Source organism: Mercenaria mercenaria, chromosome 11 (assembly GCF_021730395.1).
Source record: "Mercenaria mercenaria strain notata chromosome 11, MADL_Memer_1, whole genome shotgun sequence".
In the NCBI taxonomy this organism is placed as follows: Eukaryota; Metazoa; Mollusca; class Bivalvia; order Venerida; family Veneridae; genus Mercenaria; species Mercenaria mercenaria.
Genome location: NC_069371.1, coordinates 12,551,231 through 12,621,496, shown reverse-complemented (window position 1 = coordinate 12,621,496; position 70,266 = coordinate 12,551,231). Strand labels below are relative to the sequence as shown.

The window sequence follows — 70,266 nt, the reverse complement described above, 5'->3', positions numbered from 1 at the left end:
TCCATGTGGGTATAAAAAATGTTTGTGTGACTGACCGTAGAATTTATTGTGCACGTGCCTCAGCATGCTTTAAACATTTTTGTAACCGAAATGAAAACTCAAAACGTTTCATCCATCATATTACCTGTACAGCTGAAACGCTAATATGAATCGAATGACGGTAGAGAAAATGTTTTTAAGTCGTGATTGCACAAACCCATTAACATAACATAAAGAGAAAGCTAACCTAGTAGTGCAGATATTTGTCCTTCATGGGCGATGTCTTTGATTGAATTTTATAACCTTAAACTGCGTGAGTTTCTTTTCTCATAAATGCTTAACTCATTCTGCCCGCGCGACGCATTAATGCGTCGGCCGATTTTTATCTGTATACCGCGTGCCGCTTCTAGGCGGTGTTGTTATCTACATCTGGAAACCGCGCGCCGCATACATGCGTCTTTACAGTAGTAGCTCTGAATTCCGCGTGACGCTTTCAGTCGTCACATTTCATTGGTCTTTAATAAAATATTTCAGTTCTTTCTAACAAATTGGACCAATCCATTTTTTTTGTTGCGTAACATTTTTAAAACATAAATAAAACTGGATGTTGTGAAAAAATAAAAGGTTTCTTTGAAGAAAGCTGTAAAAGCGAGTTAAGAAGATGCTAGCATATAAACACTGTGCAACTAAAAGCCCTTGTTTCTGTAATTTTTCAATATCTGAAACAGTATACAAAGGGAGACTACTTTGTAGCATTTAGAACTCTAAGTGCAATGCAGGGAGAAAACTTCAAAGGTATGACGTGAATATTTAGGCATACGTACATCAATAGCAAAAATTATTGAATAACCCTCGTACTGTTGAAATAAAAATGATAACGGAGCAACCAAAGGTAATGTACATTGTATGGAGTAAAATGCCCGTTTGTAATTCCCCGCAAAAATTTGAAAATTGCATTAGTAAACTGCATTATTTACTATATTAAAGACAACGGATCCATTGAAATGTTTCAAAACCTGTGGCATATTGTGGATTCTGACTTTAAAGCATGTGACTTACGGAATAGATTGGCAGAATCACTTTACATAAGGAATCGTACTTTATTCTATCATCAATATGTTCTACTACAGAAGCTACGTAGCAGCTAAAACCATAATTTTAAGTGCACGTATATTTCGGAATTTGTTTTTTTTTCTATTTTCAGGATATGTCTCTTATACTAATAGCTAGTCCCAATCCGTGACTCTAGTTACCTCCCCTGACGGTCCGTCCACAGACTGAAATGAAATGAAAGTGATAATTACGCCACGAGTTGGACTAACTAATAGCTATATGTGTTTTTGATGGTATATAGGATAGGCATATAGCTAGTCTGTGATTTAAATCTAGACGTTATCCGAAATTATGAGCCTAAGCTAGCAACAAACTCGCCGTCAAAAACCTGTATTATGAATTTATAAGACTGTAGTTTGTCTCATCATGAGTAATTATTTTGTGTTGTTTCGTTGGTGCTGTTTCTTCCCAGCAATAACGTCTCCTCTCCTTCTTCTGTAAATGACGTCACATTTCGTTTCACTACATGGTGCCTCAACGCGCATCTTGTCGTAAATGTAAGAGACGCGGAAACATACAAATGTTCGGAGTGTTGCACATTTTTGGTTGGAAAGATGGTGGACTACTACTGGAACAATATGTATCTTCTAGATAATTACAACCAGAAAAGGAAAAAACGGACAAAAACCGTTTAAATTCGTTGAAGCCAGATATTACAGTCCAGTACAATGAATCACGTCAGAGATAGCATGGGCCAGATTACACGAAACATTCAATGAAGGACAAAAACAAATAACATCTAAAAAATGAACAAGGTAGTTATGTGACTGGCCCTCTCGTGAAAAGAATGGCCTTTGCCTAACATGAAAATTGAGGTCAGTTGGTCTGAAAGCATTTCAGAAAGAAAATCGAGAAACATTTAAGTTTTTTTATATTTTAGAATTAAAATGCCATCTTTTGGAAAGTGTCATAAGTTGTTCCTCACCAACAATGTAGGATGAAGAAAGGTTTCACTCGATGGGTGCCTCACAATTTACCCTAAAAAAGGCCAATAGGGGCAAAAGTGCTAAAGTAACGAATAAAACATTTAAATGATTGCACTTATGTCACAGCTCTAATCAGGAGATGAGACCTTGATATAATGTTATGAGTCACGTTGACAACAGACAGTGGCTCCGAAAAGGTGACCGTAAACCAGTAATTGCAAAAAGAATCAAATATGTACAAAAATGTAGCTCATCTTTAAACTCCAGGGGTACTGTTGTAGAAATTCCTACACCGTTAGAAAAACTCAGTTAATTGAAAGATAATAATAATAATTATTTTATTATAAGTTTATTTAAACTAACAGTCATGACCGTACCCTGCCCCTGGAGCCATTTTACCCCTATTGCCGAATACCAGTGCTTAAAGCAATAAAAGTATACGTGACCTGTTTGTAAATATCTGCATTTTACAAATTTAAACGTTCTTCGTCGGTTAATTAGTTTTTATTGGAGACACACTAGCAGTGATTGTTTTTACATACATGCATTTAAATGCGTCTTTGCCAGAATTATTTTACAAAATTTACAAAGCGCCTTCGTTAAAAAAGTCAGTTTTGCAATCGAATTGTACAAAAATGTATTTACCTTAATACGATGGTACCTGATGTCAGCGAGTTAATAATCAACAGTGCAATTAAAATATTGAAGTGTCACACATATGGTATTTGTCTATTAGTGTTCGGTTCAAATATTCCAATAAGGAATTCCAATTTTGCAATTATAGTTTTTCTCTGATAACACCATAGCGATATTGATTTCGTTCGGTTAAACACATCTGAGGACACATTATATCTGTTTTCTTTTTATTTAACTTCTTCAGCTGAACAGGCTGTGCACAACTGGGTTATCTGTGAATAGCTCATTCGAAAGTATCCCGATAGCTGTACTTATAATATTAGTATGTTTTTCTAATTTGATTATTTACGCCGCAATTTAGGTGAGATTAATTGGGAGAGCAATTTTACTGCAACAGGTCACCAAATAGCTTCAAATCATCGCCACATCAATTGAATGAAATAAAAATAACTTCTTTCAGTTCTTAATGCTTCCAATACGTTCGTAAAAATGTAAGATGAAACAAGTGAAAAATTTTGGTATGAAAATATGCGAACCAGGCAGTACATCTGTAGAATAAGTAAATGTGTTTAAACAAGACATATTCGGCAGAGATAACAGTTAGATCAGTTAGTTAACAATGTGTCGAACTGTGTTGTTTTTCGTAATTTTGATCTGTTTTGCGTCGGAAACAGCTCTGTGTCTATTACTGGATGAAGCTATAAAACTGCTTTTAAACGAAACGGCATATTTGAAACGACAAGTGAAACGTAACGAAGAGTTTGTCTGAGTCACAATATGCAGAACTGAAAGTGCTAAAGAACAAAGTGCAGAGATTAAGCTTGGGGCAGACCAAATTAACGGCGGAAAATAAACAATTATGTTCCCAAAAATGTGATATTCCGAACGAAAAGTTCAAGCGGAGTGAGCAAGATTGTTGACGTCTTTTTTCGTAAAATCATGCTGCTTTCAACGGAAATGTAAACAATGAAATAGTTAAGTCTCTTCTCAATTTGCTTAGTATGTGCATTTCGATGATAAATGAACTACAGATGGCATTAAAAATCAGCGCTTTTAGCGCTATCGCACGTGCGCTAATTCATGTCCGCGCATTAATTTGTCCAAGCATTTTCATGTACATTTTCATTTGATGATGTTTTCTTCGAACTTTTGCAAATAAATACTCTTGAGAGTTTGCACTAGTTACACTGCTTGCTAATATTTTAAGGTTCGTATGATATTCCTGTTTATTGTTCATATTATTTTTTTAATGATCATGCAAAATAAAATATTTAAGCTTGTAGTTTGTGTTTTTTTCTCATTTGATCAAGTTGTTATCGATTTCCGTATCACCTTCGGGAATATCCGTTGTTGCAGTCGCTCGTTTACAGAAAGGTGTGAACGTTTGTATTAAGACACAATGCATGTAGGACAAAGGGGATCCAATGATTAAAATGTGTGACAATCTCGTTTTATTTCAGCAATTATAACTAGTATACAGAATATGAAACAGGCAGATTGTTATAATTAAATACAAGACAGACAGACAGACAGACAACTTTATTTACCCAAGGTATTATACAATACTACACGAGGATATGCAAATAAATTTGAATAAAGCCAAAACTAGTTCCGGTAGTAATCTGCAAAAAAGAGAGTGCAATCAATTTTTAACAAATACATGTATATATGTATTGAGGGGGGACTCATTTACGCCTTTAATTCAAATACATGATAAACTCACGATTATTAACAAATACTAGAGAACAAATATGGAAAAAAGATGTATAATTCATTGACAAAAGCATAGTAATACACACACAAGAGAGATTACGAAAAATATAAGTTCAGTAGGAACTACATAATATGTCGTAATGATTTAAATTGAAGCGTGGGAGTACGTGACTAGGCTTTAATGACCTGTCATTCTATATTTAGACAAAAATAAGTGTTTGCTTATATGCATCAATAACAGCGGATTACAGATATTATTATTATATTTATTTTGCAATTACATAGATCACAAACATTAGCACATATTATACAGTATAACGAAATAAAATATTATTAACAATTAAAATAGATTAGATAGACATTTAAATAAAATAACATCATTTCTACTGCACGGATTAAATTTGATAATTGCAAGTTCAGCATTTTTAAAATCAAGAGTAATAAATAAGAGAATAACTACTAAGAGCTGTAAATAGGTTAAGAGCATATTTTCGTATTGTGTTTGATAAACTTAGGTGATACAAATATGATCTATGGTTGCATGGATAACCCATTAAGCTCGAAAGCTTATTTCCAATGGGGTCCATTTACCAAAAAAGAATAAGATGGAATCTGAGAAGTAAAGAAATCTAATTTAGTAAATCATAAAGCATATACCTACGACAGTTAAAGTCATAAGAAAAATAAAAACTTAGTATGTATATAAAATATATATATATATATATATATATATGCTCTCTAGGTATGAGATGTTTTAGTACTACAGACTAGAAACACTATCACAAAATGTTTATATTATATCATAATTAAGTTAATAAGCTAGTGTCAAACAGCCATAAAATTAGAAATATAAAAAGCAATCTTCAGTTTGAGCTTTCCATTTAGTTGCAAGGTGGCTTTTGACAGAAGATTTAAACAAGGACGAGTTTCTGATACCCTTTACACTATCTGGCAAATTATTTCAGTCTTTTGTGCCATTGACAAAGAAAGTACCATTATATAAACTATTGTGGTGTGTGAAGGAAAAATTAAACTTATTTGATCTAGTGCCATAATTATGAACATCAGATAGACGAACAAAATTATGTTTCATATATATAGGACACTTGTTGTAAAAAAATTATGCATGTGATTTAGTCTTAATTGTTTAAGGTTTAGGAGTATATCACCAAAACACAGAAATATTTTATAAACGAACAACATCGTTACCAATATTTTACCTGACCATTACATGTTCTGCCGTACTGTCCCGTACTGAAAATATTCTGAAAAAGATGTCCCCCTTTGAAAATGAATGCCATTTGTAAAGAAATAAAAATAAACAATCGTTGAAAACTGTGTTCCACCTAGTTATGTGAAATTTCAACACTCGCACGCTATTACAAATGCATCAAAACAAACATGTGTAACAGTTCCTTGAAAATGGTGAGTTTTTAAAAGCGCTTGACTGTCTGGAAGTGGGGCCTGTTTAAACAGTTCTTTTTTCGGAATTCAATGCTTATATCAGTATACTGACACTTGTTTTGTAGAGTAATATAAGTAATATACACGCTATCATTACAAAAACAACAAAACAAGTGTCAGTATACTAAAATAAACATTGAATTCCGAAAAAAAAGACTTCCTAAATGGGACCCACTTCCGGGCAGTCAAACGCCTTCAAAAACTCACCATTTTCAAAGAACTGTTACACATGTTAGTTTTAATTCATTTGCAATCGCATGCGAGTGTTGAAATTTTACATAATTAAGTGGAACACAGTTTTCAGTAATTGTTTATTTTTATTTCTTTACAAATGGCATTCATTTTCAAAGGGGGACAACTTTTTCAGAATATTTTCAGTACGGGACAGTACGGCAGAACATGTAATGGTTAAGTAAAATATTGGTAACGATGTTATTCGTTTATAAAATATTTCTGTGTTTTGGTGATATACTCCTAAACCTTAACTCTGTTTTCGATGTTTCCATGATAGGTTACACGTGTTCGGATTTACTGTAGGAGGTTTGTAGGTCATATATATTTACTATCTTACTAACTACAGTTAAGTTCTGTATTTTAAATACTAACTTGAAAAAAGAAGGTTATTTGCGTATCTGCAATTGGGAGGCATTATCAAAATTTAGAAATAATAATTCGTAGAAAAGAGCAGAGATGCACTAGCGAATTTGCGTCTGTTGACTGTATAATTTGTCGAAATGAATGATCGCTATCCTGAATATTCGAATCGCGCAGGTATCTATTTCTTTCTTGCCCAAAGAATTCGCAACTGAGTAGATAATGCCGTTCATTTCCGACGGAGTTATTATTACACAGTGGGCATATACGTTCCTGAAAAGGGGTTCCATCATAACGGCCTGTTTCAACTGGAAATCTGTGGTTGCTGGGGCGAAATTTAAAAAGCGTTAGATAATCTTTCCTACAAAGTACATTGAAGTAATTTTCATATTCATGGCAATGTTTAAAGCTATTGTAAAACAGACCTTTTGTAGAAAGCTGCATTTGGCTATGCCAGTGTTGTTTGAACTGGTCAACTGGAGTTTGGTTTATTCTTTTTGGTGTACTTTTATCTAGTGCTACATCTTGGTTAAGGTATTAGGCCCATAATAGAGTACCTCCTTTTTGAAGAGTATTCAATTCCTACCATAAACCTACTTTGACAGCAATTTTCAGGGGGGCGTAGGTTCAAGCCCTACTGGGATCAAATTTTTTTCCCCTTGTTTTCCTTTTTTTCTAGTAAGTTTTTACTTCTTTCAAGACTTGTTATTGATTTATTGTACAAAAATGGAAAAAAAATCATTTGATATGCGATTTCTTGCTGTTAAAAGTGAATTTACCTCTAAAACAGAAGGGGTAGAGTTAGACATCTTTAAAAATACTGAGTTACATGCGGTAAAAGTTCTCTATTTTGCCTTCATTCTTTAGATTACATATTGTGGAAGAAATGTAGGTAGGTTTTACTTCTGCCCCAAGGTTATTTTTGAATGAAGTGAGCAAAATTCAAAACAGACCCGCAGGATTCGACCATATTTTTTCAATATTGGAGTTGGAATTCTGTCTGATTAAATCCGTTTCCTCGAGGCACCCTAGAAAAAATGATATCGACAGTTTTTATTTTAAGTTTTATGATTGTTTACCAATAGTTTGATGTTTCTTTCATAAAAAATAATGGAATAATAAATTCTCTGAAAACGTTTTGGATAAAGGCCACCACTTTGAAATTTGTCTCTACTTGAGCTTTAGGAAATACCATAAATTACACAAAATTTATAAAAAACGGCACGGTAAAAGTTTTTAAAAATTTGCATATAAGTGCGAAGCACGGTCAACTGTAAGAATATACCAAGCAAATGCCATTTTTTAAACATCACTATTAGGGGCCTAATACCTTAAGCCATAAGTCTGACCTACCAACCGAATCCAGAATTTCTTTGATTTTAGAGATCCATTTAAAACTGACGTCATTTTGGTTAAGCATAATTATATTTATACATCAGAAATGAAATCTTGTTTTCTTTTCCTAGCAGTAATCTTGTCCAGAAGGATATCGTCTTAGATTTTATAGATATTGATACCGGGAAGGTCCCAGTTCTCCATATAACATGCACAGTGGAGTACTTTTTCTAGCATTCCATATTTTTCTAAGAAAATCATTATTTATTTTTTCTAGCAAATTAATATTTTCAAAGCCATCAATTTCGGATCCGTAGGTAATAACAGGTAGAACCGTATGTTGGTAAAGTTTGATGGTTAAGTCTACTGGCAGGTCAGCATTTTGGAATTTTGTAAATAAAAGATACATGGCTTTGCTGGCTTGTTGAGTTACGTGTTGGTGGCTCTTAGGAAAGCTCCGTTACTGGAAAAAGTTACCCCCAGATAGTGGTAATTGTCAGTTACTTCAATTTCTTCGTCCCCTAGTTTAATGTTAAAGTTAGAATTATTTCGAGAGCCAAAAACAATTGTCTTAGTTTTTTTTGTTTACCTCCAATTTTCATCGGTTACAATAATTACAAAAAGCATTTAAGCTATTTTGAAAGTCATATTGGTTATTAGATAATATTACAGTGTCGTCGGCATAAAGCAAAAGTAAAAGTTTAAGCCGGGTTTCCCCACTGATTTGGTCATTTAGAATTATGCCTTGGACATTATGTGTTTCTAAATAATTTCGCAAATCATTCAAATAAAGAGAAAACAGGATGGGGCTTAGGTTTTCACCCTGACGAACCCCGATTTCAGATAGAAAAAATTGAGACTATGTGTTATTGTGCACCACACAGGACTTAATATTTTGATACATGTTGAAAATGACTTGAAAAAACAAATCCATTTACAGAGGTTTGAAATAGTTTGTGCCATAGACCAAACCGCCAGATCTTGTCGAAGCATTGTGAGGTAACCTATAAACGCACAGAAAAGTTTTTGCTTTTTTTTCGTAATAATTTCTGTATTTCAGCTGTAACGTTTTGATAGCTCTGTTTGCGGTAAGTTTAATGTGTTTAATATGGAATTTAAATGACCTGGGTTAATATTTTTAACAAATTCGTCCTTGAGGTTATCTCACCAAATCGGCTTTTTTGATACTTGAGAACCGGAGCCGTTAAAACTTGGTAAGCTTTGTTCGCATTTAAGGGACCAGTAGAGCGCACTGTGACCGTCGGAAAAAAGCGCATCCGTTTCGTTTATTTCAAATTCGGATAAAAATTCGTAACATTCTGCGCTTGCGACTAGGTAATCTATCACTGACTTATCTCTAAATGTAAAAGCACCTATGTTGCTGTCTTTTCCTAGCCTCCCGTTTGCAATAAAAAGATTATCATTCCGACATAAATCTATGACTAATTAACCGTGCGTATTTGTTTCCTTATCCTTGGAGGTGCGGGTGAGGAGTATAGACAAATGTTCTAAAATAACGTATTTATCAATGTGCATGATAGAGTCCTGGTCAATTTCAAAGATATTATTCAGATACGTGTCAGATGGTATATAATCATTCATTTGAGCTATTCTGTTGTTAACGTCACCGGCCAACATGACATATTTATTCTGGCTAAATTTAGAAATAATTTCATTTTCAAAAATATTCAAATCGTTGTCATTGATGAAGCGTTAATTTTCATGAGGGAGATATATCACACCTAAAATTAAATTTTCACTCATTAGTAAAAGCTGTTTGTCGACATTATCCCAAAGGATATACTCATTATCATTTGGTATAACATGTACAAATTTTGCAAGCGGCTCTTTTACATATAACCCTATGCTACCTGATTTGCGTTTGTAATTTTGACCTCTTGGTTTTGATAAAAAAGTATAATTTTCAATGTATACGATATCATAACTGTCAATATGCGTCTCTACAACACCAAAAATGTCATGCAAGAATACAAATTCAACAAAATCTTGGTATTCCAGTCTTTTTAGCAACCCGTTTACATTCAGACATCCAAATGATAAATGCTTTATTTCAGAATTTCACCTAATATCCTATTTCAGATTGCTATTTTCTGAATTTTTCAAACTTTTGTCGCGGTGAGTCTCATGGTCGTGTTATTTTCGTGACGCTCTAGGAGCTTACGTGTCTATCTGGCGCATGCCTTCGCTCAACATCAGATCTACGTCTTTGGTCCGGTCTGTCTGGATTTGATGAACGACGGGCCTGCGGTGACTTGGATTCCCTTCGTATTGGTAAAGGTTGATGACTGGGAGAGTAAGAATCCCTGCGACGGCTGCGTGTATTCTCCAGCGACCTAGTTAATTCATCAGGGTGAATACTTATGTTTACCTCGTCTTGGTGCTGGATAGGAGTATATTTATAGATTGAGGATTAACACAATCAGCTGATTTTGTGTTTACGTTACGAGTGGTTGACATAATTTTATCCCAGTCTGGGAATCTGTCCAAAATTGTTGTTTCACCGTTTGTTATAATTTTGGCAGGGTATGCCAGCACTACTCTGCTGTTAGGGTGACGGGATCTAATGCTTTTACAAGTCGACCAGACCGCTTTTCGAGCGCTAGCAATTTCAGAAGGAAAGTCTTTGTTTATACTATAGGTAATACCTTTCAGGTTTATAGCTCTAGAGAAAATGTATTGTACATCCGCGTAATTTGCAAATAAAACTATGATTGCTCTTTTCTTGCCTCGTTCAAGCTTATACGCACGGTCAATCACGGTTAGGCCATTCAATATCTAGGTGATGTCGCAAGAGATCGTCAATAACCAATGTACACTTTTCGCCTTTAAATTCAGTTAGGCCCCCAAAAATCAAATTACATCGCCTGTTACGAGTATCCTGGTCGATGGATTTATATTCTAGATATTTCAGTTTAAGTTCGTAAGACGAGAGAGCATCTTCTATAGAATTTAGTTTAGCACTTAGTACTAAACTCTGATCTATTTTTGATTCAAGTGGTTCAAGCTTGTCTCTATTTACGTATAACTCCGAATACATAACTGAAAGTTTCTCATCTACAGGTAATGTTTTATATTGGCTAAGGCTTGTATATAAACTTTGACCACCAGTGCTTTTACGACCTCGTTTAGTGCGTGGTAAAGACCAGGCAAACCTTTCATCATGTCCACCTTGACCGCTTTGACCGCTAAATACGTGATCGCCATTATCGTCAACATGCTGGAGAATTTCAAACTGGTTTGGGGCTGAAATACTATTACCGTGAGGGAGATTACCCCCTGAGTTCTGTTCAGTATCCATAAGCACACGTTTATGACACTATCATGCACTATTCAAAAAGTATTGTCCAATCTTTCGACACTTTTCCACTATGTTTTCTTGTCAGAACGTAATCAAACGACCATACTCTAAACAAACGACCATACTCAAGAAGACAATACAGTTACGTAGGCAATATTATACTGGGAGCGCGACAAAACATCAACAGACAAAACATCGACACGACAAAACGCCGACACGACAAAACGCCGACGCGACAAAAGCTCGGCAAAAACATCGACAAAACATCGGCACATAATTTGTTTACACTTTTTCTTCATTTTCAGGGGTTAAATGACCTTGAAATCTTTACACATATCTGAAAGATTTGGTCTAAATCTTCAGACAGTCAAGATTAAGACTCGAACATTTACGGTTAATGTTCAGTTAATGGGTTGTGGTATTAAAATGTGCAGTTGTGAAAATTGTTGTCAGGTACTGACCAAACTTACACAGCTGACACCAAATTTAATACCAGTTCGATTAAGTGCAACACTGATATCTTTTATGTGACAGCAACTCAGTTTTAATGGCAAAGAGCTTAGTTTGGACATACTAGGACATACTAGACAAATTTCGTGTCAAATAATACCATTCTTTGTCACAGATAACAGCTCATTTCTGCATTTCTGTATTTTCATATTCGTAAGATAATATCTGTAATTTAGTCAATAATGAAAAAAGTTAGCAATATGGTTTAAATTCATTCAAACTAATTGAAGTATGACACAAATTATATACGTCCCCTTACTCTGCAAAGACATTATTTCGGTAAGGTTTAAGATATTGGCAAAACAACCAAACGTCTATTTAGTGGATTATATATGTCAGTATCGACTCAAGTTATGCGATTTCCTTTGATAATAGCAAACTTTATATAAAGAGATTGGTTTTCATTGTACCGTTAAAACTGATATATTTGTCATTCATAAGTTGTTGAACTGTATACATTTAGTAATTATGAACAAAAGCATAAAACAATAAAACAGAGATAATTTGACAACCCTGTATACAACTATTAGATTATTTAGAAGGAAACATTAGCCTAAAAGTTATTGTTATAAATCAACGCCATAACCTTTTTTTACCAGTTGCCAAAAAATAACCACCGGATATTTACTGTAGTTAAACTATAGAATTTCACTAAAGCCGCGCTACATTGTCTCAAACGTCGTTAATTTTGATCATCATATCATGATGGATAAATAACCTTCAAGTAACTTATACGAAATTTGGACCTTGTCATGGCGTAATGACACCTGTTTTTATCTCCTAGGAAGGTATTCATTTCATAATAATCGACGTTTTTCAAGTGCAGTTATATATACATTTGTATATAGGCAAACTTTGCGCTAAAGATATGTGTACAATTGAAAGCGCTTGCAGTGAAGAATTAAAATAATTGATAAAAAACAACAACACAGAAGTATACTGCTGTTAATTCCTTGTAAATTGAACTTTTATATATTTTATACCTGCACAAGGATTTTACTGACTTTTTAAATAATATATATATATATATGTAGTTTTGTTGTTTTTCCTTCCCTTATTATTCTTTGATAGCTTGTTTAGCGCAAAGTTTGCAATGTTTTTATTTCGGTCCACGAACACGAATCTCACAGGTAAAAACTTTCAGCAGATGTAATTCAGTTAGTATACTTATTAAAATATTATGTATTTAGAAAAGATCGTCCATGTATTTTGATGTTTATGATAAAAAATATATATAATACACATTTAAAAAACTAATATTCGCTCATGTTCGGTTATTTATGGTGGTACAGACCTGAAACAGATCGCGTGTTGCAATAATAACGTGCTTATTGCCACTATGACTTACTTCCAGAGTAAGTTACTGTTTTCTTTTTCAGTTTGTTTATTAGATATTGGTAAATCTAAGGGCCTCTATGATGGTGTAGCGTTTTGTTCCTCGGGCATCTTCGGTATTCGGTGGTTCCCCGATGGTTACAGCTCGACGTGAACATTTTTGTATGACACATCGTCAATACGTTTTTACTACTTTATCTTTACGACTTCTGTCCTTATTAAAATATATCCATCAAACACAAGTTGTAACTTTCCTTTTTGTGAAGTAAAGAACTCCATCACTATGGACGAAGATGAAAGTGTTTTCACTCATTTTGTACGTGTATTCAATTATATTCATTCTATTGTGACGATAAAGGAAGTCAATACTTGGAGCATTTCATCGTTCGATTATACGTGCTCTTAGACTAATTCTATAATTATTAATTATGATCATAAAATTATCTAATTTATTGTAAAGATGTTCAATGCTTATGTATGATAATCGTATGATCAAAATTATTTTCGACCATAAATGCGACAAAACGCCGACACGACACAATACGTCATGTCGATCTTTTGTCGCATCGATCAATTGTCGCGTCGGCGTTTTGTGGTGTCGATGTTTTGTCGCGTCGATGTTTTGTCTGTCGATGTTTTGTCATAGACCCATTATACTTTATATACTGCACGTAAATCTAAAGCTATATCACAGTTGAAAGTATCATTGAAAAAATACAAGTAACATCACGGCACACTATCTTAAAGTCATACTTGGTACGTGTTCAGGTTATATAGGGTTGACAGTCAGATTCGTATTACAATAATTACAGCAGAAACACATTACATAAAAATTGCCGACGGTTAAGTTTATTTCCGAAAATCTGCGTGAATCTCCGGAAAACTCCGAGAGCCTCATCTCGGACAGCGCTAAAATAAAAAAAAAAATAGCGGTCTCGCGAGAGCGCTAATTCACGTCCACGCATTAATTAGATATTTCACCAAAAATTGCGTTGCGCTAAATTTTTGACACGCTAAAAAAATGTACGTCTACAGTACGTTTGCACGTCTAAAACGTTTAGATTTTTGACAATGTCTCAATTTAGTTTTGATGTCAGAACCGCAAAGCGAAACAAACGTTGCATTCTCTACAAGCTTCACCAATCATATGACCAATCTCGGCAATCAACAAACTATCGTGTTTGACCATGTTTTCACCAATGTCGCCAACGTCTACTCCCCAATCACTGGCGTCTTTACTGCACCACAAAACGGCACGTATTTCTTTACGGCAACTATTATGTGTAATTACGGACAATACCTGGAAACCCAGTATTGCAACGATAGTGCGTTTGAGGCAGGGACTAATTCTGCTGTACTGTCATTAAAAACAGAGGACAAGGTGTGGGCTCGATATATGGGTAACGAAGGGAGTAATGTGTACAGATATACCTGGAGTACTTTCTTCAGTTTTCAAATTTTTATATGAGTTATAATGTAAGACATTGAATAAACATTTGATGAAAGTATTTGTCTTTTACATCTTGATTTCAGAATCTATTTGAATTTCAAAACCAAATAAAAATTATTCGCTGACTCTCAAAACGTTTATAAAAATGAAGCGTATTTTATAGATCATTCAATCAATAATCACTGACATTAATGACTTGTCTGCCTTTGTGCTGATGACGTGTCTGACTGATCTAGGTGCGTAGCACGGTCGTAAAAAGTAGTTACAATTTTTCTAACACTGTTGATACTAGTAAGTCGTGTTAGAATCGAAATAACAAGTTCCCAAGTGTGATTTTTCGTAGAATTACCCTAGTTTTTCTTTTTTATGCGAAAACAATATATGTGTTTACTTTATGAATGTATCATTTTAAAGAAATACCTAGTTTTAATTAATTGAATTCTTGAAGAAATACCTTAAATAGACTTAAACTTCCGTGTTATATTTTTTTCATCGTTTTACAGTTTCAGCTGTGTAAAAATTGTTATCTTATTTTCAATTATTGACTTCTCCTGACCTACTATCTCTTATCAATAGTTACTAAAACCATATTCACTTGATATCATTTATCAGTTAATACTTTGAAAGAAAGTAATTTGGCAATCTTCTATGCACATAGACAGCTTAGACTTACCTTCATTGTCCTTTTAAAGTATCGGCTATGCATATAAACTAATGTATCGCTATACTTTCTAGAGTAGGTATTTTTCATAGTATAACAATAATTAGAATTTTTATGTACTACACCGTGTTGTATTCATGTTTGAACATATTTCTTTCGGTCTCCCGTTACTGACCATCATCAGAAATTTAAATCGCTCGCCCTCTCCCTGAGCCGTTTATCTACAAAATACAAAATGTAGTGTGGTGTAACAGGGTCTAAGTTCACTATTCTAGCTACAACAACAACAACTCTGTTCTCTATAATAACTACTGTTTAATATAGTACTATGTTCTGAATATATACATCAATGTCTTTCTTCACAATTCCCTAACATAATCTCGATTATTTCATTAATGTCTAACTCTAACAATAATAATTCATTATTAATTGCCTCGGCTCTAAACTAACTTAAATCGTATGGAGTATCGGCATACGTTACTAACATTCGGACGGGCAAATTTGATACTGAAGTTCTATCTAGAAATTAGCGGTATTTAAGGAAAACTTCATAGGGATGACTAAATTGTTTTTCTCAAAAAGGGCACGCATTTTGACCATAATAATAAAAACATGTCATTATTTCATTTAGTCACCTGTCATAACAATTAGTTAGAAACAAAACAACAGTCATGACGCAGCCAATAACGTGGCCAGAGGGTAATTAACCTGGGCGAGATATCTTAACCTGTCATTTTCCAGATATGAACAAACGCTGAAGTTATTTAAAGTAGCATTCCGAAATTCTTTGTGTGTGACTTATAACTGACCGAAAACCAAGATGAAATATGCTTATCTAAATAAATATAATGAATTCATAAAGTCATTATACAGATGGTTATACTGCACCCATTAAATATCTTCCGATAAATGACAATAATTTTAGTGGGGTTAGAACACTAGTCATACTGCTAACAAAGCAAGCCGATATTGACCTCAATGAAAATAATTTTCAAAATATGTCGTGGAAAATTCATATCCTGCACTGTACAGAACGTATTTTTACATTTTGCAAAAGAGCATTAGAATCTTTGATTGTATTTATATAAAACACAAATTAAATGGCGAAGTACGTTCAGTGTATGATACACTTTCAAAGCATATGGATTCAATGAAAGTGTTTTTATATGTGTCTTTTCGATGGGAAATAATCGTAATTCTTTATTTCAGTTGTCGACTTGGGGTTTCAGTACTAGAAAATGAAATACCTCAGGCAAAATTGTAAATTTATTTACTTGATAGGTCTTAGATTGAATAACGAATACTTGTTTTGCAGGTTATATGACTCACAGCTATGTCTGACGATCCGAAGGAAAGTGGATACTATCTCCGTCTTGTGTCTATGTATATGGACATAGGTACAGAGACTGTTCTAGGTGTGTTTGTACACCTTTCACCAGGAAAAGATGCTGAAACATTTCTCAAGGCAAACCAACATGCTATTATAAAAATGAAGACCGAACATATCCTCAATGAACAAGAGTGTGCATCACTTCTGCAGAAAGGTACAAACGTTTTGAAGAGTCCACTTGATCTTAATCGTTTCGATGTGTCCTTATTGATAACTCTTGCAAGAAACCTTTTCACTAGTCACCAGCTTCCACCTCCCGCGAAAGGATGGAAGTATCCACCAAGAAACAAAGACAAGTCTGTAGCTGCTGACCTAATGCGTCTGAAGACAATCAGAAATGTTATTGTTGGTCATCATCCGAGAGCGCGATTGCCAAAGTGGCGATTTGACGATGAGTGGCAGGAAGTGTCAGAAATAATCCTTAGATTACAACAACAAATAGCCCCTGGAAACAAAGTGCACATTGAAAAGAGAATTGACGAGTACCGTGTGCAGAGACTAGACCCCAGTGTTGAGAACAAGTATGATGAGAAATTAAAGGAATGGCACGAGGAAGTAACTAATGTGCAGGATCAGGTAATTTCAACTAAACGAAATTAATTTGTCTGTAATAGAATATGTGAATAAAATATATAGTAAATGTTGAGCAAAACTAACTATTTAAATTGCTAATTGTAAAATAAATCATGAACTTATAAAAAAAGATAATGAAATATGTAAAAATTCTAATGTACATATTTGCGCACAGCTGCATAACGATGAAGGATAAGACAGTAACATGTAGAATATTCTTATTTTTCACGTATAGGTTGAAGAATTAATAAAGAAACTTGAAGGTACTGTAATTTTTTCTCATTCATTTATTACAAATTAATAATCGCTAAAAGGTTGAACAAAATAAACAACAACTACAAATAATCCTTTAATCAGACGCATTCTGAGTTGCAGTTTCCTGTTTCTATTTTACCTGGTATATGAAGTAAAACTTGACATCATTTCTTGAATATTACCGCTTTAAATAGAACAACACTGATAGATAATGTTTTACGAAAGCCTTAGCTGTAAATACACTACCGTACTCTGAGCTCAATAGGAAGAACGCAGACCTAAGGATCGCTGGGCCGTGAATTCGATCATCGGGCGAGGCGTATATTTTTTTTTTGTTTAAATTAACGATTTGATAAAATATGTTTCATCCTCTACCTCTGATTCCGGAAGAGAAGTCAGCATTTACTTGCAGAGAACAGGTTAATAATGGAAATGAATTTAGGTACACAGTTTAGGTTACATAACTGACATAATGTTTAAAAAGGGTGCTATACCAAAGACAAGCAGACAAACAAACAAATTATGTGTATAGACGAGGCGGTAGATAACTAAAATTTATACTTAGATGTATTATTTTTATCGTTTGTTTGTTTTAGCCGTTTTTATTATCTACTTTCGAAATTATCCATTTAGGTTTCGACGCCTATTTCAAAAATAAGAATGATCGATTTGAAAGATATACAAAGTTATTGACCAAAGGAGGCCACTTTGTATTATCAGCCCTTCTCGATAAGAAAATGAAAAAGCAAGGGATAGATCTAAGGAGCTTACTTGATGACAAGGAAGACACTCTTAAGAGGAATGTAACAGACTCAAAACAATTAGATTTTCTTTATCCATCAACTAACGCAACAGATCCGTTGGATACGTCTTCGTGGGATGTTTCTCTCCTTGCAACAGTCATTTTACAGCTTTTTGACAGTACGAAAGAAAGAGACATAAACCAAGACGTAAAAAATATAGGTGATGCTCAAAGAAATCATGCAGATGCTGCGCTGGTGGCGTTAGATAGTAATACGTTTGAAGATTATTGGACAGACCTTAAAGCTAGTATTAAAATTGTTTCTCGCGAACTCGATGAAGACAAGGCTGCTCAATGTCATCAGATATTGGAAGAATGCAAGAAGAGAATATCGGAGAAAGAATTTCAGACCTACATGGATGAATTAAAAGCCAAAGGCTCTCAAATGAAATCATTTACTGATATTTTTAAAGGTATATGGCATTGTATGCACTTTAAATCTACAGCTATTTACAATTTTATACTGATATTTCATGTAATGAAATTTACCTTTTAAAGACATCTGTTTCAAGTCTATTCTATTTTGTTTTAGCGTACATAAAATTGTGTCTAGTTATAACAAGATATATTCACGAATATATTGCAATGCATATCAAAAACTTACTTTTTACACTCATTATTATGTTGTTTAAGAAATGCAATAATAGAAGCATCTTTTCCTGTACCTTCAGTTTATTAAGTCACCTCAAATTATTCCTGTTTCGAGGATAACGTTATTGACGAAGCAGAATGCTTCTTGTTTCAGATACACTCAAGAAAACACAAGAGTTTCTGCAGGACATGATAACACATGGAATCAATTTCAAAAATGGTCACGGTATGTTTTAAAATACATGTATTTTAGTAAATAAAAACCACATACTAGAAGTATTATTTACATCAAAATGTAATACAAAACATTAATAAAACAATATAAAAGAACAGAATAACATGGATACTACTCCTCACAGTGTCGGATGGTTTTTTTTGCGGATATAATCTTTAACTTTGGTGTCGACAGCTATACCTGGTGCTTTATGTAAACCATCACTGTGCCTAAAATGTCTACGCGGGTTGTTTAAAAATATATAAATTGTCTCTAGCTTAGTCCCCGTGATTTGTATTACTGTAAAACTGGATCCATAACAATCGGTAACCTTACCTCTAGTATAGTTTGACGTAGCCCAGGTCAAAGTTAGTGACCATCCGATTTTTTACAATTGAAAAATATTGGAAGTCTTTTCCAACAGCAAATAAATATAACGTTTGGAGAATCCGAATATGATTTAGTTTTGCGAAATCAATTAAATTAAATTATAGTTACTTTTTGCATGCAAATAAGTCATTTGTGCGTTTTGTCTCACAAAGAATCAGAAGCATGACTGCTAATTAAACACTGTGATCTACTTTCACATTTCTGTAGCTACTGGCTTCAAAGTTAGACCACATGCATAAGATTGTGTACCGAAACAAACTTTGACCTTGACATTGACCTAGTGACCTACCGTCACAGTACAGGCTTCAAATTTAGATCACATGCATAGATTTGTGTTCTGAAATGAAATTTGACCTTGATTTTGACTTAGTGACCTACTTGCACATTTCTCAAGCTACAGCATTCAAATTTGGACCACTTGCATAGTTTTGTGTACCGAAATAAACTTTGACCTTAAGATTGACATAGTGACCTACTTCCAAATTTCTCAAACTACAGCCTTCAAACTAAATGCACATGCATAGTTTTGTGTACAAAGAACTTTTTCCTTGAAATTGATCTAGTGACCTACTTTCACATTTCTCAAGCTACACCTTTTTAAATTTGGGCCAGATGCATGGACCACATGCACAGTGTTGTGTACGGAAATGAAATTTGACCTTGAGCTAGTCAATAAGTCTTAAAATTTGGAACACTCAAAAATGGCACATTGGTGGGCGCCAAGATCACTCTGTGATCTCTTGTTTCATATAAAATCGACTTACTTCATAATGGATTTTCGACATTTTCTAGCATATCAGACTTTCAGAGACTTATATACCCATAAAGAACTAGATCGCTACTTTAGAAAAACAAAAATAAAGGGGGTGTTAACTTCTATATAAAAAAACTACACATCGTTAAATACAACCCGCTGAATTTACTACTTTTCGCTACTTTCAATTTCCTTTTTTGAGACATTGAATTCTTACGCCGCCATTTTACCTAGCATGCGATAGGAACATGCCGATTTCAATAGACTGCAAATTGATACATACTGAAACGCGGTATGGTAAAAGTAAGCACGTTGCTGCCGAGAAAATGCACTAGTAAAGGAAAAAAGATTAATACTATTTATATTTGGGCTACTTGGACCTGCGGAGGCTTACATTCTGTTTGGTAGTGATCAGCCAATAGATATAAGTTAACATCTATTTTGTAACACGTTTATAAGAAAGAACATTTCGTAGCGGAATGTGTTACTGGTTTTAATGATTAAAGTATTAGTGTACTAAATATAACTTGGGAAAAACAGTCTAGAACAAATGTACGTACTTGTTGAACATATATTGGAATGATCGTTGTTTTATCTAAATCAGTCCTGTTTGCTATGACATAAAAAGTCAATTTGTTTTGTGAATACTAGAGTAAATTAAAGTTTGATTAACGAAAATAAAAACGAGAACATAACACGATTGCAGAATAGGTTTAAATTTTACTCTGTATTTAAAGTGGCAAGGGCCAGTTTCGTATGCGGCCCGTGTACTTGCTTTAAGTAAAATAGTTAGATGAATTTTAGATACATTTATATTCAACTGGTTGCTTATGATGTTTATAGAAGTAAGGACTCCTGCTGACGAGTAATTATTGTGTAAAAAATAATTGCTAGAATTTATTTTCCTAGCTCCGTGTAGACGGCCGGGTCTAAACTCTTACCTGAGGTAAAGTAAGTCAGACGAAATGGGAAACGGTTATCCATCAGATTCAGCTCAAATTTGTGGAAAAGCAAATGGTTATGAGATACTTTTCTTTCTATAATTATTTTCGTCTAGTCACATGCTTTGAAATATACATATGGTTTTGGCTAGTCATTTGCAGATAATACAGTACAGGTCGAGCAAGGTGTACATTTTGGATCATTTTTGCCTCAAAATTTAGTGTCCTAAAACCGGGGTTTTATTTGTTTTTATCTTAGAAACGGATTCGGTAGGCTGAAAAAGTCTCATGATATAGCTAAGTATATGTAATACATCCGCGGTATACCTCCTTGGTATGTCTCAAAATTAGATCTTTTATGATTTTTGTCGCACTGGCATCAACGCAAATCTGTGGATTTTTCAAACTTAGCGTACCAACATGCCGGAAGTGAAAGCTATGCATAAATCATAGTCTTAGTCAACATTCACTTTTCTCTCATTTACAGTATTAAATATTAAACTATGAAAATGAATATGAAGTATAAATTAGAAAAAGCCTTTGACTGAAACTAAATCATCACAACATTACATTTTTTACAAAGGCCCCTGGAATGCTTTGTCGAAGGCGAAACACAAAAAAGGTATCTTATCGTTCGGATATTATCTCAAAACGTAGAAGTTTTTAAATTTGATAGGATTGTTAACCAGCATGTAAACTGATGTCCTGGTGATTAAATTGAGATTTTAGACAGCTAGACCAGAGGCTTGTCCCTAGACTAAGTCAAAGATACGCATAACAAGGGCGAGCAATTGTGTCGAATGTTTCTAAAATGACCTAGGATTATGAATAACTTTATTGGAATTATATGCAGCATGTGAAATTGCGCACCAGAGGTATTGTTTGATATTTTATTTCAAATTAGTAAGACTAGAGTTATAGCCCTTGACTTATTAAAGGTATGCATAAAAGTGCAGAAAAGATTTTGTTGCATATTTGATTTAAGGTCGTGGAACATAATGGAAATATTATTCAGCGTATGAGTATGAGCACTTCTATGGGTTTTGCTTGTTATTTCTGTCAGTCAGTCCAGAGTAACGGCCCTTGATTTAGTCAAAACTTAGCATAAAGTGCATGTGAGTTTGTATCGCATGTATCACAAAAAAAAACATTTGAGTCATAAAATATTAGAGGACTGTTGAATAAAATTATGAAGTTGCTTGCCTTGTGTTCTGTTTGGGATTTCACTCATCCGACAAAAGTTATGCTCCTTGACTTAGTGAAAAAATACATTATATGCTTTCAAGTGTGTATTATATCGTCTTAAAGTATTTGACCTAAAGCCATGAAAATATGTAGCAATATTATTCAGTATGTGCATTTCTGTATTTGAGCTTTGTTTTGAATTTTGTTCTGCAAGACCAGAGTTATGGCCCTTGACATTGTCAAAGTATGCATTAAGGACATTAAGCTTGTGTCCCATGTATCTCAAAAGGTATTTGACATCGAGTCATGAAACATAAGAGGAGTACTGTACTGTTTAATTTTGAAACCACTTTCAGAATTTTCGGTATGCAAAATGTATGGTCGAAAATGCATAATACACATTTTTATTTGATCTCCACGTTTTAGGTGAGAAATGCACATTAGTAAATTTCTATGTTCATGGCCACAGTTCATATAGTATTACTAGGGAAATTGTATAACGTATGCAGTGGCATTTTTTCCTGGTCTGGTGCCAGTCTTTAGGGTTTCTTTTGTTTATATTAAGTGAATCTCACTGTTAGTATACGCAAGTATAGGTTTTTAACTTTTATTATGTTAAGCATTTTTATTTATGCGCATTGGCATTTTTTGCAAAGTATGGGTTTTGTATAATGCAATGTTCTTAGAAAATTTGATTCAAAACCTAAGACTAAAATTGAAGTCATTCAGAGCAAAGCGATTCAGTCGATAATACATGTCTTACTTTGCTACAAGTAATTATATATATTCAATAACGATCATAGTGTGCTACCAATTTCCAGAATTAGAACTTAAGATGATAACTCTCGGTAAAAATGAAGAGAAGAAGGAATTGGCCGAGAAAATACTGACGGAAGTTTGGCATGAAGCGTTAGATAGATCAATACAAACGACATATTTCCCTGAAGTGAAGAAAGAAGTATTGAAGATATTGGAAGAAATAAAGAAGTCCAAGAGTGTTAAAAACATCACAATCAGTAAAAAATGTATATTGCTGCAGATTACATGCACATCACCAAATGATTTGTTAAACATGATTAACTACTTTGAGAGTGAAAACTGTCACGAATCATTTGGAAACATATCAAAAGAGCTTGGATATTACCTTAACACAGCTTTAGCAGTGTATTATGTTGTACCCATCGACTGTCTATGGGCTATTTCAAATCTACAAGGTATGTAATGTTATAAATATCAAATGATTTATTTACAATGGAACACATGTTCTGTGTAGTTTACAGTCAAATAATGGCTGGCTGCTTTTAACACATGCACATGTTTAGTAAATATACACAATACACACAGGCTATATTATTATGTAACTGCTTCCAACATGAAATATGAAAACAGATGGCTGTGTCACTGGATATGTATAATCACCAGACAGAGCACAAAATCTCTAATCAGTTTAGTTCAGTAAGTTTTAATTTCGAATCTCGTGATGATTTATTATGAGATCCAATTAATAAAAGTCTTTATACCTTGAAACTACGAGAGGGAATTTAAAGGTGGTCAATCACATTTAAGCAAAATTTAGTGACATTTTTTACTTTTTGTATATTCTGTTAGAGATTTATTTAAGAAACAAAAATACCCATTACTTAGAGTTAGATCCCTGTTAGAAATGTATACTTTATTGATTTTCATAAAAATTTGTAATTACTCCCCTTTAATATGAAAATATTTAAAATGCTTGGTATTTCTTTTTATTTCCATATAATTCCGAGTTTTACATTCGCATTGGATAGATATACCAAATATTTAACAATCTGAATCAAAAGGTGGGTTTTAAAATGCATGTAGCTTCTGAATTTCATTTTTTTTCCATTCCATCTTGGTTGCGCAACCAAGATAGGCAAAGGGAGGTAATAATAATTTTTCAAACTTGCATTTCTAATGAATTCAATCTATATATGTAATTGTTAATGCAATTGTTTTACGAATATAATACAATATATCGGTTAGTTATACATTTTCTTAGGTAAAGTATGTTTATCACATTTATACTTATGATAAAATAACTCGATCTTGGTTGGGCAACTGCAATAGGAAAACCAATTATTAAAAATATCTCCAGTGAAAACCTAACTTGTATTAAGCGCTAACTGAACATAAATGAGTGTAAATGATCAGATGTTAAAGTTTAAAACAAATCTGTTACTTAGCCAAAATCTGATTATCCACCTTTAAAATTTGGCATAATGGTAGGTGGCAATAGGATGAGAGAACAAAATCTGCAACACAATTGTTGTAATTTTAACTGATGACAGTCAGCGAAAGATCGAAGTACAGGACATGAGGATTGTGACTTTGTCTTTAATAATTTTGGAATCATTGCCCCTAGTTATGCGACTATTACGGGGAGGGTTTAGATGATTGCCTTATAGCTAAAACTTTATATTAACGTTTTGCAATAAGGTTGTAATATAAGAAAGGAATTTGAAGAAACTGTACATATTGATAGCTTTAAGAGAGGAGGTGTCGAATGCAAGAACAATATTCGAAAAAGAACTTCTTTGCACGAAATTGATTAGTGCAATTAAGGTTTGTCCGACGGGAGAAAAATTCAAGTATTCAGGATGGATTTCATGGAAAACTTGAAGATTATTTTCACAATAATTAAATGAAATACAACGCACATGAAATATCTCTGTTACATGTGTTGCAGTATTAATTCTTATTTGTCGAGGAGCATTCATTAGTTTCAGCGAAAGGCTTATTACTTTAACACAGGAGGGAGTCAGTGGCGCAGTGGTTAGCAGGTTGGACAACATCGCCAGCGGTCCGGGTTTGTTTCCCGGTCGCGGCTGATATCCCGGCTAGTATTCAGTGCTGGGTGATTTACTTACATTGGTACTGTTTCCAGCAGTATCGGCCTAGACTGGATGCTGGGGAGGTAATTGTGACACCTGCCGTGGGCTCGCTCGACTGGAATAAAGTTGTTCTATCAATTCCAGGTGGTTCGTCGACTGACAACGTTAAACAAGAAACTTTACCTTTACCTAAACACAGGTTCATACAAAAACCTTAGACTTTACAATATGGATTATATTTGTATTCATTACTTTTTAAGACGAATCCACACAACCAGAAGAGAGAGGCGTAAGGCTTCCGATAACAGTGTCCTCGCCTGCTGGGATGAAACATCTGATATCATTGTGCGGCAGAGAAGAGATTGCAAACAGTACAAACTCTATTGCGGACGCGTTGTCGAAACATTTAGATGATACAATAGAGCTGAAAACGTCAACAGATATGAAGGAACTAGGAACCGTTTTTGATGCAGGTTTGTCAAGTTTGTTTGCAGTATAGAGTATATTTAAACTCAATCATTTTACTCGACCAGCTATATAATCGTTCGTTGTACTTCGTATTTACATGTTTGTCTTTCTAAATAAGAGAATTGACTTTAATACATGGGTTGAATCTGATAACATACAAACTCGTATCATTTACAAAATTATGTATCTGCTATAACTATATCAAGTATAAAGCTGTTATAATTATAGCATTTTTTTATAATCATTTGTTTAATTGATGGAAAAGCATCCCAGACGATATATCTAGGGTCATGTTTTACAAACTAAGACATAACCTATATTTTGTTATCTAACAAAAACACAGAATGACTTTCTAAAAATCAGAAGGTCAATTTTCATTTAAATATCAAAATCTAAAAGTTATTCATGTCGGTATAGGATTATTTTACATAAGAGTTTCATTATCTAGTAATCAAAGGTATGAATGGTAATACAAAATGTACGTGTCATTTTCAATCTAAAATAGCAATTTTTATTTTCAATTAGTCTCTGTTTTAAGATTTGTTTGCATTTCTAGTCTTTCTTGTGAATTCTTTTAACATCGGGGCAAAAATGACAGCCACAGAGAAAACTCTGTTTATTTCAGTCAGTTATAATTGATTTATGTCAATTTCCTAAAGACGTCACATGAAAGTTTTGAAACAGATTATTGGAGTATGCTCTAGATCTGTTTTATATATATATATATATATACTCATACTTGGTGAGTTAAAGGGTCCCCATTAAGTTACTATATAAAATTTTGACCCACCTATCGGTTAAAATCAAAGAGACCCACTTATCAGTTCCTAACATATTAGGTCAGTTTAATAAGGGTAACCCCCCCCACCCCCCACCCCAGACCATTGAGAAAGTGGTAAAATTGTTGTTGGGTCCTAAACACCCGATAATCGACTTTCGACCCAACAATCGACTTCGGACCCAACTTTTGACTCTCAGATATACAAATGACCCTCTAACTTCTCAAGTTTGAAACTGTATATATATATATATATATATATATATATATATATATACTCAGTGTCACTGAAAAGTTACCACCCTAATGGCCCTTATATTTTAAAAATCCCATTGGACTGTGTTAAATGCATAACGCGACTACATTTTTGATGAAGCTGAGACGTCACTGGTGTAAAGATTTGTCAAATTCGATTAACTCCATTTGAGGCACGGGCTGCACGTGCAAAATGACTTTTTCCAGCAATGTCGACATGTATGAATTTTCTATCGCAAATCATTCATCGCACTTGAAAGTTAGTCGATAGACTAAAAGGAATACGTCAAAAAACTAGAATATCCTTGCTACGAATGTCACGTTTAAGGCACGGTCAACGCCATCAGGTCATTGACATGGTTGGCGCCGAACTTTCATGTCGCGAAATTGCACGTCGTATGTGCTGTTTTCACCTGACATTTATGAAATGGGTTAGGAGACATGATCAGACAGGGTCTATGAGTAATAGAGCGCGCACAAGTCATGAAAAGGTGACGTCGATATTGTATTAAATAGTAAAGAGGTATATATTAGGTGGTAACTTTTCAGTGACGCTGAGTACATATATATTGATTTTATTACATTTACAGATATTAATATAATTGTATTTAAAATACACCTAGCCGAAAGCGTGTTACTGTGGTATTTAAGATAAACTCAAACCGTTAACTGCGTTTCAGTACAGATGGAATCGGAAAGTGTCACAGGATATCATAATATTTTTTTGTAGTGCATTTAGCATGAACAAAGTTGGTGTGAGTCTCCGTATTTTTTTAACACACCCGTAGTGACTTAATGTTTAAAGAAATGCGTATCACACATAAAATGCGATATAAATATATATTTGAATAGATAAGTCAAGTTCTGACAGTAGTAGTGATTGCTCCACTACGGAAAGCAGTGTTATAAATAGTAACCAGCTGAAGCAGCCTGATGTCTCTGAGAAATTTTCTGAAGAAAAGAGCCCTGGTAACATGCCTGAAGAATTGACAGTACAGGAATTAGATGACAAGACGGTAAAATATCCTAGACAACAAAGGGTTTCACCTGTAGTATTTTCTGGTTTATTTTTGTTTTGTACAGTAATGTTACAGTATAGCATATCATGTGTTAAAAATTGCCAAAATCAATTGATATTTGAACTGGTATTTCCAGTAACAGTTGAAGAATTGGATTCGATAAACAAACTGGGTCACTGATCTGCATTTATTTTGAGAATAGATCTTTTCAATAATTTATAGTATTTTTTTCTCTAAATCTTGTGCAGAATAATTATGTATCTAAAGGGTTAAATCACAAATGCAAAACAATGGTAATATAAAATCAAATAAACTTACCCAAAATTGATATATTGATGGTATTAGATTTCACTACGTTAGAAATATCTTTTGCATCTTAAATTGATAAGGCATTTGAATACAATTTGAAATAAAAAAAACAACATGTTGAGATAAACAGTAGAAGACATGGACAGTTTTAAAAGGCAGGATCACTAATATTCAATGTTTAAGTATTTATATTCAAATAACGTTGTACATTTATCTGCTTCTTTCATCCGCATGTCAGTTTTGAATGTGTGTTGGATGTATGTTTAATTGAAATATTACCTAACAAAATAATGATTGCTTCTCCGTCAAAAACTAATAAAAAGTGCAATGATCTAAATTTTTCATCTCAAGCTGTTCTACTAGAATGTTGCCTCGTCAGAACTTCAGCTGATATGTCTAATAATTACAATCCACATCAGTATCTGATTTGCTTATATACATGTTTCTTCCTTGTAATTGATTTTAGTTTTAGATTCGTCCATCTATTACCTTCCATTTATGAGTTCGAATGCGTCACTGTGTTCTACGTGGTCCTTTATTATTTATGGAATATATATAATTTATAGTAATATATACATTTCGCGGAGGGATATCTCAATATCTAAATTTCCTGTGTTATGTCATATTCACAGGGTAAACATATCTGTGTTAGTTTAAATGCCCAGGAAATTTATAATGAGGGACATAGAGAATGCTAGTGTTTTTAGTGTAAATCATATTGTATTCATGATTTACATATTTTAGGGTTAATTATTGAAATATACCAGTGAAACGTACCTGGTAATTACCCTGTGAAAAGAATTACATTTATCTTACACATATACGGAATTAACTGTAGCGTAAAGATAAGGAGATATAAGGTAACTGATCACATGACTTGCTATGATTTATTAAGTTACTAAGTTTGATTTCCACCTGATAGGATCATCTAAAAGAGTGTCACAAAGACAAAAGCATCCAAAAAGAAACAGAGTCGGACATTTATACTTCCCAATCTAGTGATTCAGATGGATCTGACTGGGCATCTCAATGGACAGAACGAGGTAAAAAAAATGTAAAATTTGTTGTACCAGTTGACCATGTACTAAAGGCTATTTTAACACGATCCGATTCATTTTCATATTAACAAAGGGGGCTGAAAACAATGAATTATTATACATTTTAACATGGTTTGATTTGATTTTCAGTTAATCCCTACGCCGGGCATATTATAATTGAAGGCTAAATTCCTGGCAAGTTAGTGTCTGAAAGTATTCATTTTTGGGAAAGCTTTAAAGAACCGTTTAGTTGTGGTCCGCATCAGGGGTTTTAAAGATGTTGAAGAAAGAATAAGTCAGTGGTGAGGTGGTTTACTGTTAAATTTTATTAATTTTCATGAATAGTATAGCTATGATGTTTTTCTATATGGCTACTGTAAAAAGAAGGAATGGAAAGCTAACAAGGAACAAGAGTGCCAGAATGTCACACTATACGCCCGTAACAGCAAATTACTTTACTCTAGCAGCTGTATTTGCAAATGGAATTTTAATTTTGTGGTTGTTTAGTAATCATTGTAAGTCTTTTGTTTTTCTAAGTACACAAAAAAACTCCTTACCAGGTAGAGATACCTTAAAATACACCTAAAATTGGAAAGTAACATCTATGTTGTACCACAGAAAAGTGGTCTTGTTTTTTTCCCTACGGTCAATTATAAAAATGTTACAATAAAAGTTATTTATAGTAACAACTAAGAGAAGTTAATCTTAAAAAAAAAATGTAAGTCCACACAAAAATCTTTACCAGGTAGAGATTGGTCAAAATACACCTCAGAATTGGATGTAGCATGCATTTGTACTACAGAAAAGTGGTCTCGATTTTTCCCTACGACTAGTAATGAAAAAGTTACAATAAAAGCTATTTAAAGTAACAACAAAGGGAAGTCATTCTAAAGAAGGGAACTGCGCATGACACTTCGTCTCATGATGGTGTATAATTATGCCAAGTTACATCAAAATCCCTCCATGCATGAAGAAGAATTGCTTCGGACAAAGTCATTCTTGTATCTGAGCTTTGGCCTCTAAGTGTGTCCTTGACCTTAGACCTAGGGACCTGGATCTTGTGCATAACACTCCGTCTCGTGGTATTGAACATTTGTGCCAAGTTATATCAAAATCCCTCTTTGCATGAAGAAGAAATGCTCCGGACAATGTTTTCATTCTTGTATCATTTGACCTCTAAGTGTGACCTTGATCTTAGACCTAGGGACGTGTTTCTTGCGCACGACACTCCGCCTTGTGGTGATGAACATTTGTGCCAAGATATATCAAAATCCCTCCATGCATGAAGAAGATATGTTCCGGACAATTTTTTTTAAGAAAATATGATAAAGGGGAATAACTAGAAAATAGGAAAGGTAGAGTGATTGTTCTTGCACACTGCACTTCCTCCCAATGTGTTCTATCATTGTATGAAGTTTGAAGAAAATCCCTCCAGTACTTTTGGAGTTATGCTCCGGGCAATTTTTTTAAGAAAATAAGATAAAGGGGAATACCTCAAAAATAGGCAAGGTAGAGTTATTGTTCTTGCACACTGCACTTCCTTTCAATGTGTTCTATCATTGTATGAAGTTTGAAGAAAATCCCTCCAGTACCTTTGGAGTTATGCTCCGGACAAAGATCGTTGCGGACGGACGGAGAGCATTTCTAATATCCCCTTCGCCGGGGATAAACAAAGGAAATCAAGCTCTGTATATTCTGCGATAAACAACGGTTGACGCGCGGACCGGTAAGAGAGCATTATGACGTCAATAATGACGTCAAATTGCCACATGACGTCCGGTTCATTACTCCTCGGGTAAATGAAGTCCTGCATAATATCTATTAAAATATGTCAATGAGCATGTCAGAATGAAAACAATCAAGGACTTCTTGTGATGTATCGTCTAATTTACAATAATTCACTGTACTGACCAGAAAATTATTACGTCATAGTGTCAAACCGCATAGCTGCGCGCTGGGAAAGAAACCGATTGGAAACGGGCAATACTTAATGAATGTCGTCAATGATGTACTTTAAAGTCTTTGGTATCGTACTAGAATCAAAATAATATATCTCATATAGTGATTTGTCGCTGAATAAATCATTGTTCTTCGTTCAGATGCATATTATTATTCCTTTTCATCTGAACTCCAAACAATGATTAACTCAGCGACAAATCACTGAACGCGATATATTATTTCTTAAAGATAATAACAAAGAGGATATTCAGTTTTTTTATGAATATGGCTTGATATGGTCCCTGCTTTTTAATTTTGTCTTTTGGCAGTTCCTGTGATATGCAGATAACCTCAGATCCTCTTTCTAAATTCCTGTTTGTTTAGTTCAGTCCATTGTTTTCTCGTTTTGGGCAAACCCATTGTTTAAACTGGGGATCATACGCCGCTTTTCATAGAATTACACGCTAGAGTATCATTGAAGGTTGTATGTGCATCGCCATATGAATACATCTTCGGATGTCTCTAAATTGTTTCTGTACTTGTAGCACGTGTAAATGTTGAGTTCTGCTCTAAATTGTTTCTGTACTTGTAGCATGTGTAAATGTTGAGTTCTGCTCAATCCGAGGCTACAGGGCGTGGACGGTAGTATGCATTTCCACTACCGTCCATGAACTGGCTCAATCAAACCGAGCCTGCAACATTTTCATTTTTGTCTTGTTCGGCGGCCTGTGGAGTTTCCACTTTTTCTATTTATATTTTTGGATGTTTTGGAAATACGATAGTTCACGAGAAGGGTGCCAAAAGTCAAATATGTTTTTTGTAACATCAGATGAAAATAAAAGCCATATTAATGAAAATAACTTTATTTTGTCTCTCGAAAATTGTTGAAAACGTCGTTTGCTTACATTTAGAAATAGCGACAACAACTCAACAATACTTTTTTCGTGCATCCGAAATCAGTCTTATACATGTACCAAAAATAAATAAAAAAGATACATCGTGCATTTGTATGGGCATGTGTAACCTTTTGTCTTATTTTCATTCCAGAAACGAAGATTAAGAGATACAGGAACTGGGTAAAGTCAGGGTTAGCACTACATATTTTCAAGACGGAATTGAATACGATTTGCGACGAAGCCGTAGCAACACAGCATAAAGGACTGATTGATAAAGTCAAAGGGAAGAAAGGGGTATCAATTTTGTCATGCAACAAATGCAACTTGAAAACCTTGCTGCCAGACCATGTCCAAACGGAACACAAACAGTGTCCACTTGACTATATGAACTGCAATTGTCTAAATCCTGTTGAAAAGTCGGCTTGTCCAAACAATTTATGCGGTGCCCTGTATGACGACATCATAGGATTATATAAAGCGACTCCTCCAACACCCATTTGGGAAAACACAAATGTACATACGTGGTGCACAGATCCATGGTCTATTGCTAAATGTTTTATTAGCAAAAGTGTGTATGCAACGAAGACAAAAGCATCCGAGTTTGACATCGAAGAATTATTTCTTCTGATGAAAAACAACAAGGAACTCTTCAGATATTTGAAAAGATATATATTACCCCCCATCATTTTATTTCCAGAAGTTCAGAAAGAGAGATTGTCACAGGTAGAAGGTTTATATTATTTCAAATTTATGTCAGTTTAAATAAAAACTATACAGGTAAGATTTAAACCATACAACACAACCCTAATAAAATAATCAGAAACATAAAACTTAAAACAGGGGCTTTTACTTTCAGGTCACTGAGCGTCCGTCCAGAAAACTTTTTGACCAGAACTCAAATACTAATAAAGAATTTTGTTAAAACTCCACACAATGACAGATGTGAAGTACACACAAACACATTCTTTTTAAGTATTATCCTGTCTATGGGTTTTTGTTCGTTTTGTCCTGTCTGCAAGGGATTTTCTTTAAACTCTACTATATTACAAACGCTATGAAAGAGGAAGTACAGTATATAAGAATAATAACTCTATCTTGCCAATTGTTCTATTTATATCGATAAAACAATTGTTCGGAGCATAACTTTTGAAAAGTATTGACAATTTTGGAAAGGATATTCACCAACAGAGAATATTGTACAAAATTACAGTATACAAGAAATATACTACCTTTCTTACTTTTTTAACTATCTCTCTTTGTTTGATTTACTCACGAAACGTTTACTTTTGAATTATCGGTCTCTGTTAAATTTACTTGTCCGTGTCATAACTTCTTATTTATACTAACTATAAAACTATTGAAGAAAATTCAGTGAAAAAAAAATATTACATTAACGGAGGAAATTAAGAAGTGCAGCGTACAAGAATAATAACTTTACACTTGTCGTCCTTTTTTAATTATATACATTAAGAAAATATAGGACGTCATTTTAATTTTACATATCTCTAGGACTACCGGCATATTTTAACTCACCTGTTACATAGTGATAGGGTGAGCTTTTGTGTTCACCTTTCTTCCTTCATTCGTCCGTCCACAATTTCTTGTGCACTCAATTTTAATTAATCTTGCACACAACATTGGCATAATATCTCGGTTCCTTTCGAAAACTGACCAGATCCCATGATGCGTTTCAAAGTTATGACCCATTAAAGGGACAAAATGTGTTGTTTTGGCTTGTGAACATGATATAGACTACATTTGGTAATGGATTAAAATCAAAATTGCACAAAAGTTTTAAGGACATAATATATCAATTTCTTTCAAAACTGGCCAGATTCCGTCATGGGTTCTTGAATATGAGGTTTGATTTGATACAAACTTGCAAAATATCTTTGCATGATGAGTCCGTCAGATCCAATCATAGGTGCCGGAGTAATAGCCCTGATTGACCTCTGAAAAAGTCAAAATCTGTTAATTTTAACATTGTGAACATGATAGAAGTGACATTTCACATTTGATTTTAACCACACATATACATATCTTAAATCACAATAAGAAAACCGACCTTAATGGGCAAAATTTTCTAATTTGACCCTTTCAGCCATATAGAGGTTTCATTTATGCTTTGATATGATGACAAATGCGAACTTGCACAGAATGTTTATCTCAATGATTATGATTTGCCGTTTTACTGTTTCCTCTTATTTCTCTGTAACATAGATAATATCATAAAAATTTAAATCCTGATTTTACAACACACGTGTATCGTTTCCAAAAGTGTCGGCATAATTTTTTAATGTAATTCTATTTTCATCTATATTTATTAATCACTTTTACTCCGTGCAATGTAAAATGTTACACAAAAATTGTGATTTGCGCTTTGTACACAAACTTTAAATGCAGACATTTCCATTTAAATAGCATCTCTCCGTCCGAAATGTACAATTGATAAATATTCGTCTGAAATTTCTGCTTTATCCCTGCATGTAGTCATGATTCTTTGCAATGGAGTTTTGTAAAGTGTGCTTAGCTCTGAACACGCCAGGATTTTTTTGTTTCACAGAAGCTGAAGATATAACCATTTACATGATTTCTAAACTGATAATGGCAAAATACTTTTTCGACATTTCAATTATAACGTTAGAAATTGAATCCTATTACTAGCATTTAGGAGTAACCTGTCGCTTTTATTAATAGATTTAAAAGGTTACTAGTATAAACCACTTCCGTGAAGGGGTACCCTACCTTTTCATAACTTATTTTTATAACAAATATTTAAATGACAGCCTCTCCACAATTAGACGCCGTGGTGCAGTGGCAGTAAACATAGTGCATCAGGTACTGAAAAGAACGTAACCATTAATAATAAAAAATAATATTCACCTTTTTATGTCCCATGAATTTGATGACACAAATGAGCCACACCATGAGAAAACCAACATAGTGGCTTTGCGACCAGCATGGATGCATACCAGCCTGTGCATCCGTGCAGTCTGGTCAGGATCAGTGATGTTTGCTTTCAAAGTCTATCGCAATTAGAGAAACCGTTGGCGAACAGCATGGACCAGACTGCACGGATGCTGGTCGGAAACGCACTATGTTGGTTTTCTCATGGCGCAGCTCAAATCATTTAACTTTTCAGTGTCATCCTTTTTCCATTATGCATTAGAAGCCATTTTATATTCAGATTTGTGTTTACTATTTGGGCAGTTGTTTCTGGAATTTCATTCACTTGCCTCTTATCAACTAATTATTTACCAATTTGTTGCTTGTCAACGTGGGTGGTACGTAAGGCAAAACTTACGAAATAGAACATGTCCTAATCTGTAAGTCAAGACTTAAGATTTACGAAATCAAGGAATAGCATCATACACACGATAATATTTGGCTGTACATCTTGAATTTAATTGGTGTTGTACAACAAAAACCTATCGTCTGTAGAGGGCTTTAGCCCGCCACTTGGACAGCCTCTCTCTTGATCACAGAGTATATTGAGTTTATAAAGGATTATACAGGAAAACACAGCAGACACATTATTTCACTTCCGTAAACTTAGTAATTAATTTACGGACGTTTTACACCCTGAAGCTACTGCAAAGTTGACAAGTTTCGTCTGAATTTTGAAATGTACAGTTAAATCTTAATTATCCGAAAGAAATACCAAAATAGAAAATTATAAACCTAAGTATTACATTACATTAAAAACTATTTTTAACGTTGAACGATCTTAACCACATAGTCTATATTCATTATTTGCCTTGCTCGTAATTACTTAACAAGATCCGAGATAATTCAACGACTATGGTCTTTCTTAAAAAAGACATTTTCTAATAAGCTGTACTGGTATGCATTAAAAAGTTTAAAAATTATCTACAGCTTCTTAATGAAGAAAATATAATATGAACCACGCCATGAGAAAACCAACGTAGTGGGTTTGCGACCAGCATGGATCCAGACCAGCCTGCGCATCTGCGCAGTCTGGTCAGGAACCATGCTGTTCGCTGTTTCTATAATTGCAATAGGCTTTGGAAGCGAACAGCATGGATCCTGACCAGACTGCGCAGATGCGCAGGCTGGTCTGGATCCGTGCTGGTCGCAAACCCTCTATGTTGGTTTTCTCATGGAACGGCTCAATTATTATATAAAGTATAAACGAGTATCGCGTGTATTGACGTTGCAGGGTTCAGTAGCTACTGTAAAACAAGAAATCATATAAAAACTGAGTCTTAAGTCGTTCAATATCTGCTAAAGTTAAATGTAAAGTTATATATATGAACTTAGACATGACTGAATAAAACGCTTGTGATTTCATCCCTAAAGTATTATTTCAAATAATTCAATACTGTATGAAATTATGTAAACTGATTAAAAACTCAGATGAAATCGGGTATGTATGATACTTGCGTATCAAATGCAATAACCTTAAATATTCTGAATAATAGACCTTTCTAACGTAAACGTAAATCGGAAACGGATTACTGAATCCGTAAATGTTATTTGCAAATAATGGTCTAAGGGAGATACTATTGCATTACTATTGGATGAAATTGTCTCCCATAGACCACAAATTAGCCTAAAATTTTAAGGATTCAGTATTCCGTTTCGTAAATACGTTTACGTTAGAAAGGTCTAATAGTAGGTTTAAAGAAACTTACATGACACTTTTTCATAAAAACATTATTACGAATGAATGTGTTGATATTCCAATCCTAGTAGTCATGTTGATGTATACATAAATGTTCCTTTCTTCACTAGCTGTGTCGCCACAGAGACAGAATATATTACTCAAAAGAAATGGAGCTGGACTGGATTACAAGCTTTACAGACAGAGATGCACTCAGGCAATTTTACATGGCATGTTTTGGATTCGATGTGCCAAAGGTATCGGAGATAATTACAATAATTTTGAAATGTTTATTTTTCTTTGCTACAGATCAATATAACTATAAAATCCTTTGAAATAAACTTACTTTGTCATCTTAAAATGTATATAATTCCTGACAGTTACAGGTTTTATTATACACTCACTAAATTTAAAAAAAAAATACGGCTTGTACTTAGGAAGTAAATACAAACAGACAGTCAAGAATTCCGTACTGTACCTTTTGTATTTCATGTTTCCGGACTACTTTCATTAATATACACAGTTTATAAACAGAAAAATGTCCAATATATGTGGTAAATCAGATTAAAGAGATAGCATGCTGCTCATTCCTACTAGTATTGCGATGAAAAAAAAAGAAATATTCAATCAAATTTGTTCTTATATTTTACAACGCGCAATTAAATGCACTTTGTAGTCACTAAACATCAACAGACACTTTAACTTTTGTTCACTATAATGTGTTAAACGGTGATGCAAAATAATTGAATCGATTACAGTCAGAATAAATGACTAGGGACGATGTTCCAGATTATGATCTCCTTTTAGATGCAATGTCATACATACCTGTATTACATTATTATGAGTATTGCAAGTTCACAAGACCAGTTCACAAGATCCGTTATATGTAAAATGCACACATATATCTAATAATTTCAGTTCCCGGATGATGACTATATTGTAACGTCAAAAGATGAAGCTATAGTTCATGCAGATGTTATTGCTGCACTCAGTGAGGAAGCAAAATATCTAGAGCAAAAGATAACTTCGTGCCAGGAAACTAACCTAAGTGAAAAAGAAATTGAAGATGAAGAAGTTCACGTAAAAAAGAGAAGATTTGATTCGATACCAAAGGAATCCTTACAGGCAGTACAGTTGCCACCAGAGTCTGAAGTAGAACGACTAGAGCCAGGTATTTCTGGACAAGAAGTGCCAGTGAAAAAAAGAAGACTTGAATCGACGATATACGGACATTCGTATGCAATCAATATGCCTACAAAGTCTGAAGCAGGACAAGAGCCGACTACGTCCTATCGAACTGATCATTCAGTTAAGGTACCCGCTGTTTATTTATCAAATATAAAATAGTTGAAATTTGACAATTGTAATTATTAAAGAAACATTTAAATTGTTGTTCAAATGAACAAGATTCGTACCTTGATATAAAATTTACGCCGCTCAATAGCAAATCATTCGTGATGTGATCCAAAATGTGCGCGCAATGCAAAATTTGCGCAGTGTGTATTTTGCGCCTAGTGGGACCTGTTATAAATCACATTCGCTGTCTACTCAAATTTTGTGTGTGGATGTACTTTTATTCATGTAAGCAATCAATGAAAAATAATCCAAAGCTAATTTATCTATCAATAATGAATCTCTGTATGGCATAGGAACCACAACATTATATATATTTAAGCCTTCATGAATATGGTGCGAGCGAGAAGATTACACCATGTGTAAATATTTCGTCATGCAGATAGGACTTAAAGCGAATTTACTTATTTGTCCCCTACTTGTTGAAAACCATTTTCGGGGACAATATGAATGCGCTTTTTTTCCGTCCGTCATTCCGTCCGTCCGCTTATCCCTAACTCAAAGGGCAAGGTCACTGCGTTGATCAAAGTTCAATAGGAGATTTGTTTTTCCTTTCTGATCCATAACTCCTCAATTAAGGTATTTTAATATCATTTGACTCAAATGTTCCCTATAATGAGACAATGTGTCATACCTAGACCCCTAGTGCAAAGGTCAAGTCAGATCTGAAGGTCAAAAGTCAACATTGATCTTTTCCTGTCCAGTCTGTAAAATACCTTATATAACCTCATGTATCATATGGACCAAATTAAAGAAAGTTGTTGGTGCATTTTCTTCAGAATTGCTTCCCTTTAAGATACTAATTTCTTACATGTTTTATCATATTTTCAAACCAATTCAAAATAAAATGTTGTCAAACTTGAAATTAAATACCTTTTTATATTTGTAAATGTTATAAAACAATCATCGAAGGCATATTTTTGTATATGCAAACTTTAATCCAAGTGTTGTAGTATAACATATTGTATTAATAGTACAATAGTTTATGCTTTATTGACAGATATCAGATCATTAGGTTATGTTGCAGTAGAGAAAATTAAGTGCCTTCCAGTAGGGGACTTTATATTGTATGGCAATACTTCATCACTTGTTTAATATTTCAAGTGCTTAGGTCATGAATAATCTTATTAAAAAACACAACGCCCTCTTTGAAGTTGTGTAAAATTTGCCTTGAATATCTCTCAGACTTCCTATTCAATTGGCAAAAATTATATTTGCCTGATATATTTTGATAAATGTATGCCTTAGAGCTGACTTGTAGTTCTCAAAGGCGTACCACATTTTTAGGTATCAGTGTCACACTTGCTGAAATGTAGCACACACATATACTTCAGTTTAGTACGGACACAAAATGATTTGGTCAGTTTCGTCAATATCTATTTTTTAAAACAAAATACGTAGAATAACATATATCATGCATTATAATAATCTTGCAAGACATATTCAGTTAAACAGTTTTATATATTATAGACTTATATGTTTATTGACATGTATCTCTTTAGGCGTGTCGTTTACGTTTACACATATATTTGTCCTTGTGGAAGTCTTTGAAATACTTTGATCGTTGTATCATGTGTTGGATTAATTTACAAAACACTACTAACGTTGAAACGTTGAAACTGTTAGTAATATTATTCTAAGATATGTTTTGGTTTTGTTCAACGTGGCACCGATACACTTAGATATGGCAACTTTCAAGCTTTTGATGATCGGGGAAGGCCCCAGTTGCCCATTTGAGCATTATTTCATCACAGGCCAGCACCTGGACAGACCCACCGTCCTTCCGTTAGCAAGCTAGATGACTTCCTCACATGAACAATTCAATGCCACAAGTGAGGCTTCAACCCATATCGGTGAGGGGCAAGTGATTGAACTCAGCACTTTTACCAGTCGGCCAAGGATGTCCTTATTCAAAGATAAAGTGCTATGCAGCACATATTCTGTACGACGCAACCTTCCACAAAACCTTGCATATAGGCCGCTGTAGAGAATGAATATGAAGCCCAAACGCTGATATGGTCGTTTTAAAGCTGATGTCACCTAAGTGACGTCCTAGGCTATAAAACATAACTGTGGCGTAAAATTAGATACGTTTGAGGTACAAATTGCGATTACTTTTTAGGCAACGGAAAACAAACTGTATTATTTACGAAAACATGGTATTCTTTGTTCTTAAAGACACATGCTTTCCGTACCAAACAGGGTAGAAAAGTACTTTATAAATATTTGTGAATAGAAAATTTACATGTAAATGTATAGAAATTTCAACTGAAAACATTTACCCTCGTGTAACCAGTTTCCGTTATGGTAAGGAAACAGCGCGCAATTTCGTGGATAATAATTTTATAAACTAAAAACAAAGACACTGTAAACTGTTTTACTTAGAATAAAGTGAAAATCATTTCTCGTGTTATCCCCACAGTTTTAGATCGTATTTTATTGCAAACTGACGGGCGCTGCCATTTTTAAATATCAACCGGAACAGACTTCTATTTAGACTGGTAGAACAGTTTTCGTTTCCTTTGCAAAATGGTTGAATTAAACGGAATGAAAGGTACTGCAATAACAGGGATCCTAAAACATTCGGAATGTATTCGTATTTATCAGTTGTGACACTAATGTACTGTTATAACTTCATTTGCATACACAAATTAACGCAATCGTTTGCCAAGGATAGTCGGAGAAAACTGTCTGTATTACCGTTTGCTACAGGTGTTCTTCTATAAACCTAAAGTAATTTTACAAAGAAATTTATCAATGAATATGACCGATACCTGTGTATTGATAACGTTACATGCTTTGAAACAAATGAGCATGACATTCTTATCAACCAACAACAATACTTCAGGATTTTTACACTGTACAAGTCTTTTCGAGTCTCCAACCATGTTAGGAAGTATCTTTTCGCTCCATTTCGTTAAATTAATTAAAGCTTTTGAACCAGCCTTTCAATGCCGTGACCGTCTTGTATAAAATGTAAACGGTCATTTTAGAGAAGCCTCGATGTATTATCTATAATTTGATGGAAAATGTAATGTGATGAATTATTGCATTAATATGTTTAAACTTTTTCACGTTACTATGGAAAGTAAAACTGTTTTCTCCGCCTCCAAGAACTACACGGAGCATATTTTTGGAGTGCAGAACAAGGCTTAACGTTTCTGAAGTTGGCTTCTAGGTTATGACGTTAGAAAACAAAACAGTGCGTGAGCTACATGTAAATTTTCCGGTATCACGAAATGAAGGATATCACGATTTGAGGTTACTCGAGGGTATCTTAGAAACAATAAAAGAAACGGTTGTTGTCAAAATCTGTCTTTAGTTAGCTATAATGCACGAATTAAGACCATTTGCTGGCAAGGTACCATCTTATTGTATTTTGTTGTTGTTTTTTTTTCAGTATAATAATATTCTCGTGTAGTAAGAAAATGTAATCCTATTTCTACTAAACTGAAAGCCATGACGCTTTCAACAAAACACGATTGTTTTATTTCAACGGAGAACAATCTAGTTTTTGACGAAGCATACGACATTTCTTTATATAAAAAAACACACAAATAACACTACAGACATGACGAAAGAACTATTTGAACAGAATAGCATTATCTGACATTTTCATTTAGATCTACCATATTCATTTACTTTCATTTAATAATCCAGGGATCATTTAGTTTTAAATTCTGATTCACTTTGTTCAAACGGAAATGAATTATATATCCACTGATCAAGTAACACAGATCTTCCTCCGTGACAATTTGATAAACGACATTATGTCTGAAATCATTAGAAATTCACCTCTGATTCATGTGGGGAAGTTGGCAGTTACTTGCGGAGAACAGGTTTGTACTGGTACAGAATCCAGGAACACTCGTTAGGTTAACTGCCCGCCGTTACTTGACTGAAATACTGAAAAACGGCGTTAAACCCAAAACAAACAAACAAACAGATCTTCCTCATCATATGACATTGGAACTGGAGGTTCAGCCATGTTGTCTTCTATGTGAAAGCTCACTCATGATTTAGTTATTAAAGTACTCTTTCTGGGAAATAAACTGCATATTAAAAATGTTAACTTATCAATATACTACGTACGCTAATTGCGATGTTTTGTGACAATGTAACTTTTACTTGAAACACTTCTCACTATAAATACGTCCTTTATCAGAGTACGCGAACATGTCAATGAATATAAATTAAACACACTAACAATTAAAATATCCATACAGTATGGGTGTGAGGCCTATCGAAACTACACATACGCCTAGTATTATTCTTAGCAGTGCTCGAGTGTCAAAGACATACACGCATATTGTATAAATAAACTTATATGCTCGAAATGGTCGTGCAAATTATCAGTACCATAACTTTGAAACACCTGATTTACTTAAATCTTGGATAAATATATTAATATTGTGTCATTTTAGGATGGATGTGTTCAATACAACCATTTCATTGGTCGCTTCAATATCTGACAAAAATCTAATCGAAGTACTTAGTCCTTAAACACATCTTTATGCCCCTGCTTTTCTATCGATACTATTGAATATACTAAATGACATGGGTTAATTAGATATATATTTTTTAATTCTTAGGCGCTGCATGCATGAAAGGCTTTACTTACTAAATTAGTTTTACATGTACAGTTAGTCTACATATTTAAACAACAGTACAGTAATGTAACATTTTGCAATGTTAAGATAGTTATAGATCAATAAAAGAATGCATGATTGTTTTGTAGGACATAGAAGACTACACGACCCAACTTGAAAAGATCAAGACACTTATTTCCGTTCACAAAGAAAGCATGGCTTACATTGGTGGCAAAATAGGTATGTATCTTATTTCATCATCTTAATATCAATATTCAAGTAAATGAAATTCTTCTCAGAGTACGTATTTGAATAAATGTATGGAGTACGGCTACACAACTACCACAGAGACTGTACTAGGCAACATGAAAACTGATGGATAGGTAAAACTGATGTTGAAAGACGTCTTGGTTTTAAACATTTTGTAGCGATTGGAACGAATTTTCCAATGCAGTGACTTTCATGGGTACCGAAAATGTTTCTTTTTGGTTACCTATGTGTGCTTGTCCTTATTTCCAAGGCATGATAAAACTCTTTCCCATGTCAAATGTTGCTCAATTCAACTTATTTGTGCAGAAACTCTTTTCTGTCATACTAAATCCTTCTAAACCGAAGCCACTGAATACCGGAAAAAAGCTCAAAACTGAGTCAATGATGCGGTCCCGAAAAATTGACTTTCTTTCAGGAGAAAAGTATCACTGGAAACTGGAACCCATACAAATCAAACAATTTTTCTAGACCGAATCTCTATTTATCAACGCAAAATTACCTTTGAAAACCGAACAATGTTTCAAAGCAATCAGAATGTTGGCAACTGCCTTTTTTACGACTACCAGAATTTATTTTGTTTGGTAGCACATGTCCGTAAAAACTTTAATGGTACTGTTTCATACAGTAACTAAACAAAATCAGGATTTAAAATGAATCAGGTTGCTTGGTTATTGTATAACTACCAACGAAAATCACCCAAATCGAACCTTTACTCTACTCCAGCTGCCGATCGGTTTAGAATGGTTCCATTATACATTAAGGTATTAGGTCACTGATAGTAATGTTTACAAAATGGCCTTTGCTTGGTATATTCTGAAAGGTAACCGTGTTTGCACTATTTTGCAAATTTTAAACAACTTTTACCGTGCCATTTTTTATAAATTTTGAATAACTTATTGTATCTTCTCAAGCTTAAGTAGAGACAAATCGTCGGGTTGGAGCAAAAACCTAGTATCTCTATTTTTGAAAACCTTTCAGGAGAAGCAAAAAACTGTATAATTTTTACGTGCCTTTTATTAGAGGAATAATCTTTTACACATATACTGGAAATAATATATTTTATGTTCTGTTTAAGTGGTTTGACAGTAAACTTAGTATTTGTGGAGTTAGAAGCAAAAATTGTTTTTGCACAAACAGTTTGTATATATTTCTAATATAATCTTTGTGCAATAACCACGTATGTAAATAAACAATGTTTTTGCTGGGACTGTTACCCGAAAATGTAAACGAAATCAACTATGCAAAAACATTGCAGTTGTAAATACAGGGTTTTTGCTGGCTCATTTATGGTAATTCCAGTCCTAATACACTGCGCATAAACACTGCAGATGTAAATACAGGAGTTTGATTACATTTATCACTAAATCATTGCGCAAGAACATCGCTAATGAAACTGAGTGGCTTATGCACTAACCATACTCATAAAAGTACTCGGTAAAAAACTGTGTAGAAACATAGTATATTCAGATAAGATATTTTGCCATAACAATTATTGCAGAATTTAAGATAAAAATAATGACAATATTTAGCATATACATATATATACCCTAGGAAATCAGCAAAATATGTAATGAGATCATATTTGTATAGACGAACTTACGCATGTACAATTCCTAAATGCTTTATATTATCTCCTTATTTTAATGACAAACAAAAGTCCTTATATATAGCCATGTTTTTCTTTTGCCATATAGAATATCGTGTTCAAAATGTTTTTATACTTAATATGCACATATGTAATTGATTGTTAATTATATTTATATGTACCATTATGCCTAAAACTGTTTAATGTTGCAACTTCTTACTATAAGGTGACCTATAGGTCCACTGGGCCGGGTGCTATCATGCTCCTTTAAGTATTTTGTAACTGTATACGTTTACGCACATGTCACTATAATAAAATCATTCTTACTCTTACTCTTATATAACGTCTTTGCTCAATTGACTGTCTTTTAAACAGTGTGAAAAGAAGAAAAATAACAGTATCTGAAGTACATTACTTTAATAAAAAGATAATTATAGAAGCACAGAGTAATTAATATTATGCTAGTTATTATAATTCCGATCCGTTCTTTAATCCTGACATTCAAAAGTAGTCAGTGGATAACTTCTTGTATTGCTCCCTTCCATGATAGTTCACTTTATTTGATCAGGATCTATGTCTACATTGCTTCCCCCAAAGTCTGGTTCTGCAAGCACTTCTTTTGCCAGTTTACTTGTCAGAAGAGAGAGACTTGTAATAATCATGAAACTTACTGGGAATAATTCTTTTTGTGCAAATTGTAAAGATTTTTTTTCTTTTTGGCGATTGATGTGGAAGCTTGCTCTTATACAGCTTTGGTTGCTGGTCTTTGACTGGTAGTTGACTATCTTTTTTGAGTTGTATCCTCTCAAAATACTTATCAGTAATACAATATTTGAAGAACAAGCATTTGGATTATCTTTAGTAAACCTGATCCACTTCATTTTCATCCAGTTTACTTCCACTCCATTGTCTTAAAGTGTGATCTTGATGTTCTTTAAGTTGTGTAAAATTAGAAAAATATTTATACTTTAATGGCAGCAGTGTACGGCTTGCCACATCTGGCCGTGGTTATCACAGTGTCCCATTTGCTTTGACTGAGTATTTTTGGTAAACTCATTGCAGCGTGCGTGCTGTCACACTCCACTGTGTGTTGCAAGATTCAAGAAATTCGAGATACATTTGTTTACTATTCTTGATTGTGTTTACTGCGTAAAATAATTTGATTTCTGTTCTGTCCCTTACATGCATCCGACTATTATTCCACAGGTTCAGGTGACTGCGGTAGATTGTACTTGTCACAGGAACCCCTCTTCTGACCATGCATAACGTGAACTGTTTCCAAAACTGTAAACTGATAGGTAAAAGCAACACAACTTCCTCATACAGTACATTACACTGACTAAATTACAAGGTGTGTACAGAACTGATTGTACAACAATGGTGCATGTGTGTACCTTACTGTCTTCATTGGCTAGGTTTTTGCCATTTTTCTTTTCATCCCGAACTGTTGTTTTACATTGTTTTTGGAACTCTTCTTTCTCTTCTATCCTTTTTCAGTTACATGGTACTTCGCAAACAAATTGCAATGATCATTCTTTTAGGAACATGGAACGAGAGATAAAACTCTTCATTAGGTACACATCTGTACATTTTGACCGTTTTGAAAAGTTACTGTCGATAACTAGAACTGTCACAGGAGTGACGAATACCCCACATTACGGTCTTGTCACAGAAGAATGGCAACCACAAGAAAGACATGGCCTCAAGAAGGTACAATTTAAATCGAATTTGAGCTGTATTTTATAATGTTACACCTGTGTACCAAAATTTATCTAAATCTGTCAAGCCTTTCGTGCATTGTTGTCTGGCAACCATGAGTTTGGCAAAGTTTAAGTTGGAAATGGGCCATAACTTCATAAAATTTGGTGGTTTGTAGCCAAAGTCGAACTTTCACTGGAGTATTTAATGATTCCAGTGATGGATGAATATTGCACAATAGCTTGAGTCTGTGTTAAAAATATCAAATAATAAGAGAGGTACAGTTAAAGTGTATCAAAACCAAAGTATAATTCTAAGCAAAAAGGGGGCATAATTCAGGGTATATTGGTGCAAGTGCTATGCACCTTGTGTCATATGATGTGGGTGATGTGGAACAACTACTTCAAGTTTGAACTAAAGACAATTCATAATAACTGAGATATAGTGAAAATGCATCAAAATTAACTTTAAATTCTAAGTAAAAGGGGGCACAATTCATGCAAAATTGGTGTCGGAGTTATGCACGTTGTGTCACATGATGTGGATGGTAAGGTGGAGCATCTATTTTAAGTTTGAATCAAGTCCATTTAGTAATAACTGAGATAAAGTAAAAGTGTATCATAACTTTAACCTGAAATTCTAAGTAAAAAGGGGAGCATTATTTATGAAATATTGGTGCAAGAGTTATGGCGGTTGTGTCATTTGGGTGATGATGATAACCAACTATTTTAAGTCTGAATCAAATCCATTGTAATAAAACCCTTCCAGGCACATAGAAATTATGGAACAAAAACAAAATATCTAACCTTTGACCTGTAATTGTGACATTGATCTTTGACCATCAGGCATAGGTGATGTGTTCAACACATCATCTGGTAACACACGCTATTTTGTCTTTAAAGTTAGTGTCCATCACTATGTTACTTTGCACTGCATCTTCATTATTGCTTGGACTTTCTGGTGTTATTTCATTGTCACATGCACTAATGTTCAATGTTATTGTCTATCGCGTCAGCTTTATTGCTTGCATTTCTAGCTCTGACTGATTTATTGAGAAAAGAAGAAAGATGAGTTATTGTCATCACTTGATTGTCATCAGCGTCGGCATTGCCTGGTTAAGTTTTATGTTTAGTTCAGTTTTTCTCCTAAACTATCAAAGGTATTGCTTTAAAACTTGCAACACTTGTTCACCATCAATAGCTGAAATTGTACACCAAGAAAAATAACTCCATCCTGCTTTTTGCTAGAATTATGTCCCCTTATGGACTTAGAAAGTCAGATTTCTTGGTTAAGTTTTGTGTTTAGATCAGCTTTTCTCCTAAACTATTAAAGCTATTGCTTTAAAACTTGCAACACTTGTTAACCATCAAAAGCTGACTCTGTACAGCTAGAAACGTAACTCCATTCTGCTTTTTGCAAGAATAATGGCCCCTTTTGGACTTAGAAAATATTATATTTCTTGGTTAAGTTTTGCGTTTAGGTCAATTTTTCTCATAAACGGTCAAAGTTATTGCTTTAGAACTTGGAGCAGTTATTTGCCATTCTACATTGCTTTTTGCAAGAAATACGGCCCCTTTTGGACTTAGAAAACCATGGGTATGACAATATTATCATTAGACAGAGATAAAAAAAAATCCGATGAGCGTCTACATCTGTAAGGTGGTGCTCTTGTTTTGGTATTGTTTCTTTGTCATATGCACTATTAGGAGTGTCGTTAATATTACTGTCCATCACAATGTTCAACTGCACTGTTATTATTATTAATTACAACCAATACTGTTATTTCCTTTTTCACTAATCGTCAACATTAGTATACATCATTGTATTACATTACTTATTGCTTGTATGTTCAGGTAAATACAATTATCCAAAGAATCATTTCTGAATTTTATTATTTCATCATTCTCTGTTCTTGATACGTTTTCACAACTAAATTGCTGACTTTCTTTAGCTGAATGTTCTCCCATCAGTTGTCCTTCATATAAAGAATCAGACCTGGCACGTCTATGAAAACTATTAGGTACTACATGTAATTACTGTTACATTCTGTATACTTCATAAAAATACAATTTGTTTTATATCAAGAATTATAAAATAAGATATTTATATTAAAAAGATTCTCAATAATTATTACCTTAAAACTGTTCGTCATTTACTGTGATTAATATTGTGTTTAGTAAAAAATGTTTTTTTTTAAATATAATAATCTTAACTTTGCTAGTTTGCAGAAAACCAATCACAGTTAAAATGCAATTAATAAATGCAACATTAACCTTCCCAAACTGAAAATGAGAACTTAATACTGCAGACTGAAATCCTATATAATTGTTTTTGTAACCATATTTGATGCTAAAATTTGATCTATATTTGGAGCAAAAATGTCGTATCTGTTTAAACAAGGTTTGGGCTTACATTTAATCAATTCAAATGTAAATCTGTCAGTGCAAAACACATGCAGTTTAAAATACTTGGTTTCTGCACAAACTGCTTGGTAAAATATTACTGACATGTTGCGTTGTATCTTTTTATACTTTGTTTTTGCTGCAACTGCACGCAAAGTGGCAACTGATTTTGTTCCAGCAAAAAGCCAGTAATTCTAAATGCGTGGTTTTTGCTCTAGCAAATGAGTTAAATTTACAAGAAATTGTTCATGCAAAGTTATAGTATTTTGAAATACGTGCTTATTGCTGGTTTGTTTTACTATATTTGGTTGAGTATGTAGGCAGCATATCAAAATACGAGGTTATGATCTTGAAAAATCGCTAGAAAATCGATACTTGATTTGGTCAAAAATCAATATCTCAGAAACGACATTTCCTATAGGTCTAAAAATTTGTGACGATGTGCAAATGACCAAAATACATGTATTTATGCAAAAAAGTCATTTTACCAAAAATGTGTAGATACTAGGTTTTTGCTGTAACCCGGCGAAATTTTAAAGTGATAGCCACTATCCAAAACGTTTGCAGAGAACTCATTTTACCACTAATTTCAATAAAAGAAACGTCAAACTATTGGTAAACAATTATAAAACACAAAATGAAAATGTCAATATCATTTTTTCTATGGTGTCTCAAGTAAACGGATTTAAAGAGACAGAATTCATACTTCAACATTGAAAAAATAAGGTTGAATATTGTGTTTCTGTTTTGAAGTTTGCTTCCTAAATTTAAAAATAACTTTAAGGCAGACATAATACCTACCTAAATTTCTTCCACAGTAAATAATCTAAGAGTGAAAGCAAAATAGAGAACTTTCACCGCGTGTAACTCAATATTTTTAAAGATGTGTAACTCTACTCCTTTAAGTAGTAAATTCACTTTGAACAGCAAGAAATCGCTTATAAGATTCATCGTTTTCCATTTCTGTACAAGAAATCAATAATAAGTCTTGAAAGAAGTAAAAACTAACTAGAAAAAAAGGAAAATAAGGAGAAAAAAATTTGGTCCCAGTAGGGCTTGAACCTACGCCCCCTAAGAATTGCTGTAAAAGTAGGTTTATGGTAAGAATTGAATACTCTTCAAAAAGGAGGTTCTCTATTAGTGATCTAATACCTTAAAGCATTATTTAACGATATTTTTTGTTAAATGGATGAGGTATCCCGGATATATAACTAGAATATAATAGTCGATGTCAGTTTTTGTGTTACGGTTTTAAGACGAGATTTTGTCTTCAGTATATCTCGGTTCTGTGTCAGCTAGCGATAAAGTTATGAAGGAGAAAGTCATATTTCTCATTTTCAAAAAAAAACAAAACAAAAAAAAAACAAAAAAAAAAAAAACAAACAAACAAAAAAACAAACAAACATTTCAACAATCCATTTGTAAAAATGCAGAACCTCTGAACAAATAATATGATGGTCTTCACACTTGACTACAAGTACCATAAATAATTTAGATATGTCAAACAACAATCTTTTTCTCCATGTTTCAGAAGTTATTTAATCATTGCATTAAGGGATATAATTATAGGGGTTTAGTTCGTATAAATTCTCTCTACTATATAATAATTTATAATGCGAACTTTTATCCTAGCGGATCTCACGTATGGTTAAGTCAACTGTTCTGAATATAATTATATCCCATAATGCGGTGAACACGCCGGCCAAGGTAAAACATTAATGTTTCTAGCCTGTAGAAAGTCCCTGGTGACGCGTGCAACGTGAGGTCGCGCGTTGTCGTGCTGATAGACTAATCCTTGACGTTGACGGAATAAAGGGACAACTACATGACGTAATATCTGGTCGATGTAACGCCTGGCTGTGAGATTACCTTGGCAAACGACGAGTTGGGACTTAAACCTATGGTTGATTGCTGCCCACACCATTACTCCACCTCCACCGTAACGATTGTGCTCCAAAACGCAATTGTTTGCGTAGCGTTCATGGCGTCGTCTATAGACACGGATACGTCCGTCGGCGTTCCACAAGTTGAAACGCGACTCGTCACTGAACACTACGTTCTGCCAACGCTGGCCGCGATGGTTGCGGGCCCAAATAAGACGTTGGTGACGGTGGCGTAAGGTTAGAATTAGACCGCGGTAGGGCCTACGACAGGTAATTCCGCGTTCTCTGAGTCGATTTCTCACTGTATGTCGACTAATTGGACGTCCACGGTTACCTACAACTATACGTGACGTAGATTGCGCCGTCACAAATCTGTCACGTAAATGACGTTGACGTATATAATTATCCTGTCGTATTGACGTTACACGCGGTCTACCTGAACGTGGTCTATCGATAGACGTTCCCGTGTCTCTAACACGTCGAATAAGACGCACAATTGTCGAACGAGAGACGTTAAAACGTCTAGCAACTTGTTCCTGCGTTCGTCCACATTCAAGCATAGCCAAAACCTGAGCCCTCTCTTCAGAATTCAGCCTCGGCATTACGAAAACTAATGTTTTTTTCAGAGAATAGCTGAAAATATGGTTGTGTGTCGTATTACACATGTACATGTGCAAAAATCGTTCAATCAAACCACATGGTTTACATGCACGGACTGCACGAGGAAATCATGACCAGGTACATGAAGTGAACAAATGGCTGAATGAAATCGCGCGAGTTTTTGTTCACTGTGTTTGTCGGTCAGAGTACATGTAGATTTACTACATTTCACAACAATTAAAAGCGTTAGGAAAAAAATAACGCCAAATTTCAATGAGGCGTTTCTTTATCTCGTCAGTATATATATATATATATATATATATATATATATATATATGTGTGTGTGTGTGTGTGTGTGAGTGTGTGTGTGTGTGTGTGTATGCGTGCGTGCGTGCGTGTTAACCATTTTCACATCATGACTTTAATACAGTAATTGCTTATTTATTCGATATCAATATAGATACTTAGTACTCTTCATATAATTATTGAGAGAAATAATTTGGTAGTTTTTAATATATCTATAACGTCTTTTATATCTACCAGATTTGCAGAAGAGGTTAGTAAAACTTTACCAGGACCATATAGTTAAAGTACCTGCATTGCCTATACAACCGGAACAGAATCAAAAGGATATCGATGATGTGTATGTCGATCCGTGGATGACCATCTTAGAAAAAGACGATCCGGACAGGAAGGCCAGTGAACAGACAGAGAGAGAAATCTCATCATTTTTTGACATTTTCGAGGAAAGAGGTACTCAGATCAAGAATGTTTATGTCCTTGGTGAAGCGGGCACAGGAAAAAGTATTTTTTGTAAAAACTTGATACAGAAATGGTGCAAAGTGCATATGAAAAGTGATATGGGTGGACGACTTAATCTAGGCAAGGAAATGAAAATCCTAAAAGGATTTGAATTCTTGTTTTTCATTTTACTCCGTCACCATTTAGACAAACCAACGATTAAAATGATGTTAGACGGCCAATTTGGTCACCCTATACTACAGAAGATACTGGACACTGAATCAGATAAATGCCTTATATTACTTGATGGTCTTGATGAATGGATTCCAAAATCACTTTGTCATTCGCAAATCCAAACTAAAGGATTGCCAGCGAGAGATATAAACAAGGACTACACCATCGTTACAACATCTAGACCATGGAAAATTGGGATACTTGGAAGGAAAAGAAATGAAATACATCAAATAGTAATGTTGCGAGGAATCAACAAAAACGCTTTAAAGATTCTCACAGAGAAAACAATCACGCTGTTGAATGCAATGCTCAAACAAGACAGAAATCCGCTGAACTTTATCAAATATTTGAAAACGAGTCCTTTATCAGACATACAGCATATTCCAATATTATTACAACAATTGATTTGTTTATGGTGTGAAAACAGTAAGCTAACATCGTCTACAAAAAGTACCCTATATAGTGGTATGCTGGAACTTCCCTTTAAATGGTTAGATCAGGGAAAGCGCGAGGGTCATAAGTCTGATGTTGGATCAGAAGCTGTGCAAATCCCACATGCATCAGAGAAAGTCGGAATATACCAAGATTATAAGCAAACTCTTAATAGTGCATCAAAATTAGCGTTTGAAATTTTGTTTAAACATGAAAAAGAACACACCCTTTCATTTGACTTCCAAACATGTAAACGTCTTCAAGTACCAGCAGACGTTTTAAAAGTCTGTGTGAATATTGGAATTCTCTCTGAAGACAAAAATATTGGGTTTTCTACCGACGTTCTAAATGAGTCGTCGTTTTCGTTTGTTCACAAGTCAATCCAAGAATTTCTTGCTGCTTTACATATTGCCAAAACACTTTCACATGCAGCGACTGAGTGGGAAGAGGCACCTTCTTTACATCCTATGACAGAACTAGAGCATACAACGTTCCTAAGTAATCAATCAAAACTGGATGATTTAACGTCTCTACGCCCTGCATCAGAGCAGGATACAAAACCTCGACATCCTTTTTCAGATATTGTAACGAATCCACATACTATTTCGGATCAAAATGATGTAACGTCTCCACATCCTCGTGTGGAGCGAGAGAATATAACGTCTCCGCGTCCGAGTTCACAGTGGGAGAATATAACGTATTCTCAAAGAGAGGATATAACTTCTCCGCGTCCAGGTTTACAGAGGGACGATAACACGTTTTCGCATACTGGCACATTGCAAGAGGATATAACCTCTAAACACCCTGGTTTAGGGCGAGAGAATTTAACATCTTTACGTCCACGTTTACAGCCAGAGAATATAACGTTTCTACATACTGGTTCGGAGCAAATGAGTATAACATCTCCTCATTCTGGTTCGGAGCGCGAGGATATGACGTTTCCACACTCTGGTTCGGAGCGCGAGGATAAAACGTCCCTACTTGTTAGTTTCGAGCGAGAGAATATATCGTTTCTGCATACCGGTTCAGAGCGAGAGGATGCAACATTTCTACATTACAGTTTACAGCGTGAGAACGTAATGCCTCCACATGCTAGTTTGGAGCGAGAGGGTTCAATGTCTCCACATGTATCAAAGATAGTAGACACTGTGGATACATCACATTTACCTGATATGTCAGAGCGAAAATATTCATGGTCAACTGTTTTTGGAGATTTCGTGCAAAAATATTGCACTGGAATCACAACGGTTGAAAACATTTTAGAACTTGCAAATGTTTTCATATTTCTATCAGGATTACAACCGAACCTTGTGACAAATATATCAAAATATATACACCGTATTGTCAACCGAGATATACATGTAATTCAGCACAGAACGATGTTAGAAGAATGTGCGTTTTTACATGATATTCAGGCTTGTATATCTTCCTGTTGCCACGAAGCAAGCTCAGATGCACAATGTGACCCATGTCATATCTATCTAGGAGATTGTTTCATTGATGATTCGAAATTCGTTCACCCAAGTCTGAATATTTTCGCTGTACAGCAAGTCATATCTGACGGTATAAAATCTTTGTCAATTTCCTTTTCTCGGGCTTGTCAGTTACAAAGAGTACATTCTAAATGTGATATCTGCAGTATACTGACTTATTTCTCATCATGTCGCCGATTGACAAAGTTAGAATTGAAGGATAAAAGATTACAAGCAGACGATAGGCATATATACCTGATTACAGAAATACTGGAGAGAAATTTTCAGACTTTAAGGATGGTGTCAGTGGACTGTATTTTAGGAGTTTGCTTGAAAGGTATGGAATCTTTTGAACCTTTGATAACATCTATTCCAAAACTGAATCGGTTGACCTCGTTAGAAGTGCGCGGTATCCGTCTGTTACATGAGCAGTGTGACATTCTAACATCATATCTAGCAGACGAGGTTCGCTTACAAGAGTTATCTCTAGATATAGAGTGTGCGGGTAAAGATGACCACGAGATTAATATGTCAATGCACGACACTCTTCAGTATCTAGAAATAGGAGACGGTTTTACAGTAACTAATGTTTACACAAAACATGACATGACAATCAAGTTTAAGATTACACGGTCAAATGATTTGTCTATCACGCGACTGTTTCGTATTTTAGAATCAGTTAACCTGAAACATGTCAGTTTATGGGGAAACCGTCATGATGCTTCTGTACCTGATCTTGTCACCCATTACCTTTGTTCACTCCTTGCAAAGGCGAACTATCTCTGTGCTATCGAACTTGACAGTCTCAAAATAACTCGCAATATCTTGACGTGCCCATACAAATTGATCAACCTTAAACGCATTGACCTATCTTTGATCACAATGACTATGATGTCATGGGAGGCATTTATTGACAGTCTTCCTAAATTACCAAATGCCGTTCATGTGAAAACGCTAGGTTTGGTGATAAAAGACTTCGTCAATATGCACTTGTCTAGGTCCATGCTATATGAGAGAAAAACAGTATTACCGATACCCAGTAAAGCTTTTGACTATGTTAGGAACCAAGATAAATTATTTCATGTCACAAGGGATAAAGATTATCTTTTCGAATTTTTGACGCATAAGTATCAGCACTGGTGATTAATTACGGGAAATTCGCATGGAAGGCGGTGCAATTTCGTTAATTAGTTCAGTTGCTTATATGTTTTAGGTTTTGATTTCATTTCGGTTGCAGATAAAATGGAAAACTGAAATACACATAACATAGACATTTTTTGTTGTAACTAGATTTGGTAATATTTGTCTTTTTAAACGGTCGATAGAAGAAAGGTTTTTAATAATTAAAAGTAATATGTATTTTTTGATCCCTGCAAAACGTATAAAACTCCGATATTACGTATATAGCAAACACACAGCATATTTTTGTTTTGTGATATACTACAAAAGACTTGAAATCTAAACGAAACCTTTTGTTCTTATAAAACGTGTACTATCTCTAAAGGTTACACAATAGTTCATTCAGTGATATGATGATTTACAAACTTCAAACAACAATTAAATCATTGAGTTATTGTAGACAGTTTCCTGCCGATGGTAAAAAACAAGACAGAAAAAATATACAGTATATGTAAATATTTATTTCCTTCTTTTTTAAACCTGTACTATTTATATTGTTCTATTTAACCAATGTCTTTTATTGTTTTTATATTTAACCCTTTCAAAATTGAAAACGCGATTGTAAATAAGATGTTGAGATTAGAGAAAAATGAAATATGTTGTAAAACAGTTTTATTTAAAAGTATACATGGAGAAATGTTACGTCTAAATGCTCTTGTTATGAAACTAGATACAAATTACATAATTTTCCGGTACAGATAGTCGTTCCATTGTAACCGTGCGGTTACACACTCCGTTTTCTGACAATGTTTTCGTCGTCGTGGGTTCGATTTCTTAGTATATACTGCTTTATTTTTAAAATTATATATAGTTTGCTACGAAAACAAAAGTGAGTGAATTTAGGATCAGTTATGTCACACATTAAAATATGTCATTTTAATAGAAAATAAACGCACATATTTATGTTTAATTGCATTCCAGTTTTTATTATTTATTATTTTGTATTTTCCTTTATTTTATATTTTTCTCTAATGTAATAGTTCAAAGCATACGGGGGTAGTTAAAAAACTGTATGGTAATCTTATACAAAACTTTAAATAGCATTGCCACGTAATAATTATTGGTATTTATTTAAAGGAAAAACAAATATTTTACGAAAAACAAGTACAAAATAATGAATAAGTAAATAATTCTATCAGAGATACTGAAAATGTAGGAAGTTATTTAAATGGACCTATTTTATTTGTTACCTAGTTATATTTGTATTTATTACATGATTCCTGACATGAATCGCCGGTCATAGTTTGTGCTAAAAGTCTCATCTATATTCAACACAAATTTAATCGGTTGACAAATAAAAAGGATAGCAGCTACAACGTAAAAAATAATATCCGATGTAGGACCTTGGGCAATAGTTTTGACCTTTGACCGGCAAGAAATTCAAAAAATATATCATACATGTTATTTACTCACATTATCGTACTTTTTTCATTGTAAATATAATGATAGCAGTTTGCTACACTTCTCATAGACTAGAATATTGGAGCATATGTACTAATGCTTCTCTGTGTTTGCTGTGTGCATGCTTTGAACATGTGTCTTATTAGTAGGGATGGGAACGAATATCCGAATATTCGAATATTCGAAAATCAGTCGAATATTCGAATATGAAAATCATATTCGAATATTCGTAAATTATTGTTTTTTTTTTGTTTTTTTTCAAAATAAGTATCATTGATTTTGGACAATTCTACAGAATAAAACCATGTCATGTTGGTTTATCGCGTATCAAAAGATGTCCAATTAACAAGAAAATAGCAGTGCATAATTGGCAGGGGCCATCGTTACGGATTAACAGTTTGCAACAGGCGTCAATGTGTCAGATGCAAAAGATGTCCAATTAACAAGAAAATTGCAATGCATAATTACCTGGGGTCATCGCTACGGATTAACAGTTTGTATTAGGCGTAAATGTGATATCTTTTTATCGTTTGCTCATTTTTATTGGCGCGTGTTTTATGTAACAAGTTGTAGAATTTTTTTTTTCGAATACAATATCAAACTTGTAGATATTGTCGATCTTTTCACAATATTTTGTACGACGTTTCAGACCATCCGCAGAATCAGTTTTCATCCGCCATCGGCCGTATTCGAATTAAATTTTGAAGTACTTTATAATAAAATCAAGAAATAACATATGATTGATGCATAAGTTCATGTTGAAGGAGGTTTAAGTCTGCCTTACTTGCTTTTAACACGACGATTGAAAATTTTCAAAATGGCGGCGGTAATACAACAGCGCGTCACGTGTTTAAATGGGACGACCTGCTATTTTTAGATAAAATTGCGACGATCTAAATTATAATCGTTTTGATTTTTTGTATCATTTTGAAGCTAAAACACTGAATTAGTTAAATCTGTTCATGATTATACTGACATAATCGTGAAATAAAACGCTAGGATCGGCGGGTTTTGCTAGGTAGGATCGGGTTACCCGAAACAAACATTTTTTGGTCTTATTACGTACGATGATCCACGCTTTAAACAAATAAATACGTTGTGTATATGCGAATCACATAATAAGAATTTAAAGCTTCCATTAAAACAAACCGAATATTCGAATATATTCGAATATGGCAAACCGAATATTCGAATATTGATTTCAGTATTCGTTCCCATCCCTACTTATTAGCATTTAGAATTTTCCCGATTTGTAGTATGGCTGTTTCGAATTTTATTAGTGGTACTTAAAATTTTGATAATTTATACGTTTATATTCATAATATTGTAAACTAACTCAAAGGAAGTTAAAATCTGTCCTGTATAAAGGAAGCATTAGAGTCACCATAAACGATACTATGAAAGAGTTGTAGAAACGGACATATGTTTTAGTACAGATTTTTCAGTGAATTATATATCACAGAGAAACTATTTTTCATCGATATGAAACTTTACACATACATCTGCGGATGTCTCTAAATTGGTTTTTGTACTTTTAGCATGTGTAAATGTTGAATTCTGCTCAACCCGGGGCTAGAGGATGTGGACGGTATCATGCATTTCCACTACCGTCCATGAACAGGCTCAATCAAACCGAGCCTGCAACATTTTCGTTTTTGTCGTGTTGGGCGACCTGTGAAGTTTCCACTTTTTTCTATTTTAATATAGGTTAATTTAGTCAAAATTTAGTCAAAAGACACATCTTTTGTTTTATATATACATGCCGTTTTCTTTTTGATTGAATTTTGACAGAGGTATGCCCATTTTGTTTTGTTGGAATGTATTGGTTAATGTTTTAATAAAGTGTGTTATTATCAATGGCTTTTGACGTGAGACATAAAATAGTTATTTGCTGTCAAAGTCTACACCAGGATAGACAATCTCCAGCTCTGACTGTATGTTTGAGGAAGGTAAGCCCCTTTTAATAACAGGGAGTCAGAGAAAGGTCGAGTGTGCTATCTTATGGACAGTTGTATTGTGCTTCAGTGTAATTTTAGGTCGTACTTTTATTAGTTGATCTTGGTTTTATCAATGTAATTATATGTACATGTGAATTACGGACGTAGTATAGTATACATTAACAAAAGTCTATAATTGTTATGTATTGAACAATTTTAATGTATTGAATATCTGTACTTATGTTTTAATATGCTAATTATTTTATGTATATGTATTGTATATACACAGATGAGACTATAATAAAGAATAAAACTATAAAATGGAAATACATTTTACTGATGAACACCATATTTTATATTTTCACACGTGGCTGTGCAACTCGTGAAATATTGCATCTGGTGCTCAATTGTAAAAGATATTTCAATCTCCTTCTATATCTACATGTATGTTTTAAATATACATGAATGTATACATGATATATATATGAGCCATGTCGTGCGATTTCAAACAATATGTATCATATATTAGATTTACAATCTTACCCTTGCCTGTGTAAATTTATACTGCTATTTATAGTAATACTAGTATTGTATATTTTGGTTTCCATTCTGACAAGCAAATGCTGTTTGAACTGAGCTGTATGACGATATATTCATAATTTGTTTCGTGTTTGTCGACAGTCTCCATACACTGGCAGTTGCCTAATATAGATATACCAAGGTTTAGAACGTTTTCGTTACTTTAAAACCAAGATTTACACGGAACTGTCCGCAACTCAACATTTGTTAAATAAGCGTTAAAGAAAAAAGTACAAGCATATTTCTACTTTGTTATGGTTTTTGAAAGAATGATGCTTCATCTAAATGAATCGGTTTAAACTTAAATAAAGGACCAAAACTCATTTAAAATGCTCGTACGCTTTCACCGAGACTAGCCACCAAGTAATCTTAGACAATATCTATATTTTGGGAATATTTTTATACCAGACAGTTATGCATTTTAGGCAGTTGGAAGATCAAATTTATTACTTTTGTTTGCTGGCTACTTTTTGTTGTGTTGCTAAAAACCTAGACAGACGTACTAGTAATTGTTCTCAACGTTTCACTCTAAAACATTGTGTATGCATCGATAATGCTACTAGAATGTGAAACAGAATTAACATCAGAATTAACAAAAATCGCTACCATTTCAATAATTACAAATTGCTTTCCACGATTTTGTTAAAAACTTAATTTCATTTGTTTGTTCGCTCGCTCTTGATGTGACGAAAAATACATAATCTATCCCAAATTTCTCTTTGGTCGGGTTTTCGAAGAAAAGTCCGGCATGTAGTTAAGGACTGTCCGGGCGGATGGATGGGCGGGCGGATGGATGGGATAATGAGTCTCATGTTAACCTTTTTGTTCACTCAATATCTGGACAAAAATTTCACCTAGGACCTTGAAACCTCATAGATATGTTGGTCTTGATGTGTACATGTCCTCTAGTGATTTCGGGATTACTGGGTTAAAGGTCAAGGTCAGAGGGACCTGAACATTAAAAATAGTTTCCGCTCAATATCTGGACAAGTATTTCTCCTAGGACCTCGACATACGTATGTTTGCCTTGATGTGTAAATGTTCCCTATTGATAACGGGGTCAAAGGTCAAGGTCACGGGGATATAAACCTTAAAAATGGTGTTTTACTTTTATTTTTTTACACCCAGTTATTTCTATAATTTCATTTTCTACATGTCCATTTCTTTTCTTTCTTCTTTTTTTTCTTCAATAGTGCTTATCAATTTGGGGGTTATTTATTGTACGCATTGATTAGAACTTTAATTCGTTATCACCTAATTCGGAAAACCCGACTGCTTGTGTATTACATTCAATACGTAATATGCAAATAACATTCCCTCATACTTTTTTCTGGAATCCAAACTACATGTATACATATTTTGGCCAATGTATTTTAATATATGTTTATGTAAACATCTGTGTATAACTATGGTTTTCCAAAATCAAAACTATTTCAAATTCAGTAACTTGTACATATGTTGAAGATAGGTGCTACCCCTCACAGAACTGGATCGCCTGTGTAGCAGTGATGTTACTTGTTTTGAACAGCCAGGAAACCTGCTATGCCTCTAAATTGTGTTTGATCTAGAGTCGTGAAACAGTACAGAAACATTGTTCAGAATGTGAAGTTGTGTACCTGGGTTTATTTGAGACTTTACTCAGAGTTATGGCCCTTTACTTAGACAAAAAATACAGAAGGATCTAAACGTTTCTGCCGTGTGTATCAACCTAGACTATAATAATGTTTTTACTTCTTTGTATATACTGTCGCCCTCAGTGCAAAATAGTGGCTATTGACCTTGACATTAAAAAGTACTAACTCACTTTTTGTGCTAGAGTGACGATATGAGAATATCCGTGGATATTAGTTAGAACAAGGCTATCCTGTTGTTCCAGATAAGAAGCACGTTTTTCTGCAAAGTTAGATTCCTACCATATATTCGAAGAATGCTTATTGATAAAATATATGTTATAATCAATTAATTAAGTATTCATAAGCTTATATTTTTTGGCATTGATTGTATCGTGATATTTTGTATTTTCACATATAAACATGAAATGAAATTTTTGTATCAACTTTATGTCAACATTTCAATATTTAGATGACTAAATGATATACATGTACATGTAGGAGAGACCCGGACACCTTGGAACAAAAATTATATTTTTTTCTGTTTTCTAAAACATCTTGAATTGACTTCCTGTAATTTCATACTATATTAAAGTACAATCCTTCATGTACATGAGGGGTAGTTAATGGTCATGTTTTGTGCTATCGTTTCTGAGATATGCATCATAGAAGACTAGCACTAAAATATCCCATTGTACCCCATTGTACCCCGAAACCGGGGCACCACGGGACACATCCTGGCAACCATGGGACAGTGACAGAAATAAAGAAATCTATGAACTCTATTTCATCTGAACTGCAATGATAGCATTTGCTTAAACATCCAACATCAAGAAAAAGGCATTTTAATTACAATGACAGATCTACCTTTAACTTGAAACAACCTTATCTGTTTATCAACTGGTCAAAAAGTGTAAAATGACACTCAACTTAAATATAAACACATCTATGATGATTACTTCATCTTGAACTTCAATGACAATTCTAAAAGATCATCATCAAGACACAGACAGATCAAGTGTGTGTGTGTGTGTGTGCGCGCGTGCGCGTGCGCGTGTGTTCGGGTTTAACGTCTTTTTCAACAATTTTTCAGTCATATAAACGACGATGTCTACTTGTAGCAGTGAGCACAATGCCCAACTTTATATAGCTGCCTCACTGGAATATCACGCCGTAGACACGTGGCATGATACCCCACCCAGTCACATTATACTGACACCGGGCTGACCATGTCATTTACTTACAATGGCATACCTACCTTTAACTTGAAACAACATTTATGCCTTATGCCTTAGTTATAAAACAATACAACATTATATATAATTATGTTTATTAACTTCTCAGCTTAAAGTATAAACTGACTTCTGATAAGTGATTTATCCAGCAATGGCATGTCAACAGTATAAAAATATGTCTTTACTCAGAAATAGTGAGTTAGGTTGAGGTCAAACCTCAGCTATTTTTCAGCTTTTGCAGTGCCTGCTTTATTGCTTGGCTGAGGCAATTTCATTACAATGTCATCATATTCCATCTCATCCGTTTCCTTGTTGTTTTGTATAATGAACACTGAAGCCATATTTTTCACGGGTTGACATTTCAAGAAAACTCATAGGTCAAGTTTTCTACATTTGTATGCATTTATTAACCAATGTAATAGCTTGTTGGTTTCTTCCAGCTGTATTTAACACTGTCCCATGGTGCCCACTTGCATGTGTCCCATCGTGCCCAAACCCCACCACCCTTAAATTTTCAAAAAAATATGAAGGTCATCTACTTCACTGGGATTAAACATTTTGTGAAATTATCAGTCAATGTATGCTTTATAGATAGTGATATAGAAATGGTTTCAAAGAGTTTACTGCAGAACTTTACAGGACAATATTTGGAATTAAGTTGTTTTTGTTTTACTCAGAATAGTGAAAAAATGATAAAACTCAACTGAAGTTTTATTTTAAATCCTTCCACCTTCAAACTCTGTATAAAAAAAAGCTCGAGAAAGGCAAGAATTTTAGTAATTCAGATAGCTTAGTTTATTTTCCAGAAGAAAAAAGTTACTTCTGATGTCCCATGGTGCACATGTCCCATGGTGCCCCGGTCTCCCCTACATGTGTTTGCTTCTCTTGTGCACTTTCCCAATAAAAAAGATATTTTTATATTTGTTGTAATATGTGTACTGCATTATTATGAAAGAATATGAATAAACCAGGTGTTGTAAGACGTTCTATTGTTATTTATAATACATTAAGTACTTATTTAACTTTCAATTGCATTTCATTTTCCGAAAGAAATCGATTTCAAATTATGAGATAAATCGCGATGACAGATATGAAAATTTAAGTCGGATTTGTGTCTGTTAATCGCTATTTTAGGAATAATAGCACACATATCTTTGTCGATATTCAATTCTGTAAGTTTGCAAGAAGTTTAAATGGAAATACAGGAAAAGTATCGGACAATAAATATTTATTATTGTAATTATGAGTCAATGTTGTGTATGCGTTCATTTGGTTCTCCAAAAGTACTTACCATGTTTACATGAAACTTCGGAGGTGTGAAATGTACAATAACTAGTTTTGCATACTATACCGTTTGTACTTTTCACTTATACAGTTCGTTAAAGGTAATTTTTGGTATAAAATTTGTCAAGACGACTTATTTGAATGAAACTACATAGGACTGAGCAATGACAAGCCATGTTGCACATACTCTGCTGGGTTTACGTTTGAATGGATTTTCGCAGAGTTACGACCCTTTGATTTTAATACATAAAGACTACATAGATTCTTGATAGCGTTTTAAAAACGTAACCTTTTGCATAATTTCACTGACACTGTCATTAAGCCATATTGCGCATACCGTCGGCACGTTCTACACGGACAAAGTAATCCACATCATGAAGTTCAGATATTGTCTCATTTTAAGTTAAAATTGTTGTCACTTCTCAGAGACGACAGGGATTTTGTGGTTTGCATAGCTCTGCCACGGTCATATATTTTCTTTGAATTGTTAGATTATTGGCGTTACGGAGGAGCCTTTCACCAAGTATAAGGCCAAACTGAAAGAAAAAGACTTCTTCATGTGGGTTTGTTATCCTTTGATCCTGGCTTCCACGACAGTGTCTCTTAGGGACAGCTCCCAAAGTTCCATTAGATTTGAATAGTTCTGTAATATACTAGCCACGGTTTAGCTTTCACTGTCTATTTTATTGAACATAACTTTCTTATATTTTGACTGTCAACTTCACCTGTCATCTGTCGTATTATTTCTACCATTGCATTTCTCTCTCTTGAGAGTTTTTGACAAGTTTGAGTATTTCTTGGCACGTACTCAAACAGCCGTTCTTACATTTGACGACTTACTACAACCGATGCAAGTTTATTTTATCATGATCAAATAGGGCTTCGGAACTTTGTTTTTAATTTTGTCTGCACTCCTGTCTTATTATCAGACAATGCTTCAGCTATAGATATAATCTATCAAAGATTTATCCTTGACAGTTTGACAAATGTACATTAATTCCGACCAGTTCATGCTAAAGCGCCTGCATTTGTTTGGTCCATCTGATATAGTCTTATCAAATGGAGTATTAGATGGATCTTCATGTATAAAGTTATGCAATCTTAAATAAACAACAATGTTTACTCTTTTGCTCATATCAGTCGTTTCATCTGCCATTATTAAAAAGCAGTCCTATTGCTGGATTCTCTCGGCATGTTCATGTAGGATTTGGCCAGACATAATATTAAGCAATTAATTTTGTATTGCTGGAGAGTCGTATTTGTCTAATTGATAAAGCCACTCCTGAAATAATGACAAAACCTCCGCTCTCAACTTGTGTTAAATTTGAGTTACTATTGTCACGGAAGGATAGTCCTTATCTAGCAAGAAATCTCAGGAGTGATAATATCATCATAAATGCATCTGGACATTTAGCCTGTTCGCTTTCACCTTGACTTAATGTCTTTACATTCAACTGGTTTCAAGACGGCAGTTGCCATCCTGTTGACAATTAGCAAAACATTTTAGCCTTTTTCCAGTTTGTTACTATATTCATCTGAGATGAAAGACGAATTACTATAACAAGCTTAACAAATAATGGATGAAAATTAAAAATGAAAATTCAAATATTTTAGCGCTGATTTCTGAACGAATCTGAAAGGGTAAGAACAAAATCTTTGAAAGCGTTAAGCACAAGAAATGCAACCAATGTGGCCCGCCTAGAAGCAGGCCGCCTATTCAGCAGGCTTAGTAGGCGAAGGTGGTTAGTGTATACCTGTGTCCTATAAACACTCGTCAAGTTTTTATTCATGAAAACAATATAAAAGTCGGAATCGAAGATACAAAACATAGCAAGCCTCATCTTACAAGAAAAGATTCGCTCCCGATTTCTGTCATGTTTAGCTTTCGAAGACGAAATCTTCATATGATAATATGAGGATTCTGGCGGTTTTCATACGGAATACAATTAAGTTAGTTCATCTAGTAATATCAAGTACTAGGCAGAATCTGCTTCGCAATACGCCAAATTTTAGAAGAAGGTTTAGTTCTTGTATTCTTCAAAATGAATATGATGCATTTCGTTTACAACAAAGCAGACTGAATTGGCTTATCAGAAAAAAACGCTAATGTGCAATTTCTTGTTAGTAAAACACAATCTTAACATTTACAAAAAATAGGGAAATATTGAAAAAGTTAAATAGGCGCAGTTTCCCAAATTTAACTTAAATGTATCAAGCATAATGGTTTAAAATGATTTTTCCAAAGAGTGGTTAATGATTAATTAAAATATGTATAAGAATAGTATATGATCGGAAAATGTCAACGAATTGTTCTAGGATTTTTTTTATTTCCGATTAGAAAGATTTACATGCGTTTAGTTACATTAACATGTCAAAACGACTGCATCATGTCATTTTCATGAAAATAAAGTACATAAAAGCAAAATTCTTGGCCAAAATACAGTTTTAAGTCTAAGCATAATAGTAATTAATTTATTCAACCAAAACAGCTCATATTTCGAATTATTTGATCTACATGTTTGTACTTGTTTTCAAACAGGAATATACCACATTTGCAACAAATCATGTTAGAAAGAGCTCTGTGGCACAATAAAACTGACAAACATTTAATGAAAATCGGACTACAAACTTTGCATACAACCTAAGTAATAAAATCGGGAGCCATTTAGTCACAACAAAATGCGATTCTTAGTTTGTTTAAGAAATAATAAATCTGTTCCTATATTTTATCAGTTAATAAAATATGGGCAGGAGTTTGGATGCGTAGATCTAATAATTAAATCAGGAGTGCGTAGCACGAGTGATTTAATTATTCGCATCCAAACGTCTGCCCATGTTTTATTAATTGATAAAATTATTGGAACATATTTATTATTTCGATTCTAACAACGCAAATAATTCGCATTTTACAATACTACATTTTCAGCGTAATACGTCATGTGCTGTTACAATTTACCCACTATGGTTAGAAAGAGTTGCATAGCCAATGGAACGTATAGATATTTGTTTCTTTTTATCAGAATTTTGGGAAGTATTTATAATTTAGTAATCTAACAGCTCGCAAACTAATTATGAAAAGAATCATCAAATTAGGCGAGTTGACCCTGTGTTACAAGTTACGAGCTTAACTTTATATGACGTCACATCATTATGACGTCATACTTTATGTCATACATTTATGACGTCACCGCTGAATCTTAATTAAGGTAATTGAATTCGCTTGTAGAGATCGAAACGTGTTTTACGGTCCTACACATAAGTCAGTATGACATTTTATCATATTTATGTTTTTGAGATGCTGTTTTCAACCGTTTGGCCCTGAAATAATTTGTATGTACTATTCTAACACGATCTGCAGCAATTGGTATATAAACATATAGCGAAATCGCCTATACATGAATCTACGATAAAATATGGATAGCTGTTACATTTCACCCCCTATAATTGTGGCATAAAAGATTCTACTTCAGTTCCATTACATACAAATTATTTCAGGGCCAAACGGTTGAAAACAGCATCTCAAAACCAAAATGTGTGCCCCCACCCAATCTGAAAATGCTGTCTACGGGCCTGTTGATCGACACTCGGGTACATTTTTGCTATTTTGTGAAAAAAACGAGATGGCTAGGCCGACATTCCATTAATATCCTGTAGTTCAGTAGGGCCTATGAAATTGAGAAATGCAAAAAATGGACATTGTTCCTGCAACGGGATCATTACAGGCTGTCCAAAAAGTGCAAAATTGATGATTTAGACGTCTTATTTTTAATGGATATGGTACAACTTTTGTTTTGATTACTTACTGTATTTTCATACGAGAGTCCTGATTTTGTAATTAATAACAAGCACAAAACATGACTCAATTTATAAAATGGCCACCCTGATTCTGCACATTAGGGAGGTGCACTATTACGGCTCGCTACACGTAGGTTTGACCGTGCCAAAAATGTTCGACTCTAAGTGTACCTTGCTACCATATTTGATTATGCCTATTTAACGGCAAAAAAAAACGATGACATCACCGAGCCAAAAAGAAAAAGACTGCCTTTCATTAGACTGATATTTATCCATTGTCACGTCCATTTGTTTTAGTCCGATTTTCATTTATTTCTTCACCAACTTTGTCGAACCCTTTCGCCATTGACTTTAACCGCCCAGCTAGCGGGGTCCCGCGATCTCAGATCTATAAATTCCCTTTAAAAATACATGTAACAATTTGCCTTGACTAAGACAATATTCATTGTTGTTTCTCAGACTCGGACTGGACTCAAAAACGTTTAAATCATTTCTTGCATACCAGACGGGGATTTCCGGTATTTTACCTGTGCTGGAAAAATCCATCTTATACACCGGGCTGTAAGATGACTCTAGTGCTATTAGTAAGCTAAAGTAAATTAAAATCATGCTAAGCTAAACTCAGTGCTACATACTCCGTCCGAGTTTTGGTTTTCAATTCTGAAGGAAATACTTCCAAAACTGAAATGGAAGGACAAAACGGTATGTATCCTAGGCGGCATAAGTAACAGAGTGATCAAACTTGCTCACATGACAATGACCGGATGAAGTAATATAAATACTGGATTGAGACGCAACACCACTCCCTATAATGATGTCTAATGCCACTGAAGTTGTTTCCAAACAGAGCCAGTCGATGTTGTGCTTTGAGCGCTTTTTTATAACATCCGATATGGCTAGTTTGGGGCAATCATTTGACATTATAGTGCATTTTATTCGACCTAGCGGGGAGTGGCTTCGCGACGGTCCACTACATTATTGTGCAGGATATGTAGTATATTCGGCATTCTGATTTCTTTTTCACTGGCCATCTACCTTACATTGTAACCACTGTAGCTCTACCTATTTTGCTCGTTTTTTGAGATTACCATTATTTGTATCAGCCAGAGATTAACTTCGCCCCGCCAGGTCGAATAAAACGCGCTATAATTATTCGTAATACCGAGCACACGTACATGTATGGGATATTCTGTAAGACAAAAGTTTAGGGGTTCACAATAAAGCTGCTAGCAGTAATATTAAAACACATCCGTTAAAATGACACGTCATTTATCAAAATAAACAAAAAAGATATTGTATTTTTCCATTTATTGAGTAATATAGCTGTTATTCATACAGGATGGCAAGATTTATCTAAAATGAATACAAATATTGAACACATTTATTATAGGAATTATAGAAGCCCGTACAAGCGTTTATTATAATCCTTAGCGCCATCAGACACTGGGATGTCATCATGCAGCATAAGAACGATATTTAAAACACATCTTTAGACAGAAACGGTATTCCTTAGTAAAAGCAGACGTTATACAGAATTACAAAATGTTACATAGTACGTTCATACACATGAACATTTATTGTTATATTTTGAACATGGGAATGGTAACTACCTTAGACCGTACATTTAGTAAATGATGTACCGGAAGACAACTATGCAAAGTCCTTAATTATTTACAAGGCAGCCGACCCAAAATGACGCTCGGCAATTTCCGAGTGATTACGTAACACTATTCTCGTTAGGCATTTCGACATTCTTCGTGTATGCCGAAAAGTCAACCGAAAACACGTTATTTGTCAATTGTCACTATGGGTCCACTACCTACACTAACTACAGGATAAAACTATTTTTTACCGACAATGTATAATTGTTTGTTCATCATTCACTATTGATGACAACCGCGCAGTTCATAACTTATAACACAAAAATGTTAGCACTGACTAGGCATATATATACACACCACCGTCATTTATCCATATAAAAACGTGAACACAAAATGATGTTTTTGCAGTGGCGTGTGTATAACATTATAAATGATGTTAGTTTAAATTAGCATATAAAATAAAAGCACCAGTTAATCAGTTACAATAAATACAAATCCTTTACAACACATGAAAGGAAGACAGTCAACAAGAATAGATCGAAAAGCGGCGACCAACGTGAAAATTCCAAACCTCAATTTTTCAAATGCGGATAAAATTCAAGTTCATACCTTGCAATCTGTAAGACAAAACTCTGAACAATTTCCCTATAAAAAATTAATTGCTAATTATATTAACATGTAGAGAAGTTAGTGATGTTTTTAAAATCTGAAACGAACATTTCTAAGGGAGATTTTGTCGTCCTATGCCAAAATGAAGCATTAAGCTGGCAAGAAAATATATACTTGAGAAAAATACTGACATGCAAGACTAGAGGTAAACAAACATAACACAAAATATATACTTTAAACAACATGTTATTAATTTTAGGCATAAACTTAGTCACAATACTGAACGGAGAACAATAATCATCAAGTAGCACAAAGAAAACTTTAAGTTAGTATTTGTGCAGAATCCAAGCATAACATAATACTGAGGTAAAATCCAAAGTAGCTCTACAAAGGAGAAACTCTAAAACAAAGTTTGAATCACTAGTTCAAAATCCTTTGGTCTAGTTAACGTTACAAAGCAACTACCACATGGTTTATAATATATTCTCTTCTGCAAAAAGTGAACTAAAGATTCGAAAATTAAATGAATAATTGTTACGATTTTTTGTTCTTGTTATAACGGCGCACCGACACAATTATAGATTACATGACAACTTTCCAGCTTTGATGGTCGGTGAAGATCCAAGGAGCCCCTCCGTGTATTATTTCATCATGGGTGGGCACCTGGGTAAAACGACCGACCTTTCAAAGCCAGCTGGATGGCTTCCTCACATGAAGAATTCAACACCCTGAGTAGGGGAACGAACCTACATCGGTGAGGTGCAAGTGACTTGAAGTCAGTAACCTTAGTCACTCGGCCACGGAGGCCCAATTGGTTAAGAACTTAGGAACAATGAAATGACTGGAAAAGCTTTAAGAAAGACTTTTAAATACAATACAACCTTATTCGGTCACACGTACTTTAATATAAATGTACTTGGCATTAAAGCAATAAAGTAAACATTCTCAGTTACAGGTTATAGATATTGTAGAAAAGTTGCGATATTTTTTTAAACAATAGTAGAAAAACATAATCAGTGCGAAATGGATAAGAAAAAAAGTTTCAAAACCAACTTTTTTGATTTCGAGACAAATGGATACTTGTTGAAACAGTTCTGGTAATACAGTTTCGCATTAACAACTCTAAAAACAATACCTGGAGTTTAAAATATGACGTAAATTAAATGTATACACAAGTTGTGATGATGACAAATATGATGAATTATTTAATACGAGTTAATGTTAGTGCACGCAAGATCGGACATTCGAATATCGTCATGCAGCGTGCGGCTATATTGTCGCTAATGTTCGGGTATGTTTGGTTAGTTTATGTTGCATTTCAATAGAAATGCAGTTGTACAATAGCAAACACTTGACCCAGTCATTGTTCAAGCAACTTTTCAACATAACTCAAAGATCTCACGCACAATTTCTTCTGTAAAACCGTCAATCATATGCTGAGCCAAGGGAGCGAACATAAAATCTCTCGATT

The 70,266-nt window shown here is 34.2% G+C and overlaps 1 protein-coding gene across 1 annotated transcript; it reads left to right on the top strand.

Moving 5' to 3' along the window:
* Window positions 1-16,368: 16,368 nt before the first annotated feature.
* On the top strand, window positions 16,369-62,488 carry LOC123532743 (uncharacterized). The gene is made up of 13 exons (XM_053517949.1): window positions 16,369-17,001; window positions 17,234-17,261; window positions 17,887-18,468; window positions 18,801-18,872; window positions 22,952-23,344; window positions 25,243-25,455; window positions 27,336-27,499; window positions 28,734-28,854; window positions 31,834-32,405; window positions 36,438-36,563; window positions 37,225-37,620; window positions 42,398-42,488; window positions 51,230-62,488. The coding sequence occupies exons 1-13, from the start codon at window positions 16,369-16,371 to the stop codon at window positions 54,706-54,708; spliced, it is 6,870 nt and encodes a 2,289-aa protein (XP_053373924.1). The 3' UTR covers window positions 54,709-62,488.
* Window positions 62,489-70,266: the final 7,778 nt, after the last annotated feature.

Coding starts and splice junctions, on each gene's coding strand:
- LOC123532743 (XM_053517949.1), top strand. CDS start 16,369: ATGTCTGACGATCCGAAGGAAAGTGGATACTATCTCCGTCTTGTGTCT. Junction 17,262..17,886: donor ATTAATAAAGAAACTTGAAG/GTACTGTAATTT, acceptor TTATCCATTTAG/GTTTCGACGCCTATTTCAAA. Junction 28,855..31,833: donor ATCTCAATGGACAGAACGAG/GTAAAAAAAATG, acceptor TTTTCATTCCAG/AAACGAAGATTAAGAGATAC.